Here is a 64,242-nt window from a genome sequence, read left to right on the forward strand (position 1 = left end):
ATAATTGACAAACATATAATAAACACTGTGCAGCCAAGCTGACTCTTTCTTTCTTTCTTTCTTTCTTTCTTTCTTTCTTTCTTTCTTTCTTTCTTTCTTTCTTTCTTTCTTTCTTTCTTTCTTTTCATTAGGGAACTCTGGAACACGAAGAGTCTAAGATCCTGCGTGTCCAGCTTGAGCTCAACCAGATTAAGGGTGAGGTAGACAGGAAGCTGGCAGAAAAAGATGAGGAGATGGAGCAGATCAAGAGGAATAGCCAGAGGGTGATTGACTCAATGCAGAGCACACTGGATTCTGAGGTCAGAAGCAGGAACGATGCCCTGAGGATCAAAAAGAAGATGGAGGGAGACCTGAATGAGATGGAGATTCAGCTTAGCCACGCCAACCGCCAGGCTTCTGAGTCCCAGAAGCAGCTTAGGAATGTCCAGGCACAGCTGAAGGTATTGTAAGACACAGGTGTTGTTACGCAGTGGTCAGTATAACTAAATGTTGGAATTAATTTTGATATGTTTTCACTAGGATGCACAACTGCACCTTGATGATGCTCTCAGAGCACAGGAGGACTTCAAAGAACAAGCTGCTATGGTGGATCGTAGGAATGGTCTCATGGTAGCTGAGATCGAAGAACTTAGAGCTGCTCTGGAACAGACAGAGAGAAGCCGCAAAATCGCTGAGCAGGAGCTGGTGGACGCCAGTGAGCGTGTTGGACTTCTGCACTCCCAGGTGAACACTTTTTCAACATTTCTCCACTAATTTACAAATCTAAATATTTAGATTTGGCAAGTGATAACTTAACTTATTTCTGATCTTTTAGAACACAAGTCTTATTAACACCAAGAAGAAGCTTGAGTCTGACCTGGTCCAGGTCCAGGGTGAAGTGGATGACACTGTTCAGGAAGCAAGGAATGCAGAGGAGAAGGCCAAGAAGGCCATCACTGATGTAGGTTTACATTTCACGTGTTCTTAATTTTAGTTTTAAAAAGGAAGAGAGGTGCTTTTTCCAGACATTTCTCATTAACATTATTTCCTCTAGGCTGCTATGATGGCTGAGGAACTGAAGAAGGAGCAAGATACTAGCTCCCACTTGGAAAGGATGAAGAAGAACCTGGAGGTCACTGTTAAGGACCTGCAGCACCGCTTGGATGAGGCTGAGAACCTGGCCATGAAGGGTGGCAAGAAGCAGCTCCAGAAACTGGAGTCTAGGGTAAGAAATTAATGTTAAGAGTTTGTACAGCTGAAGCAAGACTTTTAAAAAGTATTGATAGTTTATGTCTTTACTGTGTTCTATAGGTGCGTGAGCTGGAGGCAGAGATTGAGGCTGAGCAGAGACGTGGAGGAGATGCTATTAAGGGTGTCCGCAAATATGAGAGGAGGGTGAAGGAGCTTACCTACCAGGTACAACCACATTAAGATTAAAATGTAAACATCTACTACATGTTCATTGAGAACATTTTACCATGCAAATTTTATTTGTATAACAGACTGAAGAGGACAAGAAAAACGTTGCCAGGCTGCAGGATCTGGTTGACAAGTTGCAGCTTAAAGTTAAGGCCTACAAGAGGCAATCTGAGGAGGCGGTAAGGGACAACATATACATTTTTAACACTAAAAACTTGATGTTGTGTCAGATTTAACATACACATAGAAGACCTTGGATCTTTTGGATATTCAAAAAAGTCCATTTCTATCTTACTCCAGGAGGAGCAGGCCAATACTCATCTGTCCAAGTGCAGGAAGGTTCAGCATGAGCTAGAGGAGGCTGAGGAGCGCGCTGACATTGCAGAATCCCAGGTCAACAAAATGAGAGCAAAGACCCGTGACTCTAGCAAGGTAAATATACAACTGCGTTTTGGAACAGAAAAATAAATTTTAAATTAAAAAGTACTTAACATGTATTTTGTTACCTAATCAAACCCTTTGTTATTTGTGTGTGTTTTAGGGGAAGGAGGCGGCTGAGTAAACCACTCCAGCTAATGGGCTGATAGTTTCTAATCATATAATATGATGTGAAATGAATGATTCCGCAATAAAAGCATTTGATCTTAAATTACTATTTGTGTCATTTTGATCTTATTGTGTCTTCAAAAATAAGCAAATGTTAGTTTTGTAACACTTTATATGAAGGTCCTTTCTGTAAAGTATTATAAGCATATTCATAAGATGTTATTTATAAGGCTTTATAAAGCGAAATATAAATGGTAACACTTTATAATAATGTTAATTTATTAGTCACGCATTAGTCATTTATAAATCTTATACAAGTCATTAGATAATGATGAACTAATCATTTAATAAAAGCAGTAATATCTATTTGTGTTATGTTTACATATCACGAATGTGTTGTAAGTCATCTATAAAGTGACATCTATTCGACTGTGCCAATCTCACAGTCGAATAGTTGTAAAATATGAAACAAAGATCATTCTGTTCAGCTATATGGGGGTGCTGAATGTCTGATTTTACATGGAATTGCTTGGATTCTCCAAATGTATCACGATACATCACCTATTATAGTATAACCTATAGTACACCTATTATTGGGCGACTGTGGCTCAGGTGGTTAAGCGGGTTGGCCAACGTTCCTAGGGTTGGCGGTTCGATCCCCGCCCGGCCACCTGTGTCATGGTTGTTGTGTCCCTGGGCAAGACACTTCACCCACCTTGCCTCGTGTGAATGTGTATGATTGCTGTATGTTTGAGGTGGTGGTCGGAGGGGCAGATGGCACTGAATGGCAGCCTCGCTTCTGTCAGTCTGCCCCAGGGCAGCTGTGGCTACTATCGTAGTTTACCACCACCGGTATGACTGTGTCTGAACGAATGGAACCTGGAACCCTGTGAAGCCTTGAAAAGCGCTATATAAATCCAATCCATTATTATAACTATCAGCCTATTATTTATAGGCTTTATAAAGCGCAATATTAATGGTTACACTTTATAATGTTAATCTATTAGTCACGCATTAGTCATTTATAAATTGTATACAAGTCATTAGATAATGATGAACTAATCATTAAATAAAAACAGTTATATATATTGTAAGTCATCTATAAAGTGACATCTATTCGACTGAATGTCTGATTTTACATGGAATTGCTTTGATTCTCCTAATTTATCACGATACATCACCTATTATAGTATAACTATCAGCCTAGTATACTGGTAATAAAGATTTGAAACCACCTCAAGCTTTTAACCAATCTCCTAAGTGTCAATGACTAAGGTCGACACAAGTTATTATGCCAACCCACGAAGACAAACTATAATTGGGTCTTTTAACCCCTTTGTGTGGTTTAGGAAAAAGAAGTGGAAAAAGATGTTCCAATGCAGCAAATGAGAATATGGATCAATAAGCAGGAAAAATTATCTTAATTGGACGATTAGTTGACTATAGGCAAGATTCGACCAATAGGACTTGTATACTTTTTGTTGAGGACAGCCCTACAACACATTGGTATCTGATGCATACACTTTAGATTAGGGGGATGCAGAAAGGTTTGTAAATGACTTAATAATATTATAACAATGATTTGTTACTGAGTGTGTCCTGATTTACTAAAAGCTTTATAGATGACTTACACCACATTTGTGATCTTAACATAACACTTATTAATCATCTACACATGTATATTACTGTTTATTAAATCATTAGACTTATGAATCACTTATAATTAACATTATTATAAAGTGTTACTAATATGTTACTGTAAATCTACTCTTTATATTATTTGGGTAATACCGGACGAGTCCCCATAATTGTTATATCCCATAAAATGTCTAAATTGGGATTATCAAATAACTAAATAAATAAACACGGGGGGAACGATGGACTTACGGAAACAGTTCAAGATACAATCAAGTCATTAATTATTTAACTAGATCACAGCACCCGGAAATAAAAGTGATCTCCACAAGACAAGCAAAGATGGACTGTTAAAGAGACAGAAGACAATCCTTATAGTTCTCTATATTTATGTTTAAGTTAATTTTGTACACCATCTGGTCAAAGCAAATTCCTTGTATTTATGAACCTACCTGCCAATTAAACCAATTCTGATTCAGCACGGTTTAAGATTGTTTTATTATTGTTAAATAGGGCTGTCCCTTTTTATTTGAAATTCGAATATTCGTTCGAAGATGGGGTGAAAAGTTCAAATTCGAACTGTAATTTCCCATTCGATACTGTATGTGTGCTGCAGTTTCATGATGTTAACCTGTTGCTTTGCGACCAAAATTGACAATAGTGAGCAGTGCAGTCCTGGACCAATATATTAGAGGAAAGTGGTGATTTTAAATTAGCTTGAACTTTGTTTTTGGAAGTGATGTGAAGGGCCAGATATGAAGGGACATAGACATGGATTAAGCCAAGTCCTCGACCTTGCCAATTTCTCTTGCCAAGCATGAAACTAACACTTGGATGTAAATTAAGTCATATACATTTCCTGGGGTTGTGGTTAGGCTCATAAAGAACTAGCACAACTGAATTGTCTGCATGCTACAGTATCTGTTTTGATGAAAATAAAAGCATTTTTGTTCTATTCTGTGCATCAGACAGACAACTGAAAAGTACAGCTGAAACATTATTTTATGTTAACAGTTTTACAACCAGGGCCACTGGGAAATGGGCTATTTGGAGAAGTGTAAATATAAATTAAATATGTTGTGTAGTATAAATCATGTAAAAAAAATGTGTAATATATATAATTGCTTTCATTTAATGGAAAGCAGGAAATGGAACTTCAAGACTGAAATCCAAAATGTCAGAATGAAGTGCTAACAACACTCGATTAAACAGATGTCAAATGATATTAGTTATCCACACCACATTTGGTTCCATATTTAACTCATGCTGCATAAGCAATTCAGATTATATAAAAGGAGCCAAAAATGTGTCAGCGTGGCACTATGTACATGTTAGGTGTTTTCTCTTTTGGAGATGAGGTTACTGCACTGATAAAAATATCTTGCTCGATCTACTTAAATAAATCAAGGCAACTTTCTGCATACAATTATTATGTAGACCACACAATAATACTATTTGTATGAACTACATACATTTTTGAAAACAAGGAATACATTTAGCAAGTAAAGTCTACTAAGTAAAATTAAGTTGACACTCTTAATGTGCATATAACTCAATATATTTTCAAGACGTTATTGTAGGAATTTTTGAATATACCAGTTTCTTTTTTTTAAATAGCCCAACCTTACCAGAAGTATTTTTTTCAGTTGTGAACTTTTTACATTGAGTGTTTGCTATGTTGTCTCATTAAATGTTTATTACCGTGATCTCACGAATGAACAGTGAGGTCAGCATCTTGTTGTCAAACCGTTTTGTCTTTGTTGTTTCGTGTAGATCCTCTCTGCTTCAGAGAACCGGCAGATTTTCAGTGCAACTGCACCCCCACACACACACGCGCACACACACACACGCACACACACACACACACACACACACACACACACACACACACACACACACACACACACACACACACACACACACACACACACACACACACACACACACACACACACACACACACACACACACACACACACACACACACACACAAAATTCAGTAACATTTCCAATCCTATATCTACTTAGTGTTATTTATATTTTTGTCATTCTTGTTTAATTATTGAAATTCTTATAAAACCTTCTCACCTTGACTGGTCTAGTTGTGACCGATTGTGACAAGAGAGTGTAAAATAGTTCATTAAGAAGCAGAAGGAATACTTTGGTGTGTGTGTGTGTGTGTTTGTGTGTGTGTGCCTTTTCAACATGTTTTTAAGAATCACTTCTGAATCACTTACATCTACACTAAACTTTCCATAATCATTCTTAGCACTATTCTGAAGGCATTAGAGAAGTATATGTTCATACGACAATAACTCCCCCTGTATTGGCTATACAACGGAAAAACTGCGTCTTTAGACGCATTGTAAATGTTTTATTAATTATGTGGCCTTCGATGTGGTCATATCATATGAAAGTGTTATGAAACGAGTTCAACATTTAGCGTTTTGAGTCCTGTCTAGCCAGAGACAAAGAACACAGATTAAATAAAAAATGTCTCAGTTTATAGTCTATGCTTTACCTGTATTGCGATCTCCACAGCTAGTCCTTACAGTTAATAACAGCAGAAACTCCCCCTTTCCTGCTTCCTGCACCGTAGTCGCGCGCAAATACCAGTGATGACGTCCCTTTACATTTGCCGCCTAACGTTTTAACGGTTTTCAGCATTGCCGTTTGAATGCTTGGATAGATAATAAAACACCATTCATCGTGTGTATGTGGGTTTAATCCGCAGTGCGGGTCTGGTGTATTGTAAACATAGCTGCCAACATAGCTGCCATAGCTCACTCTTTGGCCGTGAGACACACGCAAATCAACCAGTTCACACTCTCACACGCCACACCTCAAATTTCTCACGCAGAGAAATTAATCCCCAAAATAACATTTGTTTTGCGGGACTTTTATTTTCAAATTCTTATTTTGAAAAGCTAACAGACATGAGTGCCGTGACTTCCTCTTTCTGAACGCGCATTAACGTTATGCTTTGATGGGCACTGTGCATTCGAAGCGGGAGGCGAGCCCGCAAGCCCCCAACCTGCACCTTCTCTTCCGAGGTGTGTGTTCATGGCGTGCCAAGTTACCGCTGATAAGAATTGTGTCCCCGCCGGCCGGTGAGCGCGCATGCAACATATTAACCTTTCAATTTCACTCAAGTAAACTCAGAAGATCTTTGGATCGTTTGTATATTGTTTTTGGTAATTTAGTTTGACAATTAGGTTTGCAAAGTAACAAATGGCTCATCCGCCAATAAAAATGCTTTTATTCTTCTGTGTAATGAACTCTAGCCTATGTATTGCACATTTATAGCACTTTTCATAACACAAATCAAGGTAACCTAAGAGGAGGGACCGAGTAACCCAGATGTTTTATTTTAGCCTAGTAGTTTGCATTGGTGTTGAACTGTTCCCTAATTTTTTTCTTCTTTGGATAAAGCCTAATGCTGCTAGGAAAATACCACCAGCCACTCAACCCTCAATAGTAGACATGATATAGAATAATGACCTTCATTACAGTTTAACCAAATGTTTTAACAATAGGCTACAAGAGATATTTGAAAGCACTACATTTTGATTTGTAGGCTATTCAATTAAATTTGTGTCAGCGGAACCGTGAATGTTCTCTTTTACTTTACATACAAATTAATGCAAAAAAGGCCCCAGAACCCCCACTTATAATGTGTCCACACCCAATGTTTAATTAAAACCAGTCCTACGACTTTGAAATTCATGAATTCGTTTATTTTAATAAGATTTTTGATATTTTATCACATTTTCCAATTGTCTTTATTTCTGATTTATTATGAACAATATGTAAACTTGCAGGACACTAGCAAAAATTATTGGGTGGGAGAGAGGACACGGTTTTGGGTGCCTCGGCCAAAAAATCTCACTCCAAACTTTTGGTGAAACTTGGCAGCCCTGATTGTAAACGCATAAGCAACCGTAAAAACAATGAGCAAATTCAAGCAGAAATGTAAACTGAAATCATAAAATGTCAAACGCAGCTAAGCTAACGGCGTAAAGCTAGCGGTGCTAAACTAACGAGGCAGAAAAAATATTGAGCCACGGGCAAAATTTGCGCCGCTAAGATATCACAGCAGGCTAAACTGACCCCACTCAGATAACACGGCAGGCTAAACCAACTCCATTCAGATAACATGACTGGCTAAAATAAAGCTAAAGGCTAAAAAATAGTGGCAAAGGCTAAACTGGCTTAAAATGCAGGCAATACTGGAATTTTTACCCTCATAGTTTTCATTTATCCAATTTAAAGAAATTAATGTAACCAGCCAAAACAATACTAGAAATACATATGATATACATATTAACATTGCTCTGCAAACTTTATTCTTACCTTAAACTTCAGTCGAGTCCAAGTTCAGCCAACTGACAAAATGTCCGAACAAGAGCTCTTGACCAATTGAGAGAAGATTTGAATCCTCCCACTTCACGGTTCAAAGAGTGTAAACACAACAAGATCATTGCTCGTTGTGGGGGTTTACATAAAAACAATAGCTGGGATTACGTACATTTATCTTGTTGTGGAGGAAATGCACAATGTCTTATAATAGGCCTACTAACACATGCAGATTAAGTCCAGGACTAGATTTGTTTTTGTAGAGATACAAACATATATTTTCATTGTTAATATTACAGGTGAAAGTGTGTTACATTTACATCCTTTCAGAATCATTTTTTTCAGTGTGTATAAAACCAATAAAGAATGACTGACCAATCTGTCTGCTCTGTCTGTAGCTAGTAGCTGTTTACTGAACATGTTTCATAACAATCAAATAAGTTTAGTTTGTGTGTTCACACTGAAGGTGAAGCAATGTTTCACCTTTTGTCATTTTCATGAATTTGACCAATTTGTGTTTGCAGTGTTGTGGATGAGTAGTGAAACTAGTAGGTTTGCAGTGACTTGCTGGCAGTTCAGTACTGTACAGACATGTTTTCATAGTGAATTAAGTACCATCAACACTTGATTACACAGATGTTAAATTATTTAGTTATCCACACCACACATCGCCTTGGGTTACATATTTAACTGTGCTGCATAATCAAGCCAGATTAAATACAAGGAGCCAAAGATGTGTCACTGGGATATGAAACAACCAAAATTAAAGGAAAATTCAAATACTGTACTTAATAATTAATCACGGAAATTCAGAAAGTGTTTATATTCTTTGGCTCTCGGGCCAGTGAAAATATACAAGGGGCCAGTACTGTACGGACATGTTTGGCAGTAAAAAACTTATCTACTGGCCAAGTTGGGAAAAATTATTACTTTGAACCCTGCTGGGACATGGGCAATTTGAAGAAGTTTAAATATAAATGACACCACGTTTGACATTTGGTTTCATATTTAACTCATCCTGCATAGGCAATAAAGTTTATATAAAAGGAGCCAAAGATGTGCAGTGTGGCAGCCGGACAGAGCAGTGTGTGAGGACCGTAGGTTACCCCAGCTTGTGGTAAGTGTGTGTTTCATCTCGTCTGGAAATTTTCAAAGTAATCACTATTTGATGGATTTTTTTAAAATATGAAGTAATTACTATATTTCTTAAGCACATCTTGCCAAACTTTAACCAATATCTGAATATATGGATTATGTTTTCAACAGGATTGAGGAATATAAAAGATTTTTCACAGAGAGAGGTCTCAGGTATGAAGCTCTTCGAACTGTCTTAAATGTGTATATACTTTGTGTGAAACATTTCATTTACTTGTTATTTGCCTGGTTATTGTTCATCTTATCACTATCAACTCAAGAAAATATTTAGAATGGGCAAATGTTAAGTCTTTGTAGATAGATAGATAGATAGATAGATAGATAGATAGATAGATAGATAGATAGATAGATAGATAGATAGATAGATAGATAGATAGATAGATTTCATTTTCACTTCATTTAACTTTTATTTATCCTCGAGAGACCAATTGAGGGGTGACCCTCATTTTCAATGACATCGAGTCAAAACAAATTCAAAACAACAATACAAACAAAATATTCAATGCAAAAACATCAAATACACAACAAGTGAAGAGAAGAAAAAACAAAACGATTGAAACATTTACAGAGTGGGGAAGAGTGGCAGCAATTAAAAGGCATAAAGTACAATATAGTCTAATTAAAACACTTACAGATAGATAGATAGATAGATAGATAGATAGATAGATAGATAGATAGATAGATAGATAGATAGATAGATAGATAGATAGATAGATAGATAGATAGATAGATAGATAGATAGATAGATAGATAGATAGATAGATATGTTTGTTAATGTCTATTATTCAGTTTAACTTAGTTATTTTAGTTTGTCTTGTGACTTGAAGTCATTAGTTTAAAAAAAGATGAATAAGAATACTCAAATTTGCAATTACCTTACAGAAGTAACCAGCAACCATGAGTACCGACGCTGAGATGGAGGCTTACGGCAAAGCTGCCATTTACCTCCGTAAGACAGAGAGGGAGAGGATTGAGGCTCAAGCCTCGCCCTTTGACGCCAAGACTGCCTGCTATGTGGAGGATAAGGTGGAGTTGTACTTGAAAGGACAAATAATCAAGAAGGATGGTGACAAAGTCACTGTCAAAGTCTTGACCACTCAGGAGGTTAGTATCATAAAGTAAAAGTAATATAGGAAAGTTGTATGATCAGTTCTCATCGTGACAAATGTCTTGTTCCAGGAGGTGGTAGTTAAAGAATCACAGGTCACTCCAATGAACCCTCCCAAGTACGACAAAATTGAGGACATGGCCATGATGACCCATCTCAATGAAGCCTCTGTGCTGTATAACCTCAAAGAGCGTTATGCAGCATGGATGATCTACGTAAGACAATCTGCCTAATGAGAAAAGAGAAATGCTGAAAATGGCTACACTTGTATAAATCTTAACTGTTGAATCTCTATGGTTACTTTCAGACGTACTCTGGGCTGTTCTGTGCCACTGTGAACCCCTACAAATGGCTCCCAGTGTACGATACTGAGGTTGTAAATGCCTATAGAGGCAAGAAGCGTGTGGAGGCTCCACCCCACATCTTCTCTGTCTCTGACAACGCTTATCAGTTCATGAATACTGGTAAGTTATAACAACTCTAATATACAAATTACCATTTTATCAGGTTTCACTTGCTAGAAATACATAGTAAATTCTGTTGTTTTTATTCCTAACAGATAGGGAGAACCAGTCTGTCTTGATCACGTAAGTTTAATATTTGTTGAATTCGTTTACAATGATTAAATACGTTGAAGAAATTCTTATAAGTCTATGTCTATCCCCAGTGGAGAATCTGGTGCTGGAAAGACTGTGAACACCAAGCGTGTCATCCAGTACTTTGCAACAATCTCAGTATCAGGCGGACAGAAGAGGGACGAGTCAAAGGTGTGATTATGTTATTGTATGAGTATAATTCAGTCTTATTTAAACGTGATATCTTTCAATGGAAAATAATTATAATAATAGTAATTTTCTGGTATCAATTCTCCACTTAAATTACAGGGGTCACTGGAGGATCAGATTATTGCAGCCAATCCCCTGCTGGAGTCCTATGGTAATGCCAAAACTGTGAGGAATGACAACTCTTCTCGTTTTGTAAGTACGGAGGGATTTTTAAAACATATACTATAGAAATTCCACGTGCCGGGACATTAAATATTCCTATGTTCCAAACAGGGTAAATTCATCAGAATCCATTTCGGCAAAACTGGCAAACTGGCTAGTGCTGATATTGAGACATGTAAGTAACAATCCTCAGAGAGCATACAAATGTCTTTAATTGCGAGTTGGCCAGGCTGTGACGAATGAACAATGTTTGTAGATCTGCTGGAGAAGTCTAGAGTGACATACCAGCTTGAGCAAGAAAGAGGCTATCACATCTTCTTCCAGATGATGACCGGCCACAAACCTGAGATAGTTGGTAAAAGATTGAGTATATGCACAATGTTGTCTTTCTTATTTAATTTGTATACATGACAATGCATTACATTTTTCACAATTATTTGATCTTTAGAAATGGCCCTCCTCACAACCAACCCCTACGACTTCCCCATGTGTAGCATGGGTCAAATCACCGTGGCGAGCATTGATGACAAAGAAGAGCTGGATGCCACTGATGTGAGTGAACTTCAATTCAAAATATTGGCATTTATTATGAGCAGTAAATGCAACATCAGAACTGCTCTTTTAAAATAAGTTTCTAAATTGATTATTGTGTGGACAACTCCTTTGAAAACAGAACGCTATTGATATCCTGGGCTTCACTCATGAAGAGAAGCTGAGCATCTACAAAATGACTGGTGCTGTGCTTCACCATGGTAACATGAAGTTCAAGCAGAAGCAACGTGAGGAGCAGGCTGAGCCTGATGGCACAGAGGGTGAGAATTTCATGTTAGCTCCAAGTGCATAGCTTATAAACAACAGTAGGCCTAATACATGTCCTAGTCACTAAGGTATCTGTCATGATGGCCAATCACTGTCACATACTGTATGTATTTACTGTAAATCTCTGAAATATTTTCAGATGCTGACAAGGTTGCTTACTTGCTGGGTCTGAACTCCGCTGACATGCTGAAGGCTCTTTGCTTCCCCAGAGTGAAGGTCGGAAATGAGTATGTCACCAAGGGACAGACTGTACCTCAGGTATATACTGTTTAAAAAAAAATTACTTTAAGAAAAAGAAAACTGAGAAGTATAATCCCTCTTCGTGTAGTATCAACAGATGCCGTGTGTGAATTAGCTCTACTTTTATATTTGTTTATTAACAAATAACATCAAGTAAAATATGAAAGTATTTTCCTTGATTCTTTCGTCTTATCTCACTGGAAGTAGTTCAAAAATACCAGCAATCCATCATTTTACAAAATAGCTGACTGAATCAAATCATATATTTTCTTTGTTTTTTCTTCAGGTGATGAACTCAGTGCCTGCCCTGGCCAAGTCTATCTATGAGAAGATGTTCTTGTGGATGGTCATTCGTATCAACCAGCAGCTCGACACTAAAAAAGCAAGACAGTACTACATTGGTGTGCTGGATATTGCTGGCTTTGAAATCTTTGATGTAAGATTCATTTTCAAAAAAGCACTAGCTTAAACCATTGATTTCCGAATAATTATTGTGGTGTGGAAGATATATTGATTATTTGTCCCCTCACAGTTCAACACCCTGGAGCAGCTGTGCATCAACTTCACCAATGAGAAACTGCAACAGTTCTTCAACCACACCATGTTTGTACTGGAGCAAGAGGAGTACAAGAAGGAGGGTATTGTCTGGGATTTCATTGACTTTGGCATGGACTTAGCTGCCTGTATTGAGCTGATTGAAAAGGTAATGATTCCATTTTGAAATTAAATGTATTTGTTCTGTTGGTCTAAATTAGACAACATCTAGAATTTAATGACATACCTCTTCCTGCTGTTTTCAAGCCCATGGGCATCTTCTCCATCCTTGAAGAGGAGTGCATGTTCCCCAAGGCCTCAGACACTTCCTTCAAGAACAAGCTGTATGACCAGCATCTTGGAAAGAGCAAAGCATTTGAGAAACCAAAGCCAAAAAAGGGAAAGGCTGAGGCCCACTTTTCCCTGGTGCACTATGCTGGTACCGTGGACTACAATATCACTGGCTGGCTGGACAAGAACAAGGATCCACTGAACGATTCCGTTATCCAGCTGTACCAGAAGTCCCCAGTTAAACTGCTGGCTGCTCTGTATCCTCCTGTTGTTGAGGGTATGATATTGACTTTAGCAAACTCAAACATACTTTCACTGTATATGTTTATAAGAGAAGCATGTGTTCATGTAAATTGTATTTATTGTTCTAACAATACATGTCTACTTAAAATTGTCAACAGAGGTTGGCGGTCCAAAGAAGGGAGGCAAGAAGAAGGGTGGTTCCATGCAGACTGTGTCTTCGCAGTTTAGGGTAATGTTTAACACTGTACATTATAGTATCAAATCATATCTCAGTTTATACCAAAACTCACAATTGTTGCACGTTTTGACATGAGTTACCACTTTGGATCTACAGGAGAACTTGGGCAAGCTGATGACTAATTTGAGGGCAACCCATCCTCACTTTGTGCGCTGCCTGATTCCCAATGAGTCAAAGACTCCAGGTACATAGAGAACATAATATATTACAGATTTGTTAGTGTTGTTGATATGTTTTATTTTACTGTGTGCTGCTCCAACAAGGAGACTTACTAATTATTTCAAAGATGTAATTAAGAAATGTCATTTGTATAGGATTGATGGAGAACTTCCTGGTTATCCACCAGCTCAGGTGTAATGGTGTGCTGGAGGGTATCAGAATCTGCACAAAAGGTTTCCCAAGCAGAATCCTCTATGCTGACTTTAAGCAGAGGTAACAGTGTATCTTTTAACAGAAGTTTGATGTAGAGTATTAAAAGAAAATACTCTCACTGACCATTTACTCTGATTAAAAAGGTACAAAGTGCTGAATGCCAGTGTCATCCCTGAGGGCCAGTTCATTGACAACAAGAAGGCTTCAGAGAAGCTGCTTGGGTCTATTGATGTTCCTCATGATGAGTACAAATTCGGACACACCAAGGTAAGAACCTTGCTTTCCGTATGTTACTTACGTGAGTTGGTATGGAATTTGTTAGTTTTAAAGGGTATTCACTATGTACTTCATCCTATATTAATTCAATTGTATTTCATCATTCAGGTGTTCTTCAAGGCCGGACTGCTGGGTCTCCTTGAGGAGATGAGAGATGAAAAGCTATCAACTTTGGTCACAATGACTCAGGCTCTGGCTCGTGGTTATGTCATGAGAAAGGAATTTGTGAAGATGATGGAGAGGAGGCATGTTAAAAACAATCAATTCTGAATAATGGTACGAAAATTACAAACAACACTTCCCTAACAGCAACTTCTTCTCAACAGGGAAGCCATCTTTACAATCCAGTACAACATCCGCTCATTCATGAATGTGAAACACTGGCCATGGATGAAGGTGTACTACAAGATCAAGCCTCTGCTGCAGTCTGCTGAAACTGAAAAGGAGCTGGCTAGCATGAAGGAGAACTATGAAAAAATGACAACAGACCTGGCTACTGCCTTAGCCAAGAAGAAGGAACTGGAGGAGAAGATGGTGTCCCTCTTGCAGGAAAAGAATGATTTGTCGCTGCAAGTAGCATCTGTAAGTAGACATCAACCGACTGTTTTACTTTTTTAAGTTTTTCAGAATTGATTGTTAACCTCTATTTTCATGAAATGAATTAGGAAGGAGAGAATCTGTCAGATGCCGAGGAGAGATGTGAAGGACTAATCAAGAGTAAGATTCAGATGGAGGCCAAACTCAAAGAGACAACCGAGAGACTGGAGGATGAAGAAGAAATCAATGCAGAGCTCACTGCCAAGAAGAGAAAGCTGGAGGATGAATGCTCTGAGCTCAAGAAAGATATTGATGACCTGGAGCTTACCTTGGCTAAAGTGGAAAAGGAGAAACATGCCACTGAGAACAAGGTTTGAAAATATGAATATTATATTGCAGGTCAAGTAACATTAGAGTATCACTATTTAACATCTTTCTGAAAAACATAGGTGAAGAACCTGACCGAGGAGATGGCCTCTCAGGATGAGAGCCTGGCTAAGCTGACTAAAGAAAAGAAAGCCCTTCAGGAGTCTCATCAGCAGACTCTTGATGACCTTCAGGCAGAGGAAGACAAAGTCAACACTCTGACCAAAGCAAAGACCAAGCTTGAACAGCAAGTGGATGATGTAAGTTTACAAATTCACTTTCGAGTGGCAAAGCAAAATTCTTCATGAGCATAACTTATAACTTATTAATGTTCAGCTTGAGGGTTCTCTGGAGCAAGAGAAGAAGCTGCGTATGGACCTTGAGAGATCCAAGAGGAAGCTTGAGGGGGACCTGAAACTGGCCCAGGAAAGCATCATGGATCTTGAGAATGACAAGCAGCAGTCTGACGAGAAAATTAAAAAGTATGTTTCTTTGTGAATTTGAACAAAAACCTGTCTTTTGAAAGAGGTGTTCCACTGCTTGAACTCTTACCATGAACTCTATCTATTAATCTCACAGGAAGGACTTTGAAATCAGTCAGTACCTTAGCAAGATTGAGGATGAGCAGTCAATGGGTGCTCAGCTTCAGAAGAAGATCAAGGAGCTTCAGGTGACATATTGTCTTACATAAAACATACCTCATCTATTTTGTGTTTATTAAGCGAAAGTTCACTGAAAGGCAACTCACCTACATTCAACAGGCCCGTATTGAGGAACTGGAGGAAGAGATTGAGGCTGAGCGTGCTGCTCGTGCCAAGGTTGAGAAGCAGAGAGCTGACCTCTCCAGGGAACTTGAAGAGATCAGTGAGAGGCTTGAGGAGGCCGGTGGTGCAACTTCTGCTCAGATTGAGATGAACAAGAAGCGTGAAGCTGAATTCCAGAAGCTCCGTCGTGACCTTGAGGAGTCCACTCTGCAGCATGAAGCCACTGCTGCTGCTCTTCGCAAGAAGCAGGCTGACAGCGTTGCCGAGCTGGGAGAACAGATCGACAACCTCCAGCGTGTCAAGCAGAAGCTTGAGAAGGAAAAGAGTGAATACAAAATGGAGATTGATGACCTCTCCAGCAACATGGAGGCTGTTGCAAAAGCAAAGGTAAAATCACATTAATGTTTGAAAAAAATCCAAAGGAGAATAGTAAAATAAGGTAATTCATCTGCTAGATAAAAATGACTTCATGATCTGATCTCTGTTTTCCTCATTAGGGAAATCTTGAAAAGATGTGCCGTACTCTTGAGGACCAGTTTAGCGAACTGAAGACCAAGAATGATGAAAATGTTCGTCAAATGAATGACCTTGGTGGACAGAAAGCACGTCTCCTGACAGAAAATGGTATGAATAAGTAATCAGTCGAGGAAGTGTTGTGTATATTTAAGCAAAATAACACAAAATAATGTATCATGACTTTTTTTCACAACAGGGGAGTTCAGCCGTCAAATTGAAGAGAAAGAAGCTCTTGTGTCCCAGCTGACCAGAGGCAAACAGGCCTTCACACAGCAGATTGAAGAGCTGAAGAGACAGATTGAAGAGGAGGTCAAGGTAAGAAAAAGCTAGGTGTGTACAAATCAAATTCATGTGTGATATTTAGAAACTGTGCAAACTGAAAATGATTTCTTACACCAGGCCAAGAATGCTCTTGCCCATGGAATGCAATCAGCCCGCCATGACTGTGATCTGCTGAGAGAGCAGTTTGAGGAGGAGCAGGAGGCCAAAGCTGAGCTGCAGCGTGGGATGTCAAAGGCCAACAGTGAGGTGGCTCAGTGGAGATCTAAGTATGAAACTGATGCTATCCAGCGCACTGAGGAGCTTGAGGAGTCCAAGTGAGTAAAATTCAAACAATTAAATGGCTAGAACGATTGTAATGTTAATCTTGTATCTAAAAAATATATAATTATATGTAGTTCATTCATGTACTAGTTTTTCACAAAGAGATGAAATGCACCTTTTCAAACAGGAAAAAGCTTGCCCAGCGCCTTCAGGAGGCTGAGGAGCAGATTGAGGCAACAAATTCCAAGTGTGCTTCTCTGGAGAAAACCAAACAGAGGCTCCAAAGTGAGGTGGAGGACCTCATGATTGATGTGGAGAGGGCTAATGCTCTGGCTGCCAACCTGGACAAGAAGCAGAGGAACTTTGACAAGGTACCAACACTCACTTTGTTTGTCCCAGCCATAGCAACAATACAATATATATGTAAATATTTATATATGGTTTTTATATTACCATTTACTAAATGACCAACCGATCTGTATCAATGGGGTTATTCAGGTCTTGGCAGAGTGGAAACAGAAGTATGAGGAGGCTCAGGCAGAGCTTGAGGGAGCTCAGAAGGAGGCTCGTTCTGTTGGCACTGAGCTCTTCAAAATGAAGAACTCCTATGAAGAATCTCTGGATCATCTGGAGACAATGAAGCGGGAAAACAAGAACCTGCAGCGTGAGTTTTCGCAACATTATATTCTATTCAACACATGGTGGTGGTAGGATGGCCCAGAGGAAAGGTGGCTGACCAGTAACCATGAGGTCGCTGGTTCAATCCCCGGAACCCGGACAGGGGGGTAAAAATAGCAGAGGCTGGTATTATGTCTACGGTGCCCACCATCTCTACCATTGTGTCCTTGAGCAAGACACTTAACCCCAAACTGCTCCAGGGGCGCTATACTTCAGCTGACCCTGCGCTCTGACCCCTCCGAAGTGTAGTAACTTGAGAAGGGATATGCGAAAGGACAGATTTAAATGTAACCATTGACTAATAAAAACTTAACTTAACTTAATGGATGTTTTAGAATGAAGCATCCATATTTCACATAAAGGCTTAACAACATAAAACACATGCATCTTTCTACAGAGGAGATCTCAGATCTGACTGAACAGATTGGTGAGACTGGCAAGAGCATCCATGAGCTGGAGAAGTCCAAAAAGCAAGTGGAGACCGAGAAGTCTGAAATCCAGACAGCTCTTGAAGAGGCTGAGGTACATTTAAGAGGAGATCTTAAAAAAAGAATTCCATTATAAATCCATCATTGACAAACATATTATAAATGCTGTGCAGCCGAGCTGACTCTCTCTTTCTTTCTTTCTTTCTTTCTTTCTTTCTTTCTTTCTTTCTTTCTTTCTTTCTTTCTTTCTTTCTTTCTTTCTTTTCCTTAGGGAACTCTGGAACACGAAGAGTCTAAGATCCTGCGTGTCCAGCTTGAGCTCAATCAGATTAAGGGTGAGGTAGACAGGAAGCTGGCAGAAAAAGATGAGGAGATGGAGCAGATCAAGAGGAATAGCCAGAGGGTGATTGACTCAATGCAGAGCACACTGGATTCTGAGGTCAGAAGCAGGAACGATGCCCTGAGGATCAAAAAGAAGATGGAGGGAGACCTGAATGAGATGGAGATTCAGCTTAGCCACGCCAATCGCCAGGCTTCTGAGTCCCAGAAGCAGCTTAGGAATGTACAGGCACAGCTGAAGGTATTGTAAGACATAGGTGTTGTTACACAGTGGTCAGTACAACTAAATGTTGGTATTCATTTTGATATGTTTTCACTAGGATGCACAACTGCACCTTGATGATGCTCTCAGAGCACAGGAGGACTTCAAAGAACAAGCTGCTATGGTGGATCGTAGGAATGGTCTCATGGTAGCTGAGATCGAGGAACTTAGAGCTGCTCTGGAACAGACAGAGAGAAGCCGCAAAATCGCTGAGCAGGAGCTGGTGGACGCCAGTGAGCGCGTTGGACTTCTGCACTCCCAGGTGAACACTTTTCCAACATTTCTCCACTAATTTACAAATCTAAATATTTGTCAGGCAAGTGATAACTTATTTCTGATCTTTTAGAACACAAGTCTTATTAACACCAAGAAGAAGCTTGAGTCTGACCTGGTCCAGGTCCAGGGTGAAGTGGATGACACTGTTCAGGAAGCAAGGAATGCAGAGGAGAAGGCCAAGAAGGCCATCACTGATGTAGGTTTACATTTCACGTATTCTTAATTTTAGTTTTAAAAAGGAAGAGAGGTGCTTTTTCCAGACATTTCTCATTAACATTATTTCCTCTAGGCTGCTATGATGGCTGAGGAGCTGAAGAAGGAGCAAGATACTAGCTCCCACTTGGAAAGGATGAAGAAGAACCTGGAGGTCACTGTTAAGGACCTGCAGCACCGCTTGGATGAGGCTGAGAACCTGGCCATGAAGGGTGGCAAGAAGCAGCTCCAGAAACTGGAGTCTAGGGTAAGAAATTAATGTTAAGAGTTTGTACAGCTGAAGCAAGACTTTTAAAAAGTATTGATAGTTTATGTCTTTACTGTGTTCTATAGGTGCGTGAGCTGGAGGCAGAGATTGAGGCTGAGCAGAGACGTGGAGGAGATGCTATTAAGGGTGTCCGCAAATATGAGAGGAGGGTGAAGGAGCTTACCTACCAGGTACAACCACATTATGATTAAAATTTTAACATCTACTACATGTTCATTGAGAACATTTTACCATGCAAATTTTATTTGTATAACAGACTGAAGAGGACAAGAAAAACGTTGCCAGGCTGCAGGATCTGGTTGACAAGTTGCAGCTTAAAGTTAAGGCCTACAAGAGGCAATCTGAGGAGGCGGTAAGGGACAACATATACATTTTTAACACTAAAAACTTGATGTTGTGTCAGATTTAACATACACATAGAAGACCTTGGATCTTTTGGATATTCAAAAAAGTCCATTTCTATCTTACTCCAGGAGGAGCAGGCCAATACTCATCTGTCCAAGTGCAGGAAGGTTCAGCATGAGCTAGAGGAGGCTGAGGAGCGCGCTGACATTGCAGAATCCCAGGTCAACAAAATGAGAGCAAAGACCCGTGACTCTAGCAAGGTAAATATACAACTGCGTTTTGGCACAGAAAAATACAGTTTAAATTAAAAAGTACTTAACATGTATTTTGTTACCTAATCAAACCCTTTGTTATTTGTGTGTGTTTTAGGGAAAGGAGGCGGCTGAGTAAACCACTCCAGCTAGTGGGCTGATAGTTTCTAATCATATAATATGATGTGAGATGAATCCATACCGCAATAAAAGCATTTGATCTTAAATTGCTATTTGTGTCATTATGATCTTATTGTGTCTTCAAAAATAAGTAAATGTTAGTTTTGTAACTATTTATATGAAGGTCCTGTCTTTCAAGTATTATAAGCATATTCATAAGATGTTATTTATAAGGCTTTATAAAACGCAATATTAATGGTTACACTTTATAATGTTAATCTATTAGCCACGCATTAGTCATTTATAAATTGTATACAAGTCATTAGATAATGATGAACTAATCATTAAATAAAAACAGTTATATATATTGTAAGTCATCTATAAAGTGACATCTATTCGACTGAATGTCTGATTTTACATGGAATTGCTTTGATTCTCCTAATTTATCACGATACATCACCTATTATAGTATAACTATCAGCCTATTATACTGGTAATAAAGATTTGAAACCAACTCAATCTTTTAAATAATCTCCTAAATGTGAGTCAATGACTAAGGTAGACACAAGTTATTATGCCAACCCAAGAAGACAAGCTATAATTGGGTCTTTTAACCCCTTTGTGTGGTTTAGGAAAAAGATGTTCCAATGTAGCAAATGAGAATATGGATCAATAGGCAGGAAAAAATATCTTGATTGGACGATTAGTTGACTATGGGCAAGATTTGACCAATAGGACTCGTACACTTTAGATTAGGGGGAAAGGTTTGTAAATTACTTGTTTATATTATTACAATGATTTGTTACTGAGTGTGTCCTGATTTACTAAAAACTTTATAGATGGGGGTGAATCTACGGAAACAGTTCAAGATTCAATCAAGTAATCTATTATTTAACTAGATCACAGCACCTGTAAATAAAAGTGATCTCCACAAGACAAGCAAAGATGGACTGTTAACACTGCCAAGGCCACACATTTGAATCCCATACCAAACGGCACGTAACACATATTTAAGCAATATCACATGAGAGGGAGTTATGTTGTCCCTCTATATCAGCACGGCTGTGATTCGGTCATAGACACGAGACCAAAGACGATCCTTATAGTTCTCTATATTTATGTTTATGTTTATTTTGTACACTATCTGGCCAAAGCAACTTTATTGTATATGTGAACATACCTGCCAATTAAACCAATTATGATTCAGCAGGGTTTAAGATAGTTTTATTATCGTTAAATGGGGCTGTCAAGTTTTATTCAAAATTTAAATATCGTTCGAAGGTGGGGTGAAAAATTCAAATTCAAACTGTTATTTCCTGTTCGATACTGTATGTGTGCTGCAGTTCCATGATGTTAATCTGTTGCTTTGCGACCAAAATTGACAATATATTACCCGAAAAACAAGTAATTTTGAATTAGCTTGAACTTTGTTTTTGGAAAAAGTCATATTAAGGGCCAGTTTCATAGACATGGATTAAGCCAAGTCCTTGACTAAATTGTACTTTCAATGGCCAATCTCCATTCAAAATTCCATTTAGTCCAGGACTCGGCTTAATCCATGTCTGTGAAACTGTCCCTAAGTGTTTCAACATTAACTTTAGACTTGTTCTGTGCTTTAAAGTTTCAGCTGTAAAGATTAGAAACATTTTCATCAGGCATCATCTTTATATTTTGGATTGTTGGATCAAATTTCTCTAACTCCAATCGTGGAGTATTCCTGCCATGGATGACCTCATTACATAGACTTTTACTGGAAGTACCTGATGCACAAAAACTTCACTACATTCAAATCTGTGTGGTGTTTTCTCATGTTTATGGCAATGTCTCTTTATAGTCCGGACGCTTAGAGTAATCTGCTGATTCTTAATAATAATAATTATAATAATAATGGATTAGATTTATATAGCGCTTTTCTAGGCACTCAAAGCGCTTTACAGGGTTCCAGGTTCCAATCATTCACACACAGTCATACCGGTGGTGGAAGCGTGGCTGCCATTCAGCGCCTACGGCCCCTCCGACCACCAGCTCAAACATACAGCTGTCATACACATTCACACGAGGCAAGTCGGGTGAAGTGTCTTGCCCAAGGACACAACAACATTCATTGGCCGACCCGCTCTACCACCTGAGCCACAGTCGACCAAATAATTGATTTTTGGCTAAAAGCAGGGGGGATTTATTGTAGCTTAATCATTTGTCAAAGTATATGAGGTGATGAGGGGATGAGTATATGAGGTGATGAGTATATGAGGTGATGACGGAAGGAAACCTTGCCAATTTCTCCAAGGTGCCTATTTGCAGACCCATGGGGGAGCGGAGCTCCACCGTAAATACGTTAACCTCTTCTTCGTTTTGTTTTAATGGCGGCAATCACCTATCGGTGAATAACCTTCCCTCACTGAATGAAGTTGTAAACAACGTCAAACAATAACAAGGCACAGTTTCCACCGGCTATTGCGCTAGTAGACAGTAAAATAAGTGAGTTTGTTACTGGTCCCAAGTGGCCAGGACGGTGAAAAATATAAACTCTTGTGAATAAAACACAAAAAGTGCAAACACATTAAAATACACAACTAATTTGATCAAAATTTGTTTTTGTTTCATTTATAAGAGTTTATATTTTTATGTAATAGGCCTACTTGTAAAAATACTAAACTCATTTTATCAAAATATTGTACAGTACTCCTCTGAATGAGTGTATATAAGTGCTAAAACGAGGTAAAACTTGCAACTGATATGTAAATAATGTTCCTTGAGGTTGCTGTTTCTTTTTACTGATGTAGAGCAGTTTTCGGCCTTTTGTGTACAATTCTGACCAATGAAATGAGTTTGGGGCGTGGCCAAGACCAAACCTTCCTTCACCATCCTAGAAAAAAATCCCCCATCGGTCTGCAAATAGAACCCTCTCAATTTCTCTTGCCAAGCATGAAACTAACACTTGGATGTAACTTGGATGAAGTCATATAAATGTCCTGGGGTTGTGGTTAGGCTCTTAAAGCACTAGCACAACTGAATTGTGTGCATGCATCAGTATCTGTTTTGATGAAAATAAAAGCATTTTTGTTCTATTCTGTGCATCAGACAGACAACTGAAAAGTGCAGCTAAAACATTATTTTATTTTAACACGGTTTTACAACCAGGGCCACTGGGAAATGGGCTATTTGGAGAAGTATAAATATGAATTAAATATGTTCTACAAGTATAATAATGGAATGGAAAGCAGGAAATGGAACTTCAAGACTGAAATCCAAAATGTCAGAATGAAGTGCTAACAACCCTCGATTAAACAGATGTTAAATTAGTTTAGTTATCCATCCCACAGCACATTTGACTTTTGGTTCCATATTTAACTCATGCTGCATAAGAAAGCCGGATTACTAAAAGGAGCCAAAGATGTGTCAGCATGGCACTATGTACATGTTATGTGTTTTCTCTTTTGGAGATGAGGTTACTGTATAAAACCAATACTGTATAAAACCAATAAAGAATGACTGACCAATCTGTCTGCTCTGTCTGTAGCTAATAGCCGTTTACTGAACAGTTTTCATAACAATCAAATATTTTTTTTTTGTCATCACACTGAAGGTGAAGCAATGTTTCACCTTTTGTCATTTTCATGAATTTGACCAATTTGTGTTTGCAGTGTTGTGGATGAGTAGTGAAACTAGTAGGTTTGCAGTGACTTGCTGGCAGTTCAGTACTGTACAGACATGTTTGCATAGTGAATTAAGTACCAATAGCACTTGATTACACAGATGTCAAATGATTTAGTTATCCACACCACATTTCTCCTTGGGTTATATATTTAACTGTGCTGCATAAGCAAGCCGGATTAAATAAAAGGTGCCAAAGATGTGTCACTGGATATGAAAAAAAATCTAAAGGGAAATTCAAATACTGTAGCTACTTAATAATTAATCACGAAAATTCAGAAAATGTTTATATTTTTTGGCTCTCGGGCCAGTGAAAATATACAAGGGGCCAGTAAAAAGCTTATACTGGCCAAGTTGGGAAAAAATATTACGTTGAACTCTGCTGGGACATGGGCAATTTGGAGAAGTTTAACTATAAATGATTTATGCTCTACAAGTATAAATTATGTAAAAAAAATATGTGTAATATATATAATTGCTTTCAGGAAATGAAACTTCAAGACTGAAATCCAAGATGTAAGAATGAAGTGCTAACGACACTCGATTAAACAGATGTCAAATGATATTAGTTATCCACACCATGTTTGACGTTTGGTTCCATATTTAACTCATGCTGAATAAGAAATAAAGATTATATAAAAGGAGCCAAAGATGTGGCAGTGTGGCAGCCGGACAGAGGAGTGTGTGAGGACCGTAGGTTACCCCAGCTTGTGGTAAGTGTGTGTTTCATCTCCTCTTCTCTCCTTTTCAAAGTAATCACTATTTGAGGAATTTATTTAAAATATGAAGTAATTACTATATTTCTTAAGCACATCTTGCCAAAGTTTAACCAATATCTGAATATATGGATTATGTTTTCAACAGGATTGAGGAATATAAAAAAAAACTTCACAGAGAGAGGCTCAGGTATGAAGCTCTTTTAACTGTCTTACATTTATAATTTGTGTGAAACATTTCATTTACTTGTTATTTGTCTGGTTATGGTTCATCTTATTACAATCAACACAGTCTAGAAAATATTTAGAATGGGCTAATGTTAAGTGAAGCAGGAACATCAGTTAGATGGAAAGAAAGATAGATAGATAGATAGATAGATAGATAGATAGATAGATAGATAGATAGATAGATAGATAGATAGATAGATAGATAGATAGATAGATAGATAGATAGATAGATAGATAGATAGATAGATAGATAGATAGATAGATAGATAGATAGATAGATGGATAGATTTGTTTGTTTGTTAATGTATATTATTCAGTTTAACTTAGTTATTTTAGTTTGTCATGTGAATTGAAGTTATTAGTTTAAAAAAAGATGAATAAGAATACTCAAATTTGCAATTACCTTACAGAAGTAACCAGCAACCATGAGTACTGACGCTGAGATGGAGGTTTACGGCAAAGCTGCCATTTACCTCCGTAAAACAGAGAGGGAGCGGATTGAGGCTCAAGCCTCGCCCTTTGACGCCAAGACTGCCTGCTATGTGGAAGATGTTAAGGAGTTGTATTTGAAAGGACAAATTCTCAAGAGGGATGGTGGCAAAGTCACTGTCAAAGTCTTGACCACTCAGATGGTAAGTATCATAAAGTAAAAGTAATCTAGGAATGTTGTATGATCAGTTCTCATCGTGACAAATGTCTTGTTCCAGGAGGTGGTAGTTAAAGAAGAACAGGTCACTCCAATGAACCCTCCCAAGTACGACAAAATTGAGGACATGGCCATGATGACCCATCTCAATGAAGCCTCTGTGCTGTATAACCTCAAAGAGCGTTATGCAGCATGGATGATCTACGTAAGACAATCTGCCTAATGAGAAAAGAGAAATGCTGAAAATGGCTACACTTGTATGAATCTTAAAGTTAACTGTTGAATCTCTATGGTTACTTTCAGACCTACTCTGGGCTGTTCTGTGCCACTGTGAACCCCTACAAATGGCTCCCAGTGTACGATGCTGAGGTTGTAAATGCCTATAGAGGCAAGAAGCGTGTGGAGGCTCCACCCCACATCTTCTCTGTCTCTGACAACGCTTATCAGTTCATGAATACTGGTAAATTATAACAACTCTAATATACAAATTACCATTTTATCAGGTTTCACTTGCAAGAAAAACATAGTAAATTCCGTTGTTTTTATTTCTAACAGATAGGGAGAACCAGTCTGTCTTGATCACGTAAGTTTCATATTTGTTGACTTTGTTTACAATGATTAAATACTTTGAAGAAATTCTTATAAGTCTATGTCTATCCCCAGTGGAGAATCTGGTGCTGGAAAGACTGTGAACACCAAGCGTGTCATCCAGTACTTTGCAACAATCTCAGTATCAGGCGGACAGAAGAGGGACGAGTCAAAGGTGTGATTATGTTATTGTATGAGTATAATTCAGTCTTATTTAAACGTGATATCTTTCAATGGAAAATAATTATAATAATAGTAACTTTCTGGTATCAATTCTCTATTTAAATTACAGGGGTCACTGGAGGATCAGATTATTGCAGCCAATCCCCTGCTGGAGTCCTATGGTAATGCCAAAACTATTAGGAATGACAACTCTTCTCGTTTTGTAAGTACGGAGGGATTTTTATAACATATACTATAGAAATTCCACATGTGCCGGGACATTAAATATCCCTATGTTCCAAACAGGGTAAATTCATCAGAATCCATTTCGGCAAAACTGGCAAACTGGCTAGTGCTGATATTGAGACATGTAAGTAATAATCCTCAGAGAGCATACAAATGTCTTTAATTGCGAGTTGGCCAGGTTGTGACGAATGAACAATGTTTGTAGATCTGCTGGAGAAGTCTAGAGTGACATACCAGCTTTCTGATGAAAGAGGCTATCACATCTTCTTCCAGATGATGACCGGCCACAAACCTGAGATAGTTGGTAAAAGATTGAGTATATGCACAAAGTTTTTTTTTCTTATTTAATTTGCATGCCTGACAATGCATTACATTTTTCACAATTCTTTGATCTCCAGAAATGTCCCTCCTCACAACCAACCCCTACGACTTCCCCATGTGTAGCATGGGTCAAATCACCGTGAAGAGCATTGATGATAAAGAAGAGCTGGATGCCACTGATGTGAGTGAACTTCAATTCAAAATATTGGCATTTATTATGAGCAGTAAATGCAACATCAGAACTGCTCTTTTAAAATAAGTTTCTAAATTGATTATTGTGTGGACAACTCCTTTGAAAACAGAACGCTATTGATATCCTGGGCTTCACTCATGAAGAGAAGCTGAGCATCTACAAAATGACTGGTGCTGTGCTTCACCATGGTAACATGAAGTTCAAGCAGAAGCAACGTGAGGAGCAGGCTGAGCCTGATGGCACAGAGGGTGAGAATTTCATGTTAGCTCAAAGTGCATAGCTTATAAATAACAGTAGGCCTAATACATGTCCTAGTCACTAAGGTATTGTCAAGATGGCCAATCACTGTCACATACTGTATGTATTTACTGTAAATCTTTGAAATATTTTCAGATGCTGACAAGGTTGCTTACTTGCTGGGTCTGAACTCCGCTGACATGCTGAAGGCTTTTTGCTTCCCCAGAGTGAAGGTCGGAAATGAGTATGTCACCAAGGGACAGACTGTACCTCAGGTATTCAAGATATACTGTTTAAAAAAAAACATTTTAACTTTAAGAAAAAGAAAAATATGAAAATATTTTCCTTGATTCTTTCGTCTTATCTCACTGGAAGTAGTTCAAAAATACCAGCAATCCACAATTTTACAAAACAGCTGACTGAATCAAATCATATATTTCCTTTGTTTTTTCTTCAGGTAATGAACTCAGTGCCTGCCCTGGCCAAGTCTATCTATGAGAAGATGTTCTTGTGGATGGTCGTTCGTATCAACCAGCAGCTGGACACTAAACAAGCAAGACAGTACTACATTGGTGTGCTGGATATTGCTGGCTTTGAAATCTTTGATGTAAGATTCATTTTCAAAAAATCAGCAGCTTAAACTTTTGATTTCCGAATAATTATTGTGGTGTGGAAGATATCATATTGATTATTTGTCCCCTCACAGTTCAACACCATGGAGCAGCTGTGCATCAACTTCACCAATGAGAAACTGCAACAGTTCTTCAACCACACCATGTTTGTACTGGAGCAAGAGGAGTACAAGAAGGAGGGTATTGTCTGGGATTTCATTGACTTTGGCATGGACTTAGCTGCCTGTATTGAGCTGATTGAAAAGGTAATGATTACATTTTGAAATTAAATGTATTTGTTCTGTTGGTCTAAATTAGACAACATCTAGCATTTAATGACATACCTCTTCCTGCTTTTTTCAAGCCCATGGGCATCTTCTCCATCCTTGAAGAGGAGTGCATGTTCCCCAAGGCCTCAGACACTTCCTTCAAGAACAAGCTGTATGACCAGCATCTTGGAAAGAGCAAAGCGTTTGAGAAACCAAAGCCAAAAAAGGGCAAGGCTGAGGCCCACTTCTCCCTGGTGCACTATGCTGGTACCGTGGACTACAATATCGCTGGCTGGCTGGACAAGAACAAGGATCCACTGAACGATTCCGTTATCCAGCTGTACATGAAGTCCCCAGTTAAACTGCTGGCCGCTCTGTATCCTCCTGTTGTTGAGGGTATGATATTGACTTTGGCAAACTCAAACGTACTTTCACTGTATATGTTTATAAGAGCAGCATGTGTTCGTGTAAATTGTATTTATTTTTCTAACAATACATGTCTACTTAAAATCGTCAACAGAGGTTGGCGGTGCAAAGAAGGGAGGCAAGAAGAAGGGTGGTTCCATGCAGACTGTGTCTTCGCAGTTTAGGGTAATGTTTAACACTGTACATTATAGTATCAAATCATATCTCAGTTTATAGCAAAACTCACAATTGTTGCACGTTTTGACATGAGTTACCATTTTGGATCTACAGGAGAACTTGGGCAAGCTGATGACTAATTTGAGGAGCACCCATCCTCACTTTGTGCGCTGCCTGATTCCCAATGAGTCAAAGACTCCAGGTACATAGAGAACATAATATATTACAGATTTGTTAGTGGTGTTGATATGTTTTATTTCACTTTGTGCTGCTCCAACAAGGAGAATTACTAATTATTTCAAAGATGTAATTAAGAAATGTCATTTGTATAGGATTGATGGAGAACTTCCTGGTTATCCACCAGCTCAGGTGTAATGGTGTGCTGGAGGGTATCAGAATCTGCACAAAAGGTTTCCCAAGCAGAATCCTCTATGCTGACTTTAAGCAGAGGTAACAGTGTATCTTTTAACAGAAGTTTGATGTAGAGTATTAAAAGAAAATACTCACACTGACCATTTACTCTCATTAAAAAGATACAAGGTGCTGAATGCCAGTGTCATCCCTGAGGGCCAGTTCATTGACAACAAGAAGGCTTCAGAGAAGCTGCTTGGGTCTATTGATGTTCCTCATGATGAGTACAAATTCGGACACACCAAGGTAAGAACCTTGCTTTCCGTATGTCACTTACGTGAGTTGGTATGGAATTTGTTTGTTTGAAATGGAATTCACTATGTACTTCATCATTCAGGTGTTCTTCAAGGCCGGACTGCTGGGTCTCCTTGAGGAGATGAGAGATGAAAAGCTAGCAGCTCTGGTCACAATGACTCAGGCTCTGGCTCGTGGTTATGTCATGAGAAAGGAATTTGTGAAGATGATGGAGAGGAGGCATGTTAAAAACAATCAATTCTGAATAATTGTACGGAAATTACAAACAACACTTCCATAACAGCAACTTCTTCTCAACAGGGAAGCCATCTTTACTATCCAGTACAACATCCGCTCATTCATGAATGTGAAACACTGGCCATGGATGAAGGTGTACTACAAGATCAAGCCTCTGCTGCAGTCTGCTGAAACTGAAAAGGAGCTGGCTAGCATGAAGGAGAACTATGAAAAAATGAAAACAGACCTGGCTACTGCCTTAGCCAAGAAGAAGGAACTGGAGGAGAAGATGGTGTCCCTCTTGCAGGAAAAGAATGATTTGTCGCTGCAAGTAGCATCTGTAAGTAGACATCAACCGACTGTTTTACTTTTTTAAGTTTTTCAGAATTGATTGTTAACCTCTATTTTCATGAAATGAATTAGGAAGGAGAGAATCTGTCAGATGCCGAGGAGAGATGTGAAGGACTTATCAAGAGTAAGATTCAGATGGAGGCCAAACTCAAAGAGACAACCGAGAGACTGGAGGATGAAGAAGAAATCAATGCAGAGCTCACTGCCAAGAAGAGAAAGCTGGAGGATGAATGCTCTGAGCTCAAGAAAGATATTGATGACCTGGAGCTTACCTTGGCTAAAGTGGAAAAGGAGAAACATGCCACTGAGAACAAGGTTTGAAAATATGAATATTATATTGCAGGTCAAGTACCATTAGAGTATTACTATTTAACATCTTTCTGAAAAACATAGGTGAAGAACCTGACCGAGGAGATGGCCTCTCAGGATGAGAGCCTGGCTAAGCTGACTAAAGAAAAGAAAGCCCTTCAGGAGTCTCATCAGCAGACTCTTGATGACCTTCAGGCAGAGGAAGACAAAGTCAACACTCTGACCAAAGCAAAGACCAAGCTTGAACAGCAAGTGGATGATGTAAGTTTACAAATTCACTTTCGAGTGGCAAAGCAAAATTCTTCATGAGCATAACTTATAACTTATATGAATGTTCAGCTTGAGGGTTCCCTGGAGCAAGAGAAGAAGCTGCGTATGGACCTTGAGAGATCCAAGAGGAAGCTTGAGGGGGACCTGAAACTGGCCCAGGAAAGCATCATGGATCTTGAGAATGACAAGCAGCAGTCTGACGAGAAAATTAAAAAGTAAGTTTCTTTGTGAATTTGAACAAAAACCTGTCTTTTGAATGAGGAGTTCCACTGCTTGAACTCTTACCATGAACTCTATCTATTAATCTCACAGGAAGGACTTTGAAATCAGTCAGTACCTTAGCAAGATTGAGGATGAGCAGTCAATGGGTGCTCAGCTTCAGAAGAAGATCAAGGAGCTTCAGGTGACATATTGTCTTACATAAAACTTACCTCATCTATTTTGTGTTTATGAAGCGAAAGTTCACTGAAAGGCAACTCACCTACATTCAACAGGCCCGTATTGAGGAACTGGAGGAAGAGATTGAGGCTGAGCGTGCTGCTCGTGCCAAGGTTGAGAAGCAGAGAGCTGATCTCTCCAGGGAACTTGAAGAGATCAGTGAGAGGCTTGAGGAGGCCGGTGGTGCAACTTCTGCTCAGATTGAGATGAACAAGAAGCGTGAAGCTGAGTTCCAGAAGCTCCGCCGTGACCTTGAGGAGTCCACTCTGCAGCATGAAGCCACTGCTGCTGCTCTTCGCAAGAAGCAGGCTGACAGCGTTGCTGAGCTGGGAGAACAGATCGACAACCTCCAGCGTGTCAAGCAGAAGCTTGAGAAGGAAAAGAGTGAATACAAGATGGAGATTGATGACCTCTCCAGCAACATGGAGGCTGTTGCTAAAGCAAAGGTACAAATCACATTAATGTTTAAAAAAAAAATCCAAAGGAGAATAGCAAAGTAAGGTAATTCATCTTCTAGATAAAAATGACTTCATGATCTGATCTCTGTTTTCCTCATTAGGGAAATCTTGAAAAGATGTGCCGTACTCTTGAGGACCAACTTAGCGAACTGAAGACCAAGAATGATGAAAATGTTCGTCAAATGAATGACATTGGTGGACAGAAAGCACGTCTCCTGACAGAAAATGGTATGTATAAGTAATCAGTCGATGAAGTGTTGTGTATGTTTAATCGAAATAACACAAAATAATGTATCATGACATTTTTGCACAATAGGGGAGTTCAGCCGTCAAATTGAAGAGAAAGAAGCTCTTGTGTCCCAGCTGACCAGAGGCAAACAGGCCTACACACAGCAGATTGAAGAGCTGAAGAGACAGATTGAAGAGGAGGTTAAGGTAAGAAAAATCTAGGTGTGTACAAATCAAATTCATGTGTGATATTTAGAAACTTTGCAAACTGAAAATGATTTCTTACACCAGGCCAAGAATGCTCTTGCCCATGGACTGCAATCAGCCCGCCATGACTGTGACCTGCTGAGAGAGCAGTTTGAGGAGGAGCAGGAGGCCAAAGCTGAGCTGCAGCGTGGAATGTCAAAGGCCAACAGTGAGGTGGCTCAGTGGAGATCTAAGTATGAAACTGATGCTATCCAGCGCACTGAGGAGCTTGAGGAGTCCAAGTGAGTACAATTCAAACAATTAAATGGCTAGAACGATTGTAATGTTAATAGTGTATCTAAAAAATATATAATTATATGTAGTTCATTCATGTACTGGTTTTTCACTAAGAGATGAAACGCACCTTTTCAAACAGGAAAAAGCTTGCCCAGCGCCTTCAGGAGGCTGAGGAGCAGATTGAGGCAACAAATTCCAAGTGTGCTTCTCTGGAGAAAACCAAACAGAGGCTCCAAAGTGAGGTGGAGGACCTCATGATTGATGTGGAGAGGGCTAATGCTCTGGCTGCCAACCTGGACAAGAAGCAGAGGAACTTTGACAAGGTACCAACACTCACGTTTTTGTCCCAGCCATAGCAACAATACAATGACATGTATATTTATATACTGTATGTTTGTTATATTACCATTTACTAAATGACCAACTGATCTGTATCAATGGTGTTATTCAGGTCTTGGCAGAGTGGAAACAGAAGTATGAGGAGGCTCAGGCAGAGCTTGAGGGAGCTCAGAAGGAGGCTCGTTCTGTTGGCACTGAGCTCTTCAAAATGAAGAACTCCTATGAAGAATCTCTGGATCATCTGGAGACAATGAAGCGGGAAAACAAGAACCTGCAGCGTGAGTTTTTGCGACATTATATTCTATTCAACACAATGAAGTAGGGCTGGGCGATATGACCAAAATCTCATATCCCGATATAGGAATTTCATTTCCCGATAACGATACATATGACGATATAACATATTTTCTGTTAATTCAATTAATACATAAATATAAAAATGTCATATAAATAATAAAATTCTCAACAAATAAAGTATTTACCCATATTTGATTATTTTCTGCTTTAATTCAAACGCAAATTTTCAAGTATTCAACAAAATAGAAAATGCAAATGTGACATTTGAGTAGTTTTGGGCCGTGTGGGGTTTCAGGCATGGGGGCACAGAATTGACTGAATTGGTGGATTCCTCCTTAGCTTAGCTCTTTAGCCTAATGGAGCTATCATCTTTAGATGAGGCTGCGGCGGCTTGTAAATTCACCCCGCGGAGAGGGTGACCGCCCCGGGGAGCGCAGGAGCTTCTCATCGCTGAGAGAGCAGCCGAGCCGCGCATTACTGCGAGCCGGGAAGCGCTTGACAGCCCGCGGGGACAGCAGCCGAACTGCACTGCGTTAGCTCGGCTGCTAACCCCCGCGAGCCTGTCAAGCGCTGCATGGGTAACGCCGGCTCGACTGCTCTGTCAGCGGGGATATATGATCCTCTCCCCATGGTGCAAACACCGACAGATCTGGTACTGATGGGTTTCAGAGTCCGAAATGAACTTTGATTATCACACAAGCGAGAAAAGCCTGGTGCGGTCAGCTGGAAGTAGTGTGATAGAAGCGCGGCGGGGCTAGCTAGGAACTAGGAAGCGCTTAGTGTTTCTGCTTCAAAATAAAAGTCAAAGTTTACTTTAATTCCTCACATTTCACCAGTTAAAGGCTTTTAATGTGAAGTTACGCTGAAGGAAATCTTCGGTTTGAATAACGGTAACTTAACTGCGAGCTACATGTATAGTTTGTGTCCTAAAGAGTGGGATTGGCAACATAACGAAATAAACGATATTGCTTAAAATGAAACGATAGACGTTTTTGTTTCGTCAGGCGATATATATCGCCATATCGCACAGCCCTACAATGAAGGGTAGCCTAGAGCAGGGGTGCCAAACATACCGCGAGATGATTTGATCAGGCCCGCAACCTGTAGAGCATAAATTTCTGAGTATGAAAAAAAAAAGTAAGTCTCTAGCCCATTCCTGTGAGGAGTTATGAATTTTTAAAGAAATAACCAAAATGCTCACTCCAGCCGCTAGGGGGCAGCCAAAATAAAAAAAGCACATTTTAGCAACGTGGGAAATGGTAAATGGCAATCTTGCTTCACCGCTATTAATGTTTCTTCCAGTGCTTTATGGCAAAGTAAAAACCAAAAAATAAAAATACAAATATTTTTATTTTTAGTGCTGAACAATTAATGTACTAGCAAGCGCGGTGTGTCTGCAGCTCTGTGCGCGCAAAACGAGCAGGAGCATGCTAGTGTAGGCCTACAAGATGTATTTCCTAATTTTCCTTGCTGCTTTATTTTTATGTTTTAAATTGGGAAAAACAAATTCCAAAACAACCAATAACCTCTGTATTTAAAAATAAATCAAAACAGTAGAAGTTGCACTTTTATTTAATTGTATTTTGTACTGTCTGCATGTTTGCAGAAAATGTGTCCCTGTACATATAGTAAACAAAATTGGACAACTGTAAGGTCAGTGCCTGTTGTATTTGTGTATTCAAATAAACAGTTGTTTATTTTATTAGTGCGTATTGGCATCTTTGAGCAAAATACCCCCTAAATTTTGCGCCGCACCTCCTATTCCCGTGGCCAGCAGCAACCTTTACCAAATAGTGTATACCAAAAGTGATAATGTAGGTTACACATATAGGCTGAGTGTTAAAGCATATTACTGAAAAACAAAGTTAGGGATTTGGAGTTATTTTGCCATTATTTTACTGGTATATGGCCCTCGAACCAAAATGAGTTTGGCACCCCTGGCCTAGAGGAAAGGTGGCCGACCAGTAACCATGAGGTCGCTGGTTCGATCGCCGGCACCGGACAGGGGGGTGTTAGTTGTAAAACTAGCAGAGGCTGGTAACTTGAGAGGGGATATCAAAAAGACAAATTTAATAAACTAATAAAAGTAACTTGTCTTAACTTAATGGATGTTTTAGAATGAAGCATCCATATTTCACACATAAAGGCTTAACAACCTAAAACACATGCATCTTTCTACAGAGGAGATCTCAGATCTGACTGAACAGATTGGTGAGACTGGCAAGAGCATCCATGAGCTGGAGAAGTCCAAAAAGCAAGTGGAGACCGAGAAGTCTGAAATCCAGACAGCTCTTGAAGAGGCTGAGGTACATTTAAGAGGAGATCTTGACAAAATTATTCCATTATAAATCCATAATTGACAAACATATAATAAACACTGTGCAGCCAAGCTGACTCTTTCTTTCTTTCTTTCTTTCTTTCTTTCTTTCTTTCTTTCTTTCTTTCTTTCTTTCTTTCTTATCATTAGGGAACTCTGGAACACGAAGAGTCTAAGATCCTGCGTGTCCAGCTTGAGCTCAACCAGATTAAGGGTGAGGTAGACAGGAAGCTGGCAGAAAAAGATGAGGAGATGGAGCAGATCAAGAGAAATAGCCAGAGGGTGATTGACTCAATGCAGAGCACACTGGATTCTGAGGTCAGAAGCAGGAACGATGCCCTGAGGATCAAAAAGAAGATGGAGGGAGACCTGAATGAGATGGAGATTCAGCTTAGCCACGCCAACCGCCAGGCTTCTGAGTCCCAGAAGCAGCTTAGGAATGTCCAGGCACAGCTGAAGGTATTGTAAGACACAGGCATTGTTACACAGTGGTCAGTACAACTAAATGTTGGCATTAATTTTGATATGTTTTCACTAGGATGCACAACTGCACCTTGATGATGCTCTCAGAGCACAGGAGGACTTCAAAGAACAAGCTGCTATGGTGGATCGTAGGAATGGTCTCATGGTAGCTGAGATCGAGGAACTTAGAGCTGCTCTGGAACAGACAGAGAGAAGCCGCAAAATCGCTGAGCAGGAGCTGGTGGACGCCAGTGAGCGTGTTGGACTACTGCATTCCCAGGTGAACACTTTTTCAACATTTCTCCACTAATTTACAAATCTAAATATTTGTCAGGCAAGTGATAACTTAACTTATTTCTGATATTTCAGAACACAAGTCTTATCAACACCAAGAAGAAGCTTGAGACTGACTTGGTCCAGGTCCAGGGTGAAGTGGATGACACTGTTCAGGAAGCAAGGAATGCAGAGGAGAAGGCAAAGAAGGCCATCACTGATGTAGGTTTACATTTCACGTGTTCTTAATTTTAGTTTTAAAAAGAAAGAGGGGTGCTTTTTCCAGACATTTCTCATTAACATTATTTCCTCTAGGCTGCTATGATGGCTGAGGAGCTGAAGAAGGAGCAAGATACTAGCTCCCACTTGGAAAGGATGAAGAAGAACCTGGAGGTCACTGTTAAGGACCTGCAGCACCGCTTGGATGAGGCTGAGAACCTGGCCATGAAGGGTGGCAAGAAGCAGCTCCAGAAACTGGAGTCTAGGGTAAGACATGAATGTTAGGAGTTTGTACAGCTGAAGCAAGACTTTGAAAAAGTGTTGATACTTTATGTCTTTACTGTGTTCTATAGGTGCGTGAGCTGGAGGCAGAGATTGAGGCTGAGCAGAGACGTGGAGGAGATGCTATTAAGGGTGTCCGCAAATATGAGAGGAGGGTGAAGGAGCTTACCTACCAGGTACAACCACATTGAGATTAAACATGTAAACATCTACTACATGTATATCATTGAGAACATTTTACCATGCAAATTTTATTTATATAACAGACTGAAGAGGACAAGAAAAACGTTGCCAGGCTGCAGGATCTAGTAGACAAGTTGCAGCTTAAGGTTAAGGCCTACAAGAGGCAATCTGAGGAGGCGGTAAGGGACAACATATACATTTTTAACACTAAAAACTTGATCTTGTGTCAGATTTAACATACACATAGAAGACCTTGGATCTTTTGGATATTCAAAAGAGTCAATTTCTATCTTACTCCAGGAGGAGCAAGCCAATACTCATCTGTCCAAGTGCAGGAAGGTTCAGCATGAGCTAGAGGAGGCTGAGGAGCGCGCTGACATTGCAGAATCCCAGGTCAACAAAATGAGAGCAAAGACCCGTGACTCTAGCAAGGTAAATATACAACTGCGTTTTGGAACAGAAAAATACATTTTAAATTAAAAAGTACTTAACATGTATTTTGTTACCTAATCAAACCCTTTGTTATTTGTGTGTGTTTTAGGGAAAGGAGGCGGAAGAGTAAACCACTCCAGCTAGTGGGCGGATAGTTTCTAATCATATAATATGATGTGAAATGAATGATACCGCAATAAAAGCATTTGATCTTAAATTGCTATTTGTGTCATTTTGATCTTATTGTGTCTTCAAAAATAAGCAAATGTTAGTTTTGTTACAATTTATATGAAGGTCCTGTCTGTAAAGTATTATAAGCATATTCATAAGATGTTATTTATAAGGCTTTATAAAGCGCAATATAAATGGTAACACTTTATAATAATGTTAATCTATTAGTCACGCATAAGTCATTTATAAATCTTATACAAGTCATTAGATAATGATGAACTAATCATTTAATAAAAGCAATAATATATATTTGTGTTATGTTTACATATCACAAATGTGTTGTAAGTCATCTATAAAGTGACAACTGTTCGACTGTGCCAATCTCAGTCGAATAGTTGCAAAATATGAAACAAAGAGCATTCTGTTCCAGCTAAATGTCTGATTTTACATGGAATTGCTTGGATTCTCCTAATTTATCATGATACATCACCTATCATAGTATAACTATCAGCCTATTATATTGGTAATAAAGATTTGAAACCAGCTCAAGCTTTTAACCAATCTCCTAAGTGTGAGTCAAAGACTAAGGTAGACAAGTTATTATGCCAACCCAAGAAGACAAACTATAATTGGGTCTTTTAACCCCTTTGTGTGGTTTAGGAAAGAGATGTTCCAATGTAGCAAATGAGAATATGGATCAATAAGCAGGAAAAATATATCTTGATTGGACAATTAGTTGACTATAGGCAAGATTCGACCAATAAAAAACGTACACCGTTGGAACAATTTATCGCTATATTCAATCTACTAAGGATACCCTTTTGATTTCAGACTAATTTGGAAATGCCAGAGATTTTCAAAAAGGAAACCCAAATCACATTGGCCAATGTTTAACATTTATTCATTTTGGCCTCATGCCTTAGCCACGAGGACCTACTAAGCACACGCCACAGACACCCAAATGAAATGCACACATCAAAACTGCAACCATAAAAAGAAAATCATACTGAAGTGTCTTCAGCCTATTGGCACGCATTTAAGACGGCACACATAATAATCACAAATTCCAAATACATTGCTGTGTCTACAGCACTATCGCCATCATAATCACCTAGGTTACCAATAGAATAATATAAATGTATTCTCGTACACTTTTTGTTGAGGACAGCCCTACAACACATTGGTATCTGATGCATACACTAGATTAGGGAGATGCAGAAAGGTTTGTAAATGACATATTAATATTATTACAATGATTTGTTACTGAGTGTGTCCTGATTTACTAAAAACTTAATAGATGACTTACAACACAACAAAGGAGTTAATCAGGGGCACAAAGTGGAAGGTTTTAGACTGGCCAAGGCAATCACCAGACTTAAACCCTATAGAGCATGCATTTCACCTGCCAAAGAGGAGACTTAAGAGAGTTACCCCCTTACACAAACAGCAACTGAATGAGGCTGCGGTGAAAGCGTGGAAAAGCATCACAAAAGAATAATGAAAAAGTTTGGTGATGTCAATGGGTCACAGGCTTGATGCGGTTATTGCAACCAAAGGATTTGCGACAAAATATTACATTTTATTCACTTTAATTTATTTAAAGTCTATCTGTTCCAATACTTTTGCTCACCTAAAAATGTGGCGTTCCTTTACAAATAATGCTATCTTCTAAGTTGTGTATCAGATCCAGATGTAAATACCTGGAAATGAAAGCTGAAATGTTGAGCTATTGTCTCATATTCATCTTTTGGTGTCAAACCCAAATGTTTCCAGTCTACAGCAAAAATAAAGGAATTGGCCTCACCATTCCAATACTTATGGAGGGGACTGTATATATATGGGAGTGACACAGATATTTTTTTTTCTTTTTGGGCAATGGACAGATGCTGCAGTGGGGGCCCTCAGCCTACAGGTAGAAGAGGCTTTCCCCCACAGCTAGGCTTTATTTTCAGCTTAGCTCAGGGTCACTTACAAGAGACTAGGGCTGCACAATATATCGAATTTTCATCGCGATGACGATATTGGCTTCCCACGATGACGTGTACATGAATGTGCGATATTTTAAATGTGTGCTCAGCTGCGAAGCAAATCAATCCCTCCCCAAACCACTCGCTGATCATGTGCCTGTTCATGCTCCAACCTGGCAACCCCAGGTTCCCCGAGAGCTGTCAATCAAAGTCCAGTGGCTCCGCCCCCAAAGTGTGAACAATTTTCTGCCTGCATAGACAGAAAGCACTCCAAGAGCCGCGCGAAGAAGCAAGCTGCTGCTGCTTATCGCGCGAGCGAGAGCAGACATCTGCGCTTGTGAAATCACATACATCCCCTTGTTAGTCTCTTTTTTTGTGTGGGACCGGATTTATAACCCATTATTACATGACACTTTGCCAGGTCTGTTATCCAGCCAGACAGACCGCTGTCAAGAGTATAATGTATAGCGAACGGGTCACCTAAGGACCTACGTCATAGTTTTGATGGATAGACGTCCACAAACAGGGCTACTCGTTCAGAAAACAATGGAATACTTTTTCAACACGTCTTTGCATGTATCAGGAGAGCAGGGAACACAGGAGTCATGGTTAATGTCCGACAGGACTCCAGCAAGACGACGTGAGTACGTTTTGCTTCAGGCTGCAGCCCGCCATGTAAATGTTCGGCAGTCATTTTCTCCGTGAATTGTTATAGATGTTGGGGAATAATGCTTTGTTAGCTAGATGGAGCTCTGGTTAAGCATGTTGGCTAACAGCTGAGCCGGAGCCTTCAGTCAGCTGAAGCAGTCTAGCTGGGCGAGTAGACTATTCCACCGTTGCTAGTTCGTATCCTTGGTCGTTCCTATTTGCTGGCGTATTGAACTACGTTTTCATTACATAAGAACCTAGTGGGTTTGCAATGACTATTCCAGTTATTAGACAAGCTCCCAGGGTTGCTAATAACTCCATACAGTCAGTGCCTCAGCGTACACACGACCTGAAGCGAAGATGAAACCTCGCGTTGGGAGTAAAGGCATGAGAGGCAGCAACATTTAACTAACGTGTTGCTGAGTGTTACCTGCCACTTCCCGTCTCCGTCCTTTCAAATTAAATTCCGACATAGTAGAGCCATATAGGTTGTGATTTATTTTGACAGGGCGCAGCTCATAATATACTTATTTTAGTTATACATTGTGGGCACAATTTTATTTAGTTCAAAATCAAGTTTTATACACATCCATCATGCAGGTACAATGAATGGAGTAAAATATTTTATATTTTTGCTTTTAGGAGATGCAATGAGGTCATGAGGAAACAAAGATGTGTTATTCAACAGAAATGTAGCACAAGGAAAAGTTAAAGCAGTGCTCTGTTGATTTGATTTTGAGTAAAGTTTTGGTGCAATATTTTGATTTATATTTTCTTTGTGGAAATGCATTGACTTCAGGTAAATATTTATTATATTTATGCAAATATATGTACATTATCAGTAATATTGCATAGCCGATCACATGGATATGAAAGCGCTGTTATGTTTACGTGACAATCCAATAAAAATATTTTACTCACTACAATTACTGAATAATCGTGGTAAAATATCGTGATATCAATATTGACCAAAATAATCGTGATAATCATTTTGGGCAATATCGTGCAGCCCTACAAGAGACCCCAACCTTGTAACCACACTTGTTTTATTGTTTTGTTAATATGTGTTTCTATGTTCTGGTTGTTCAGGGAGTAGATCAGCTAAGTTTTGTTTTGTGGATGCTAATGTTACATAGACAGATACGTATGTCTAGTTACAAAGTGAAATTCATCTCATAAAATATTAATGGGATTTTAGATCCAATTAAGCGTAGTAAAATGTAATCTAAAATGAAGAAAGAACAAGCCCACATAGTAAACCTTCAGGAAACTCATTTAAGCGATAATGAACATGGAAAACTTAAGAGAATGGGCTTCACCAATTTGTTTTTCTCCTCATATAAATCAGGACATAGGAGAGGAGTTGCTATCCTTATTTCGAACAGGCTGAATTTTGAAAAGGTATTTGAAATGGGACATAAAGAGGGTAGATTTATTTTAGTAAGAGGGATGGGCCGCCAATAACCTTATTAAAGATATATGCGCCCCCTTGAAGTGATGTTGGCTTCTTTAAAAAAATCAATAATATTATGGCAACAGAAACAGTAGGACTTCTGGTCTGCGGGGGGATTTAAATGTACACCTACAACCCGGGTTGGATAGCTCAAGTAAAAAAAAACTTGGAAAAAAGTCCCTACATAGAAAAGTAAATGCACTTTTTGAGGAGGTGGGTCTAATTGACATATGGAGAAACCTTTTCCCTAACAGGAGAGATTATACACATTACTCTGCCCCACACACCTCGTATTCAAGAATAGATTATTTTATAACATTCGGAAAAGATAAGGACGTAATGAATGACTGTGGAATTGGGACGATAGATCTAAGTGACCATGCACCTATCTACTTATGTTGACTTAACCTGCAACCAAAGAATACCACATGGAAATTTAATTCAAGTCTGCTCAATGATTCTAAATTTAAGGAACAAATTAAGAGAGAAATAAGCCTCTACTTAGAATCTAATGACAATGATGAAGTCTGCCCCTGGGCAGCTGTGGCTACTATAGTAGTTTACCACCACCGGTATGACTGTGTGTGAACGAATTGAACCAGGAACCCTGTAAAGCGTCTTTGAGTGCCTAGGCAATAAAGCGCTATATAAAACCTATCAATTATTAATTATTATAAGTCACACCTCCCACTCTATGGGATGCCTTAAAGGCTGTATTAAGAGGGATAATTATAACTTTTTCATCATACAAGAAGAAAATGAGGAATAAAAAATGAAGAATTGGAAAACAAATTGAAGGAACCAGAAAGAAAACATAAATTACATTCTGAGCAAAAGATATTGGAGGATATCAAAAAAATGATTTAGCTACGTGCAATTAATAAAAATATCATGTTCTTGAAACAGAGATACTATGAAAGTGGGTCTAAATCTATGAAGATATTGGCCTGGAAATTGAAGAAAAAAATTGCAGATAATACAATTCATAGAATTAGAAATCCGAGAACAAAAGTAACGCAAAATAAATTAAGTGAAATTCAAGAAGCATTCGAGGTGTTTTACAAAACCTTATACTCTAATGTCCCAGGAGGAAATATAGCCCAAATTGACAATTTTCTAAATTCTTTAGATTTACCCACATTAAATGAAGAACAAACTGAAATAATGGCTGCTGATATAACCAGTGTTTCCCCCAGCGCTTTAAAGTTAAGGCGGCCGCCTTAGCAAAACCGGCCCCCCGCCTTGACTACTGACCGACCAAAAAAAAAAAAAAAATTAAATCTTTATTTTTTTATTTTTAGTGCTGCACAATTAATGTACTAGCAAGCGCGATGTGTGATTTTTCATGGTCAGAAATGCGCGAAAGGCCGTGATTTGCGGTAAATAAATGTGCACAAGCGTTTCTCTCTGCTCAGACTATCAGCTGCTCTGTGTCGGGGGCTCTGCGCGCGCGACCGTCCCGCGCTGCGCGCGACTACGGCATGTACGCGGGAAACGAGCAGCAGCAAACCGACATTTAACCTGTGGCGATAATAAACGCAGTGCGGTTCTATGGGGATATTTAGCTGAACAGAAAGAAGTGCTCTGCAAAGCTAGACTAGTTTAAAACTCCACATCACCGTGGCAACACAACTTATCGGCTCATACAGCGCAGAGAAAAGTCTGATACATGCATGAGAGTGATGGCCCAGGCACCTTTCAGTAAGTTTACAGAAGTGCACACTGTAACTGTCTTTGAAATGCCTTTAGTCATTTTAAGGGGAAAACACTTTGTATTATTTCAATAATTGAATTATTTTTCAAACAGCATGCTTGTGTAGCCATACAAGATTTATTTTTCTGAATTTTAAATGCTGCTTTATTTTTATGTTTTAAATTTGGAAATACATGTTCCAAAACAACCAATAACCTCTGTATTTAAAAAGAAATCAAGCAAGTAGGCTAATAATAACCATATATGAATTAATCGCATCACAGTATGCCTATTGTCCACAATAATCTCACAACAGCCCCCCATCCAAAAAGGAACTTTAAAAAGCACTTTGATACACATGTTAAGTGTATGGTCCATTATTTGTATTTAGTGTGTCTGCATGGTATTGCACCAAAACAGTAGAACTTTTCTTTAATTGTATTTTGTACCGTCTGCATGTTTGCACAAAATGTGCACATAGCAAACAAAATTGCACAACTGTAAGGTCAGTGTCATTCAAATAAACAGAACCATTTCTTTAGGGCGCATTGGCATCTTTGAGCAAAATACCCCCAAAATTTTCGCCGCGCCTCCTGTGCGGCTTGACAGTGACCACCTTGACTAAGACATTTCCTGGGGGAAACACTGATAACACAAGGGGAATTAAAAAATGCGATTAGTAGACTTAAATCAAATAAATCACCAGGATCAGACGGTTATACAGCCGAATGGTATAAGGAATTTAACGAGGTATTAACACCTATTATACTTCCAACAATAAACTGGGATTTAAAAAAGGCGCAAACGCCACCCAGCTGGAAGGAGGCGATCATATCAGCTATACCAAAAGAAGGCAAGGATGCAACGGATTGTGGGTCATATCGACCAATATCTGTTCTTAACGTGGACTACAGATTATTTACCTCGATTATGGCTAGACGATTAGAAGAGTTCCTACCCACATTGATACTGACCAGACGGATTTTATACAGCAACGCCAAACGCAAGACAATATAAGAAAGACATTACACATCATAGATTATATACAAAAAAATAAAAAGTGTTGACGCTGAAAAAGCATTCGATTCAGTTAATTGGGTTTTTCTTTACAGAGTGTTACACAGGTTCGGCCTTCATGATACAATAATAAAAACGATACGGGCACTGTATAACAATCCTACGGCCAGAATTAAAGTCAACGGATATTTATCTAATAGAAAGAGGCACCAGACAGGGCTGTGCATGGTCACCTTTACTTTTCGCGCTATATTTAGAACCATTAGCTAAATATAGCTAATGGTTAAAGACAAAACAAAGATATAAGGGGAATTTCTATTAAAGAGACAGAGTATAAATTGACTCATGTAAACAGACAAGTATTCATTTGTTTGTACCTTGACATGTTTCGACTACTTCCTGCAGTCTTCTTCAGAATTAAATTCCAGTCTGTTTGTTTACATGAACATACAAGTTAATTTATCAAGTTAGACTAAATTAACCTTTTTGAGAGTATAAATTGGCCTGTTATGCGGATGATATTTTGTGCTTTTTGGGGCAGCCGACAAACACTTTACCTAAATTGATGGAATCATTTGAACAATATGGTAAATTGTCAGGATACAAAGTTAACATAGGTAAGACCCAATTACTTTCATATAATTACAGCCCACCTGAAGAAATTAAGAAGAAATACCCATTGATATGGCAAACAAAAATCCATCAGGTATTTGGGGATTAACATACCCATAGATTTTACAAAATTATTAGAATGTAATTACCTACCAGTACAGAAAAAAATTAAGGAAGATATAGCAAGATGGAACCTAATCCCTTTCTTTAGCCTTTCTTCAAGAACTGAATCTATTAAAATGAGTATATTATTATTGTACCTTTTTCAGACCCTACCAATTGAGATCAATCAAAACCAATTCAACGAATGGGAAAAAATGCAGTCAAGATATATGGCAAAGCAAAAGACCAAGGGTCCGTCTCAAAACTCTACAACTGACAAAAGAAAAAGGGGGATGGGGTCTGCCCTCTCTCAGAGATTATTACCTGGCAACACAGATAAAAAACATTATATATTGGTGCAACCCAAAATATAATGCTCAATGGAAATCTATTGAAGAGAAAATGTGTTCCACCTAGGGGTGTAACGGTACACGTATTTGTACCGTACCGTGACGGTACAGGCACGTATTTGGTGTTACAGAGGTGGACCGCGGTCCGTATGTGGAGTACATAACGTTATTAGGGCGAATGTACAGGCTTGTTTTGCAGTGTGGAACTTAAAACATGTCGTCGGAGTTCCCCCCGGACCATTTAGCCTCCGGCTCGGCTCGCACGTGCGCAGTAGCAGCCAGCCAGCGATTGAGAGTCTATTATCTCCATGGTGAGCATGAGGGTCAGGCAGTGTTAGCAACTTAGCCGCTATATTCATCGACTTTTCAGACCCCTCTGGCGACTCTTTTTTTTTAAAAGCGACCAGCGACCAATGTAGCTACTTTTTCTGGTGTTATTGGTGACTTTTGGAGATCCTGTGCTGTCGCTAAAGCATGTATCGCTCTTAACACTTCTAAACGAGCAGCGGGTGCTCAACGGCCACTCCCCTCGGACCCAGAGCACTGACAGGCGGCCGAGTCCTCACGCAGCAGTCCCTCCCAGCTGCTGTCAGAGCAGGAGATACACAGCTCTCCGCTCTAGTGTTCCGTTTGCATCACTATTAGCAGTTGTATTAGCAGCGTTCCCCCCCCCCCTCTTTTACTGTCTATGAGTAGTGCAAGTCAAAATGATACAGTGCTTTCGAACAGAGAGTAAACTGCATGGCGAAAGACAAAAGGAAACCGGAGCTCGCAGGCGTCCCCGTCATTCATTCCAGGTGAATTATGAAAACAGTGATAGACGTGTGGAACAATGTCGGCACACAGGTTATTGTTTCACCGCCATCGCTTATGTAGGAGGCAACACGTCGAACATGCACATTTGAAAAGGCACCAACAGGTGTTTGGCTACTCTCACCATTACTGTGAAGAAAAACGAGCTGGGCAAAACCCAGACATTATTTTCTTTTTTATACTGATATAAACAAGCTGTCATTTAATTAATGCTGCAGTAGCACTTTTATTTGATAATTTTTATATTTATAAGAGCACTTTAGAGTTTAAGAGAGCTGCAGCAATATTTAATTTTTTTAAAGTCAAAAAGACCCTTAAAGATGACATACCCTTTGTTTACACCAGTTTACAGAGCCTGCTGAGCATTAACACTATATTTTTTCATTGAAATTTTAGTTTATGCTGCACCTACACTAGTATTTAATAAGTATTTTATTTATTGGAGAATTGCAGCAGTATTTTTATATTTGTTATGCATTTTATTTATATCAATCAAACTTTATTTATATAGCACTTTTCATACAATCAAATGTAACAAAGTGCGTAATACAACTCCCCCCCCCCCCCCACACCCCACCCAGAGATATGCATACATGCAAAAACATTCCCCCTCCCACCCATCCATACCCCAAAATAAGAAATTCATTAAAAACAGGAAGGAAACTGCACTGAGGAAACGCCATCATCAGAGAGAAAACACTAGAGACTGTAAAACTAAAACAATTCCAAATAAACATATGTTACTGTCAGCTAGTTACTGACAGCTAAAGCTGTTCATTCTCCGTTAACTATGAACCGTACCGTACTGTACCGTACCGTGACTTCAAAACCGAGGTACGTACCGAACCGTGACTTTAGTGTACCATTACACCCCTAGTTCCACCCCCATACAAGCAGTTATAGCAGACAATAATTTGCTAAATTACATAAACAGTATTGAGAATCCATGGGTGAAATGTACTCTAAAAATTTGGAAAACTATCATAAAAGAATATAAATTAGAAGGCGATATTATGTTTCTTAAATGGTGTGCATATGACTCAGACTTCATTCCTAACCAATTAGACAATAGATTTAAGGACTGGACACTTAAGGGATTAACAGCTTTATGTAAGGTAATGAAAGGAGGAACAATGCTCAGTTTTGATTCACTCAAAGAGAAATACCTTTTGGAAAAACAGGATTTCTATCGGTATCTGCAAATGCGGCATTATGTTAATATGAAGATGAAAAATGTGTTGGAGATAAAAGTAAACTTGATAGAAATGTTTAGGAAAGCATATAACTCTGATGTAAATGGGAGAATAATTTCATGTGCGTACAAAATGCTGTCAAATCTTAAAACACATTCAACTTTATACATTAGGCAAAAATGGGAACAAGAAGGTGGGATGAATGTATCTGAAGAGGAATGGACAATAATGTGGAGGTTTCATTGGAAATGTACCAGTTCACAGAAATGGAGGGAATATAACTGGAATAACTTGATTAGATACTTTATAACACCCTCTCAGAAATCCCACTATGATGGAATACGTCGGAGGAACTGCGGTAACCAGCATGCAAATCACTTCCACGTTTTTTGGGACTGCGCTGTCATCAAAGACTACTGGAAGGGGATACACAATGCCCTACAAGACATTTTCAAAGATGTTCTGCCTTTAGAAATCAAGACTATGTACTTTGGGAATTTACCTAAAACTTGGATGAAAAAGGACAAATACTTATTGAACATTTTGTTGGTTGCAGCTAAAAAGGCTTTAACCAGGAAGTGGTTATCGCAGGAGAGCCCAACTCTAAATGGATGGATGGACATCACAATGGACATTTACAAAATGGAAAATATAACAGCATTTGTCAATCATAAAACAGAGCAATTTACTTCATACTTTAAAAAGTGGATTCACTTTGTAACGCCCCAAAGGCCTGATTTTGTTTTCACTGATCGCTAGTCATTTCACAAACAGACTACTCCCTAACTGTTTTACTGTTCTTTCTACTTTAATTTTATTTCTTTACTATATTGTGTCAGGAAAAATTGGAAATAAATCGCTCGCTTAAGCGATCAATGACACATTAAAAGAGGAACTAACATCTAAAAAAGTGCGTCAAATAAATAAAATGTTAAGCTGAATGTTGTGCCGTGTATTTTTTTATCATAAAGAGCAGTGTAGGCCTACTACATATTTAATACTTAGGCTAACATTTTTAATGCATGCAGCCCCCGTGCCTCAGTGTCCCCCCAGCTGCTCCAAGACGGAGACAACTGCCCTTACGCAGTCCTATGCAGCGCTACTAAGTGGCCGGTGTGCGCACTATTGAATCAGCTCTCCTCCTCAGTTGCACACCATAAGCTGCACATTTTTAAGAGATTAATATCTTTATTTCGGTCTGAGCAAACACTGCATTTGTATTATCTTGTAATAATTGCCCAACAAAGTCGTCGGCTACCCGGTACAGCCTGCACTGCGAGTCCATGCTGTTTACATGGACTCGCAGTGCAGTCCACGAGTTGAGAGCTGGCGTGGGATTTGAGCGTATCCTACCCTCACGTCCATATTGATAAATGCAGAGGTTTGCGTGGAAATGTGCGTGCACCCACTTTTCTGGTCTACGCACGGTTGATAAATGAGGGCCACTGAGTGTATAAAAGTGATTAAACGCGGTAAAACTTGCAACTGATATGTAAATAATGTTCCCTTGAGGTTGCTGTTTCTCTTTACTGATGTAGACCAGTTTTCTGCCTTTTGTGTACAATTCTGACCAATGAAATGAGTTTGGGGCGTGGCCAAGACCAAACCTTCCTTCACCATCCTAGAAAAAAATCCCCCATCGGTCTGCAAATAGAACCCTCTCAATTTCTCTTGCCAAGCATGAAACTAACACTTGGATGTAAATTAAGTCATATAAATGTCCTGGAGTTGGGGTTAGGCTCATAAAGCACTAGCACAACTGAATTGTGTGCATGCATCAGTTATTTTCATCTGTTTTGATGAAAATAAAAGCATTTTTGTTCTATTCTGTGCATCAGACAGACAACTGAAAAGTGCAGCTAAAACATTTTTTATGTTAACAGTTTTACAACCGGGGCCACTGGGAAATGGGCAATTTGGAGAAGTATAAATATAAATTAAATATGTTCTATAGTATAAATCATGTAAATATTTCAGATATTAAATGATTTTAGTTATCAACACCACATTTGACTTTTGGTTCCATATTTAACTCATGCTGCATAAGCAAGTCGGATTACTAAAGGAGCCAAAGATGTGTCAGCATGGCACTATGTACATGTTTGGTGTTTTCTCTTTTGGAGATCAGGTTACTGTATAAAACCAATAAAGAATGACTGACCAATCCGTCTGCTCTGTCTGTAGCTAGTAGCTGTTTACTGGACATTTTTCATAACAATCAAATAAGTTTAGTTTGTGTGTTCACACTGAAGGTGAAGTAATGTCTCACCTTTTGTTATTTTCATGAATTTGACCAATTTGTGTTTGCTGGGTTGTGGATGAGTAGTGAAACTAGTAGGTTTGCACTGACTTGCTGGCAGTCCAGTACTGTACAGACATGTTTGCATAGTGAATTAAGTACCATCAACACTTGATTACATAGATGTCAAATTATTTAGTTATCCACACCACATATCGCCTTGGGTTATATATTTAACTGTGCTGCATAATCAAGCCGGATTAAATAAAATGAGCCAAAGATGTGTCACTGGGATATGAAACAACCAAATCTAAAGGGAAATTCAAATACTGTACTAAATAATTAATCACGGAAATTGTGAAAAGGTTTATATTTTTTGGCTCTCGGGCCAGTAAAAAGCTTATCTATTTGCCAAGTTGGGAAAAAATATTACGTTGAACCCTGCTGGGACAAGGGCAATTTGGAGAAGTTTAAATATAAATTATTTATGATCTACAAGTATAAATCATGTAAAAAAAATATGTGTAATATATATAATTGCTTTCAATTAATGGAAAGCAGGAAATGAAACTTCATGAATGAAATCCAAAATGTAAGAATGAAGTGCAAACAACACTCAATTAAACAGATGTCAAATGATTTTAGATATCCACACCACGTTTGACATTTGGTTCCATATTTAAATCATGCTGCATGAGCAATAAAGATTATATAAAAGGAGCCAAAGATGTGTCAGTGTGGCAGCCGGACAGAGCAGTGTGTGAGGACCGTAGGTTACCCCAGCTTGTGGTAAGTGTGTGTTTCCTCTCTGGAGATTTTCAAAGTTATCACTATTTGAGGAATTTGTTTAAAATATGAAGTAATTACTATATTTCTTAAGCACATCTTGCCAAACTTTAACCAATATCTGAATATATGGATTATGTTTTCAACAGGATTGAGGAATATAAAAGATTTTTCACAGAGAGAGGCTCAGGTATGAAGCTCTTTTAACTGTCGTAAATGTGTATACTTTGTGTGAAACATTTCATTTACTTGTTATTTGCCTGGTTATTGTTCATCTTATTACTATCAACTCAGTCTAAAAAATATTTAGAATGGGCTAATGTTAAGTCTTTGTAATGAAGCAGGAACATCAGTTAGATAGATAGATAGATAGATAGATAGATAGATAGATAGATAGATAGATAGATAGATAGATAGATAGATAGATAGATAGATAGATAGATAGATAGATAGATAGATAGATAGATAGATAGATAGATAGATAGATAGATAGATAGATTTGTTTGTTAATGTCTATTATTCAGCTTAACTTAGTTATTTTAGTTTGTCATGTTACTTAAAGTTATTAGTTTAAAAAAGATGACTCAAATTTGCAATTACCTTACAGCAGTAACCAGCAACCATGAGTACTGACGCTGAGATGGAGGTTTACGGCAAAGCTGCCATTTACCTCCGTAAGCCAGAGAGGGAGAGAATTGAGGCTCAAGCCTCACCCTTTGACGCCAAGACTGCCTGCTATGTGGAAGATAAGGTGGAGTTGTACTTGAAAGGACAAATACTCAAGAAGGATGGTGACAAAGTCACTGTCAAAGTATTGACCACTCAGGAGGTTAGTATCATAAAGTAAAAGTAATCTAGGAAAGTTGTATGATCAGTTCTCATCGTGACAAATGTCTTGTTCCAGGAGGTGGTAGTTAAAGAAGCACAGGTCACTCCAATGAACCCTCCCAAGTACGACAAAATTGAGGACATGGCCATGATGACCCATCTCAATGAAGCCTCTGTGCTGTATAACCTCAAAGAGCGTTATGCAGCATGGATGATCTACGTAAGACAATCTGCCTAATGAGAAAAGAGAAATGCTGAAAATGGCGACACTTTTATGAATCTTAAAGTTAACTGTTGAATCTCTATGGTTACTTTCAGACCTACTCTGGGCTGTTCTGTGCCACTGTGAACCCCTACAAATGGCTCCCAGTGTACGATGCTGAGGTTGTAAATGCCTATAGAGGCAAGAAGCGTGTGGAGGCTCCACCCCACATCTTCTCTGTCTCTGACAACGCTTATCAGTTCATGAGTACTGGTAAGTTATAGCAACTCTAATATACAAATTTCCATTTTATCAGGTTTCACTTGCAAGAAAAACATAGTAAATTCCGTTGTTTTTATTTCTAACAGATAGGGAGAACCAGTCTGTCTTGATCACGTAAGTTTCATATTTGTTGACTTTGTTTACAATGATTAAATACTTTGAAGAAATTCTTATAAGTCTATGTCTATCCCCAGTGGAGAATCTGGTGCTGGAAAGACTGTGAACACCAAGCGTGTCATCCAGTACTTTGCAACAATCTCAGTATCAGGCGGACAGAAGAGGGACGAGTCAAAGGTGTGATTATGTTATTGTATGAGTATAATTCAGTCTTATTTAAACGTGATATCTTTCAATGGAAAATAATTATAATAATAGTAACTTTCTGGTATCAATTCTCTATTTAAATTACAGGGGTCACTGGAGGATCAGATTATTGCAGCCAATCCCCTGCTGGAGTCCTATGGTAATGCCAAAACTATTAGGAATGACAACTCTTCTCGTTTTGTAAGTACGGAGGGATTTTTATAACATATACTATAGAAATTCCACATGTGCCGGGACATTAAATATTCCTATGTTCCAAACAGGGTAAATTCATCAGAATTCATTTCGGCAAAACTGGCAAACTGGCTAGTGCTGATATTGAGACATGTAAGTAACAATCCTCAGAGAGCATACAAATGTCTTTAATTGCGAGTTGGCCAGGCTGTGACGAATGAACAATGTTTGTAGATCTGCTGGAGAAGTCTAGAGTGACATACCAGCTTACTCAAGAAAGAGGCTATCACATCTTCTTCCAGTTGATGACCGGCCACAAACCTGAGATAGTTGGTAAAAGATTGTGTATATGCACAACGTTTTTTTTTCTTATTTAATTTATATACATGACAATGCATTGAATTATTCACAATTCTTTGATCTCCAGAAATGGCCCTCCTCACAACCAACCCCTATGACTTTGCCATGTGTAGCATGGGTCAAATCACCGTGGCTAGCATTGATGACAAAGAAGAGCTGGATGCCACTGATGTGAGTGAACTTCAATTCAAAATATTGGCATTTATTATGAGCAGTTAATGCAACATCAGAACTGCTCTTTTAAAATAAGTTTCTAAATTGATTATTGTGTGGACAACTCCTTTGAAAATAGAACGCTATTGATATCCTGGGCTTCACTCATGAAGAGAAGCTGAGCATCTACAAGATGACTGGTGCTGTGCTTCACCATGGTAACATGAAATTCAAGCAGAAGCAACGTGAGGAGCAGGCTGAGCCTGATGGCACAGAGGGTGAGAATTTCATGTTAGCTCAAAGTGCATAGCTTATAAACAACAGTAGGCCGAATACATGTCCTAGTCACTAAGGTATCTGTCATGATGGACAATCACTGTCACATACTGTATGTATTTACTGTAAATCTCTGAAATATTTTCAGATGCTGACAAGGTTGCTTACTTGCTGGGTCTGAACTCCGCTGACATGCTGAAGGCTTATTGCTTCCCCAGAGTGAAGGTCGGAAATGAGTATGTCACCAAGGGACAGACTGTACCTCAGGTATTCAAGATATACTTTTTAAAAAAAACATTTTAAATTTAAGAAAAAGAAAACTGACAAGTGTAATCCCTCTTCGTTTAGTAACATCTGATGCCGTGTGTGAATTAGCTCTACTTTTATATTGGTTTATTAACAATAACATTGAGTAAAATATGAAAGTGTTTTCCTTGATTCTTTCGTTTTATCTCACTGGAAGCAGTTCAAAAATACCAGCAATCCATAATTTTACAAAATAGCTGACTGAATCAAATCATATATTTTCTTTGTTTGTTCTTCAGGTGATGAACTCAGTGCCTGCCCTGGCCAAGTCTATCTATGAGAAGATGTTCTTGTGGATGGTCGTTCGTATCAACCAGCAGCTGGACACTAAACAAGCAAGACAGTACTACATTGGTGTGCTGGATATTGCTGGCTTTGAGATCTTTGATGTAAGATTAATTTTCAAAAAATCAGCAGCCTTTGATTTCCGAATAATTATTGTGGTGTGGAAGATATATTGATTATTTGTCCCCTCACAGTTCAACACCATGGAGCAGCTGTGCATCAACTTCACCAATGAGAAACTGCAACAGTTCTTCAACCACACCATGTTTGTACTGGAGCAAGAGGAGTACAAGAAGGAGGGTATTGTCTGGGATTTCATTGACTTTGGCATGGACTTAGCTGCCTGTATTGAGCTGATTGAAAAGGTAATGATTCCATTTTAAAATGATTCCATTTAAATGTATTTGTTCTGTTGGTCTAAATTAGACAACATCTAGCATTTAATGACATACCTCTTCCTGCTTTTTTCAAGCCCATGGGCATCTTCTCCATCCTTGAAGAGGAGTGCATGTTCCCCAAGGCCTCAGACACTTCCTTCAAGAACAAGCTGTATGACCAGCATCTTGGAAAGAGCAAAGCATTTGAGAAACCAAAGCCAAAAAAGGGCAAGCCTGAGGCCCACTTCTCCCTGGTGCACTATGCTGGTACCGTGGACTACAATATCGCTGGCTGGCTGGACAAGAACAAGGATCCACTGAACGATTCCGTTATCCAGCTGTTCCAGAAGTCACCAGTTAAACTGCTGGCCAGTCTGTATCCTCCTGTTGTTGAGGGTATGACATTGACTTTAGCAAACTCAAACATACTTTCACTGTATATGTTTATACGAACAGCATGTGTTCATGTAAATTTGATTTATTGTTCTAACAATACATGTCTACTTAAAATCGTCAACAGAGGTTGGCGGTGCAAAGAAGGGAGGCAAGAAGAAGGGTGGTTCCATGCAGACTGTGTCTTCGCAATTTAGGGTAATGTTTAACACTGTACATTATAGTATCAAATTATATCTCAGTTTAATACCAAAACTCACAAATGTTGCAGTTCTTAAAATGAGTTACCATTTTGGATCTACAGGAGAACTTGGGGAAGCTGATGACTAATTTGAGGAGCACCCATCCTCACTTTGTGCGCTGCCTGATTCCCAATGAGTCAAAGACTCCAGGTACGTAGAGAACATAATATATTACAGATTTGTCAGTGTTGTTGATATGTTTGATTTTACTGTGTGCTGCTCCAACAAGGAAACTTACTAATTATTTCAAAGATGTAATTAAGAAATGTCATTTGTATAGGATTGATGGAGAACTTCCTGGTTATCCACCAGCTCAGGTGTAATGGTGTGCTGGAGGGTATCAGAATCTGCACAAAAGGTTTCCCAAGCAGAATCCTCTATGCTGACTTTAAGCAGAGGTAACAGTGTATCTTTTTACAGAAGTTTGATGTAGAGTATTAAAAGAATATACTCTCACTGACCATTTACTCTCATTAAAAAGGTACAAGGTGCTGAATGCCAGTGTCATCCCTGAGGGCCAGTTCATTGACAACAAGAAGGCTTCAGAGAAGCTGCTTGGGTCTATTGATGTTCCTCATGATGAGTACAAATTCGGACACACCAAGGTAAGAACCTTGCTTTCCGTATGTCACTTACGTGAGTTGGTATGGAATTTGTTTGTTTTAAATGGTATTCACTATGTACTTCATCCTATATTAATTCAATTGTATTTCATCATTCAGGTGTTCTTCAAGGCCGGACTGCTGGGTCTCCTTGAGGAGATGAGAGATGAAAAGCTAGCAGCTCTGGTCACAATGACTCAGGCTCTGGCTCGTGGTTATGTCATGAGAAAGGAATTTGTGAAGATGATGGAGAGGAGGCATGTTAAAAACAATCAATTCTGAATAATGGTACGGAAATTACAAACAACACTTCCATAACAGCAACTTCTTCTCAACAGGGAAGCCATCTTTACAATCCAGTACAACATCCGCTCATTCATGAATGTGAAACACTGGCCATGGATGAAGGTGTACTACAAGATCAAGCCTCTGCTGCAGTCTGCTGAAACTGAAAAGGAGCTGGCTAGCATGAAGGAGAACTATGAAAAAATGACAATAGACCTGGCTACTGCTTTAGCCAAGAAGAAGGAACTGGAGGAGAAGATGGTGTCCCTCTTGCAGGAAAAGAATGATTTGTCGCTGCAAGTAGCATCTGTAAGTAGACATCAACCGACTCTTTTACTTTTTTAAGTTTTTCAGAATTGATTGTTAACCTCTATTTTCATGAAATGAATTAGGAAGGAGAGAATCTGTCAGATGCCGAGGAGAGATGTGAAGGACTTATCAAGAGTAAGATTCAGATGGAGGCCAAACTCAAAGAGACAACCGAGAGACTGGAGGATGAAGAAGAAATCAATGCAGAGCTCACTGCCAAGAAGAGAAAGCTGGAGGATGAATGCTCTGAGCTCAAGAAAGATATTGATGACCTGGAGCTTACCTTGGCTAAAGTGGAAAAGGAGAAACATGCCACTGAGAACAAGGTTTGAAAATATGAATATTATATTGTAGGTCAAGTAACATTAGAGTATTACTATTTAACATATTTCTGAAAAACTTAGGTGAAGAACCTGACCGAGGAGATGGCCTCTCAGGATGAGAGCCTGGCTAAGCTGACTAAAGAAAAGAAAGCCCTTCAGGAGTCTCATCAGCAGACTCTTGATGACCTTCAGGCAGAGGAAGACAAAGTCAACACTCTGACCAAAGCAAAGACCAAGCTTGAACAGCAAGTGGATGATGTAAGTTTACAAATTCACTTTCGAGTGGCAAAGCAAAATTCTTCATGAGCATAACTTATAACTTATATGAATGTTCAGCTTGAGGGTTCTCTGGAGCAAGAGAAGAAGCTGCGTATGGACCTTGAGAGATCCAAGAGGAAGCTTGAGGGGGACCTGAAACTGGCCCAGGAAAGCATCATGGATCTTGAGAATGACAAGCAGCAGTCTGACGAGAAAATTAAAAAGTAAATTTCTTTGTGAATTTGAACAAAAACCTGTCTTTTGAATGAGGTGTTCCACTGCTTGAACTCTTACCATGAACTCTATCTATTAATCTCACAGGAAGGACTTTGACATCAGTCAGTACCTTAGCAAGATTGAGGATGAGCAGTCAATGGGTGCTCAGCTTCAGAAGAAGATCAAGGAGCTTCAGGTGACATATTGTCTTACATAAAACATACCTCATCTATTTTGTGTTTATGAAGCGAAAGTTCACTGAAAGGCAACTCACCAACATTCAACAGGCCCGTATTGAGGAACTGGAGGAAGAGATTGAGGCTGAGCGTGCTGCTCGTGCCAAGGTTGAGAAGCAGAGAGCTGACCTCTCCAGGGAACTTGAAGAGATCAGTGAGAGGCTTGAGGAGGCCGGTGGTGCAACTTCTGCTCAGATTGAGATGAACAAGAAGCGTGAAGCTGAGTTCCAGAAGCTCCGTCGTGACCTTGAGGAGTCCACACTGCAGCATGAAGCCACTGCTGCTGCTCTTCGCAAGAAGCAGGCTGACAGTGTTGCCGAGCTGGGAGAACAGATCGACAACCTCCAGCGTGTCAAGCAGAAGCTTGAGAAGGAAAAGAGTGAATACAAGATGGAGATTGATGACCTCTCCAGCAACATGGAGGCTGTTGCAAAAGCAAAGGTAAAATCACATTAATGTTTGAAAAAAATCCAAAGGAGAATAGCAAAATAAGGTCATTCATCTGCTAGATAAAAATGACTTCATGATCTGATCTCTGTTTTCATCATTAGGGAAATCTTGAAAAGATGTGCCGTACTCTTGAGGACGGACTTAGTGAACTAAAGACCAAGAATGATGAAAATGTTCGTCAAATGAATGACATTGGTGGACAGAAAGCACGTCTCCTGACAGAAAATGGTATGTATAAGTAATCAGTCGAGGAAGTGTTGTGTATATTTAAGCAAAATAACACAAAATAATGTATCATGACATTTTTTCACAATAGGGGAGTTCAGTCGTCAAATTGAAGAGAAAGAAGCTCTTGTGTCCCAGCTGACCAGAGGCAAACAGGCCTTCACACAGCAGATTGAAGAGCTGAAGAGACAGATTGAAGAGGAGGTCAAGGTAAGAAAAAGCTAGGTGTGTACAAATCAAATTCATGTGTGATATTTAGAAACTGTGCAAACTGAAAATGATTTCTTACACCAGGCCAAGAATGCTCTTGCCCATGGAATGCAATCAGCCCGCCATGACTGTGACCTGCTGAGAGAGCAGTTTGAGGAGGAGCAGGAGGCCAAAGCTGAGCTGCAGCGTGGGATGTCAAAGGCCAACAGTGAGGTGGCTCAGTGGAGATCTAAGTATGAAACTGATGCTATCCAGCGCACTGAGGAGCTTGAGGAGTCCAAGTGAGTACAATTCAAACAATTAAATGGCTAGAACGATTGTAATGTTAATCTTGTATCTAAAAAATATATAATTATATGTAGTTCATTCATGTACTAGTTGTTCACAAAGAGATCAAATGCACCTTTTCAAACAGGAAAAAGCTTGCCCAGCGCCTTCAGGAGGCTGAGGAGCAGATTGAGGCAACAAATTCCAAGTGTGCTTCTCTGGAGAAAACCAAACAGAGGCTCCAAAGTGAGGTGGAGGACCTCATGATTGATGTGGAGAGGGCTAATGCTCTGGCTGCCAACCTGGACAAGAAGCAGAGGAACTTTGACAAGGTACCAACACTTACTTTGTTTGTCCCAGCCATAGCAACAATACAATAACATGTACATATTTATATAGGTTTTTTATATTACCATTTACTAAATGACCAACTGATCTGTATCAATTGTGTTATTCAGGTCTTGGCAGAGTGGAAACAGAAGTATGAGGAGGCTCAGGCAGAGCTTGAGGGAGCTCAGAAGGAGGCTCGTTCTGTTGGCACTGAGCTCTTCAAAATGAAGAACTCCTATGAAGAATCTCTGGATCATCTGGAGACCATGAAGCGCGAAAACAAGAACCTGCAGCGTGAGTTTTAGCGACATTATATTCTATTCAACACATGGTGGTGGTAGGATGGCCCAGAGGAAAGGTGGCGAACCAGTAACCATGAGGTCGCTGGTTTGATCAACGGCACCGGACAGGGGGGTGTTAGTTGTAAAATTAGCAGATGCTGGTATTATGTCTACGGTGCCCACCATCTCTACCATTGTGTCCTTGAGCAAGACAGTTAACCCCAAACTGCTCCAGGGGCGCTGTACTTCAGCTGACCCTGCGCTCTGACCCCTCCGAAGTGTGGTAACTTGAGAAGGGATATGCGAAAAGACAAATTTAAATGCAACCATTGACTAATAAAAATAACTTCACTTAACTTAATGGATGTTTTAGAATGAAGCATCCATATTTCACATATAAAGGCTTAACAACATAAAACACATGCATCTTTCTACAGAGGAGATCTCAGATCTGACTGAACAGATTGGTGAGACTGGCAAGAGCATCCATGAGCTGGAGAAGTCCAAAAAGCAAGTGGAGACCGAGAAGTCTGAAATCCAGACAGCTCTTGAAGAGGCTGAGGTACATTTAAGAGGAGATCTTGAAAAAATAATTCCATTATAAATCCATCATTGACAAACATATTATAAATGCTGTGCAGCCGAGCTGACTCTTTCTTTCTTTCTTTCTTTCTTTCTTTCTTTCTTTCTTTCTTTCTTTCTTTCTTTCTTTCTTTCTTTCTTTTCATTAGGGAACTCTGGAACACGAAGAGTCTAAGATCCTGCGTGTCCAGCTTGAGCTCAACCAGATTAAGGGTGAGGTAGACAGGAAGCTGGCAGAAAAAGATGAGGAGATGGAGCAGATCAAGAGGAATAGCCAGAGGGTGATTGACTCAATGCAGAGCACACTGGATTCTGAGGTCAGAAGCAGGAACGATGCCCTGAGGATCAAAAAGAAGATGGAGGGAGACCTGAATGAGATGGAGATTCAGCTTAGCCACGCCAATCGCCAGGCTTCTGAGTCCCAGAAGCAGCTAAGGAATGTCCAGGCACAGCTGAAGGTATTGTAAGACACAGGCATTGTTACACAGTGGTCAGTACAACTAAATGTTGGCATTAATTTTGATATGTTTTCACTAGGATGCACAACTGCACCTTGATGATGCTCTCAGAGCACAGGAGGACTTCAAAGAACAAGCTGCTATGGTGGATCGTAGGAATGGTCTCATGGTAGCTGAGATTGAGGAACTTAGAGCTGCTCTGGAACAGACAGAGAGAAGCCGCAAAATCGCTGAGCAGGAGCTGGTGGACGCCAGTGAGCGTGTTGGACTACTGCATTCCCAGGTGAACACTTTTTCAACATTTCTCCACTAATTTACAAATCTAAATATTTGTCAGGCAAGTGATAACTTAACTTATTTCTGATCTTTTAGAACACAAGTCTTATTAACACCAAGAAGAAGCTTGAGACTGACTTGGTCCAGGTCCAGGGTGAAGTGGATGACACTGTTCAGGAAGCAAGGAATGCAGAGGAGAAGGCCAAGAAGGCCATCACTGATGTAGGTTTATATTTCACATGTTCTTAATTTTAGTTTTAAAAAGAAAGAGGGGTGCTTTTTCCAGACATTTCTCATTAACATTATTTCCTCTAGGCTGCTATGATGGCTGAGGAGCTGAAGAAGGAGCAAGATACTAGCTCCCACTTGGAAAGGATGAAGAAGAACCTGGAGGTCACTGTTAAGGACCTGCAGCACCGCTTGGATGAGGCTGAGAACCTGGCCATGAAGGGTGGCAAGAAGCAGCTCCAGAAACTGGAGTCTAGGGTAAGACATGAATGTTAGGAGTTTGTACAGCTGAAGCAAGACTTTGAAAAAGTGTTGATACTTTATGTCTTTACTGTGTTCTATAGGTGCGTGAGCTGGAGGCAGAGATTGAGGCTGAGCAGAGACGTGGAGGAGATGCTATTAAGGGTGTCCGCAAATATGAGAGGAGGGTGAAGGAGCTTACCTACCAGGTACAACCACATTGAGATTAAACATGTAAACATCTACTACATGTATATCATTGAGAACATTTTACCATGCAAATTTTATTTATATAACAGACTGAAGAGGACAAGAAAAACGTTGCCAGGCTGCAGGATCTAGTAGACAAGTTGCAGCTTAAGGTTAAGGCTTACAAGAGGCAATCTGAGGAGGCGGTAAGGAACAACATACATTTTTAACACAAAAACTTGATGTTGTGTCAGATTTAACATACACATAGAAGACCTTGGATCTTTTGGATATTCAAAAAAGTCCATTTCTATCTTACTCCAGGAGGAGCAAGCCAATACTCATCTGTCCAAGTGCAGGAAGGTTCAGCATGAGCTAGAGGAGGCTGAGGAGCGCGCTGACATTGCAGAATCCCAGGTCAACAAAATGAGAGCAAAGACCCGTGACTCTAGCAAGGTAAATATACAACTGCGTTTTGGAACAGAAAAATACATTTTAAATTAAAAAGTACTTAACATGTATTTTGTTACCTAATCAAACCCTTTGTTATTTGTGTGTGTTTTAGGGAAAGGAGGCGGCTGAGTAAACCACTCCAGCTAGTGGGCGGATAGTTTCTAATCATATAATATGATGTGAAATGAATGATACCGCAATAAAAGCATTTGATCTTAAATTGCTATTTGTGTCATTTTGATCTTATTGTGTCTTCAAAAATAAGCAAATGTTAGTTTTGTTACAATTTATATGAAGGTCCTGTCTGTAAAGTATTATAAGCATATTCATAAGATGTTATTTATAAGGCTTTATAAAGCGCAATATAAATGGTAACACTTTATAATAATGTTAATCTATTAGTCACGCATAAGTCATTTATAAATCTTATACAAGTCATTAGATAATGATGAACTAATCATTTAATAAAAGCAATAATATATATTTGTGTTATGTTTACATATCACAAATGTGTTGTAAGTCATCTATAAAGTGACAACTGTTCGACTGTGCCAATCTCAGTCGAATAGTTGCAAAATATGAAACAAAGAGCATTCTGTTCCAGCTAAATGTCTGATTTTACATGGAATTGCTTGGATTCTCCTAATGTATCATGATACATCACCTATCATAGTATAACTATCAGCCTATTATATTGGTAATAAAGATTTGAAACCAGCTCAAACTTTTAACCAATCTCCTAAGTGTGAGTCAATGACTAAGGTAGACACAAGTTATTATGCCAACCCAAGAAGACAAACTATAATTGGGTCTTTTAACCCCTTTGTGTGGTTTAGGAAAGAGATGTTCCAATGTAGCAAATGAGAATATGGATCAATAAGCAGGAAAAATATATCTTGATTGGACAATTAGTTGACTATAGGCAAGATTCGACCAATAAAAAACGTACACCGTTGGAACAATTTATCGCTATATTCAATCTACATAAGGATACCCTTTTGATTTCAGACTAATTTGGAAATGCCAGAGATTTTCAAAAAGGAAACCCAAATCACATTGGCCAATGTTTAACATTTATTCATTTTGGCCTCATGCCTTAGCCACGAGGACCTACTAAGCACACGCCACAGACACCCAAATGAAATGCACACATCAAAACTGCAACCATAAAAAGAAAATCATACTGAAGTGTCTTCAGCCTATTGGCACGCATTTAAGACTGCACACATAATAATCACAAATTCCAAATACATTGCTGTGTCTACAGCACTTCGCCATCATAATCACCTAGGTTACCAATAGAACAATTTAGAAACAATATATATGTATTCTCGTACACTTTTTGTTGAGGACAGCCCTACAACACATTGGTATCTGATGCATACACTAGATTAGGGAGATGCAGAAAGGTTTGTAAAGGACATATTAATATTATTACAATGATTTGTTACTGAGTGTGTCCTGATTTACTGATTTGCGGTAAATAAATGTTCACATGTGTCTCAAAGCGTTTCTCTATCAGCTGGTGTGTGTGCTGCAGTGCGGCTCTGCATGCGGCCATGCATAACTACGGCATGCACTGTCTTTGACCTTTGCATAAATGTATTTAATCATTTTAAGGGGAAAACACATTGTATTTAGTTATTTGTAAAACAGCCTGCTATAGTAGCCATACAAGATTTATTTTCTGAATTTCAATGCTGCGAAGTTGCACTTCCCTTTGACTCTCTGCTGAAGTGAGACAGAATGGGATCATAGGGCAAGTACAGGTAATGTTTTACTTGCCCGAATGTTGTGTTCACTTGCCCAAAAAAAAAAAAAAACTGTTAAACAATGATACAGTAGGCTAATTAAATTATACATTTTAGCGAACCGTATCTCTTAAATGCAAACACTGCTTACTAGTCTCATCCTGACCACATAAAACGAACAACAATTCATGTAAGCCTATATATCATGACATCACACACTACACCAAGAGCTTGGTCCTGCTGCAGCATCGTGAAAGGGCCTCTTTTTGCCATGCACCTGGCCCAGGGGCTCAGAAAACTCAGTCTAGCTCAGAGTCAAGCTGAATGTTAGCTTCCACAGAACATTTTTACTTATTTAAAACGGTCACATTGTGCCAAAAAGTGATCGTGTGCCATAAAATGATTAAAGTCCACCATGTTAAAGCTATTGCCCAGTTATACTGTAAGTAAGGAGGGGGATCATTCATTTCTATTCATATTGATACCATTATAAAGACTCCACAATCCAAATCTTTATCGATACCTTTCTATTATTTTGTTTAAAGAGAACTGGTATTATTGCTTTAATTGCTTACAAGATGAGCAGAGCTCAGGATAGGACTTTAAGCAGGTCATAATTCCATATTTAGGCCTACTATTTAGTTTATATTGCTGGGAAAACTAGTTTTTTACCCAAACTGTAGGCTATTATTCAAGCTTCCCACAAAAAACTCAAATTTCTTATTTTCTTGATGTTACATTTGAACACATCATGATGTCATTTTATTGACCTTTGCCTAATAATCATTTTATTGAGCCGACCTGAACACATCACATTTGAACCGTTTGCGATTTTTTTAGCTAACTAGGTCTTATCCTGCAGATTTTAATATGGATTTAAAAACTATCCGATTTTTTAACTGCGGGACTTGTCACTTGCTACTGTCTCTCGTTTGTTGATCACCGCTGCATTGAATGAATGATGAGACGGTGCCGAGCCCGTCTGCAGCGGCTCAGCAGACAAGAGTTTTTTTTTTTTGGAGACGGAGCGGGTGGAAGGAGTTTCTTCAAGACAGTCGAAGGTAGAACACTTTTACAGTCCATGATGCGGTCCAGTGATGGAATAATACGCTGAAGTAGGCCTAATTAGATGAAGATGACCCGACTCGATATTTAAAATTATATAATGTGACCTAGCCTACTGGACTCCATAGCGGTATCGATAAGCTCAAACATTATTGATTTCTGGGTTTTGAATATAGCGGAACCAGGTCCGTAGGATAGAGCTGGCTTTCGGAACGTAGACAGCGAAACTGCGCGCACACAGGCTGTGTGTGTGTAGTGTGTGTGTGTGTGTGTGAGAGAGAGAGAGAGAGAGATAGAGAGATCGAGTGCGAAAGAGCGACCGTGAAGCTGCTGGCTGCCACGCGCAGCTGCTCAATTGCGAATATAGCCGATCTATTTTGTGTGAGTTAGCGGAATTTTTTTTTTTTTGCAGACTGTAAAACACATGAATACATAGCCTACACTACAGACAAACCCTCTAAAATCCACTTGCCCGTACGGGCAACCAAGAACAGACCTGCAAACTCATAGGAGGTGAAAAAGGTGACAAACACCCGTCCCTTCTAGGGGGGTCGGGTGTTTTTCGCTGTCCAAACGATTGGCTATTGTTAAATATCATTCACACAACCAGAGTTCTCCACTATTGCCTCCAATGTCCAGCTGGGTGAAAATAATAGCCAGCTGAGATCCTGACCCTCCTAGGGAGATCTGGGGGTATGCCCCGCCGGGAGATTTTTTTTAAACTTTTTAAAGTGAAATGCATGAATCTGGTGCACTTTGAGAGGGAAATTAAGAGGCTAAATCTGAGGAATTTTGTGTGAACAAATAATTTGGAGACACTGGGTCGGATGAATTAGAAGCTTCTTGGATTTTACATTAAAATGTTCATTTAAAATAAAATATTATGCAGGGTCCTCTGGGTTGGGCTTGGTGCTCTTTTTCTTTTATGGGACATATTTCTCTGGAATATAATGAATACATTTAAATGCAGTGAGAGGAATGAAGCAGAAGAACTCTGTTGTCCAGCTATCTTTTTTTCCACA

The 64,242-nt window shown here is 39.2% G+C and overlaps 3 protein-coding genes and 1 pseudogene across 5 annotated transcripts in view; all 4 read left to right on the plus strand.

Annotated features, from left to right (window-relative positions):
* The window catches only part of LOC307258082 (myosin heavy chain, fast skeletal muscle-like), a gene marked incomplete at its 5' end in the record, with an annotated part of 10,863 nt that extends 8,817 nt beyond the window's left edge, over window positions 1-2,046 (plus strand). The window contains 8 exons of the mRNA XM_080037487.1: window positions 132-440; window positions 520-723; window positions 815-940; window positions 1,034-1,204; window positions 1,291-1,395; window positions 1,482-1,577; window positions 1,699-1,830; window positions 1,940-2,046. Coding sequence (XP_079893613.1) covers window positions 132-440; window positions 520-723; window positions 815-940; window positions 1,034-1,204; window positions 1,291-1,395; window positions 1,482-1,577; window positions 1,699-1,830; window positions 1,940-1,960 — 1,164 coding nt within the window. The 3' untranslated portion in view covers window positions 1,961-2,046. The remainder of the gene's footprint in view (window positions 1-131; window positions 441-519; window positions 724-814; window positions 941-1,033; window positions 1,205-1,290; window positions 1,396-1,481; window positions 1,578-1,698; window positions 1,831-1,939) is intronic.
* A 7,154-nt stretch (window positions 2,047-9,200) lies between these two features.
* Window positions 9,201-20,169, plus strand: LOC307258126 (myosin heavy chain, fast skeletal muscle-like). The gene is made up of 40 exons (XM_080037544.1): window positions 9,201-9,243; window positions 9,973-10,194; window positions 10,270-10,413; window positions 10,506-10,662; window positions 10,758-10,785; window positions 10,866-10,965; window positions 11,083-11,175; window positions 11,257-11,320; window positions 11,402-11,500; window positions 11,594-11,697; window positions 11,819-11,957; window positions 12,104-12,222; window positions 12,491-12,640; window positions 12,737-12,907; window positions 13,006-13,306; window positions 13,431-13,501; window positions 13,607-13,694; window positions 13,825-13,942; window positions 14,026-14,149; window positions 14,267-14,403; window positions 14,485-14,740; window positions 14,824-15,066; window positions 15,145-15,321; window positions 15,398-15,543; window positions 15,641-15,731; window positions 15,823-16,212; window positions 16,323-16,449; window positions 16,538-16,656; window positions 16,741-16,937; window positions 17,072-17,255; window positions 17,383-17,548; window positions 17,960-18,084; window positions 18,262-18,570; window positions 18,650-18,853; window positions 18,938-19,063; window positions 19,157-19,327; window positions 19,414-19,518; window positions 19,605-19,700; window positions 19,822-19,953; window positions 20,063-20,169. The coding sequence occupies exons 2-40, from the start codon at window positions 9,988-9,990 to the stop codon at window positions 20,081-20,083; spliced, it is 5,799 nt and encodes a 1,932-aa protein (XP_079893670.1). The 5' UTR covers window positions 9,201-9,243; window positions 9,973-9,987; the 3' UTR covers window positions 20,084-20,169.
* A 4,918-nt stretch (window positions 20,170-25,087) lies between these two features.
* Window positions 25,088-35,339, plus strand: LOC307258108 (myosin heavy chain, fast skeletal muscle-like; annotated as a pseudogene). The gene is made up of 32 exons: window positions 25,088-25,294; window positions 25,370-25,513; window positions 25,612-25,768; window positions 25,864-25,891; window positions 25,972-26,071; window positions 26,189-26,281; window positions 26,365-26,428; window positions 26,510-26,608; window positions 26,703-26,806; window positions 26,928-27,066; window positions 27,212-27,330; window positions 27,513-27,662; window positions 27,762-27,932; window positions 28,031-28,331; window positions 28,456-28,526; window positions 28,632-28,719; window positions 28,850-28,967; window positions 29,051-29,174; window positions 29,266-29,402; window positions 29,484-29,739; window positions 29,823-30,065; window positions 30,144-30,320; window positions 30,399-30,544; window positions 30,642-30,732; window positions 30,824-31,213; window positions 31,327-31,453; window positions 31,542-31,660; window positions 31,745-31,941; window positions 32,076-32,259; window positions 32,388-32,553; window positions 34,754-34,878; window positions 35,040-35,339. The product of its transcript is annotated as a myosin heavy chain, fast skeletal muscle-like (transcript).
* A 15,067-nt stretch (window positions 35,340-50,406) lies between these two features.
* On the plus strand, window positions 50,407-60,537 carry LOC307262199 (myosin heavy chain, fast skeletal muscle-like; the record flags this gene model as incomplete). Of its 2 annotated transcripts, none has more annotated exons than XM_080042986.1 (39): window positions 50,407-50,613; window positions 50,689-50,832; window positions 50,931-51,087; window positions 51,183-51,210; window positions 51,291-51,390; window positions 51,508-51,600; window positions 51,684-51,747; window positions 51,829-51,927; window positions 52,022-52,125; window positions 52,247-52,385; window positions 52,532-52,650; window positions 52,929-53,078; window positions 53,169-53,339; window positions 53,447-53,747; window positions 53,872-53,942; window positions 54,049-54,136; window positions 54,267-54,384; window positions 54,468-54,591; window positions 54,709-54,845; window positions 54,927-55,182; window positions 55,266-55,508; window positions 55,587-55,763; window positions 55,842-55,987; window positions 56,085-56,175; window positions 56,267-56,656; window positions 56,767-56,893; window positions 56,982-57,100; window positions 57,185-57,381; window positions 57,516-57,699; window positions 57,826-57,991; window positions 58,416-58,540; window positions 58,710-59,018; window positions 59,098-59,301; window positions 59,391-59,516; window positions 59,610-59,780; window positions 59,867-59,971; window positions 60,062-60,157; window positions 60,276-60,407; window positions 60,517-60,537. In XM_080042986.1, 39 exons carry the CDS (start codon window positions 50,407-50,409, stop codon window positions 60,535-60,537), a joined length of 5,799 nt encoding a protein of 1,932 aa, XP_079899112.1. The 2 variants fall into 2 exon arrangements, with proteins under 2 accessions (XP_079899112.1, XP_079899113.1); XM_080042987.1 differs by having other exon boundaries at window positions 50,692-50,832.
* Window positions 60,538-64,242: the final 3,705 nt, after the last annotated feature.

Source organism: Ammodytes marinus (genome assembly GCF_949987685.1).
Source record: "Ammodytes marinus genome assembly, chromosome: 2".
Classification (NCBI taxonomy): domain Eukaryota; kingdom Metazoa; phylum Chordata; class Actinopteri; order Uranoscopiformes; family Ammodytidae; genus Ammodytes; species Ammodytes marinus.

Coding starts and splice junctions, on each gene's coding strand:
- LOC307258126 (XM_080037544.1), top strand. CDS start 9,988: ATGAGTACCGACGCTGAGATGGAGGCTTACGGCAAAGCTGCCATTTAC. Junction 16,450..16,537: donor ACGTCTCCTGACAGAAAATG/GTATGAATAAGT, acceptor TTTTCACAACAG/GGGAGTTCAGCCGTCAAATT. Junction 17,549..17,959: donor GGAAAACAAGAACCTGCAGC/GTGAGTTTTCGC, acceptor ATCTTTCTACAG/AGGAGATCTCAGATCTGACT.